The sequence below is a fragment of the Oncorhynchus masou genome, chromosome 24 (genome assembly GCF_036934945.1).
Source record: "Oncorhynchus masou masou isolate Uvic2021 chromosome 24, UVic_Omas_1.1, whole genome shotgun sequence".
NCBI lineage: Eukaryota > Metazoa > Chordata > Actinopteri > Salmoniformes > Salmonidae > Oncorhynchus > Oncorhynchus masou.
Genome location: NC_088235.1, coordinates 77,144,713 through 77,216,801, shown reverse-complemented (window position 1 = coordinate 77,216,801; position 72,089 = coordinate 77,144,713).

Here is a 72,089-nt window from a genome sequence, read left to right as displayed (position 1 = left end):
CTGCGGTGGAGGAGTGGGTGCAGCGCTCTAAGGAGACCTGGAGGGCTGTCCAAGAGTCATTACGCCAAGCAAGTGAAAGGCAGAAGAAGAGCGCTGACCGTCACCGCAGTGAGGCCCCCGTGTTTGCACCTGGGGACAGTGTCTGGCTCTCGACCCGAAACCTGCCCCTCCGCTTGCCCTGCCGGAAGCTGGGTCCACAGTGTATAGGGCCATTTAAAGTCCTGAGGAGAATAAACGAGGTTTGTTATCGATTATTACTTCCTTCGTATTATTGTATTAACCCCTTGTTTCATGTGTCTCTTCTCAGGCCGGTGGTAGCTGGTCCCATGCAGGAAGGTGAGGTTCCGGATGTTCCTCCGCCCCCTCTGGACATTGAGGGGTCCCCGGCGTACAAGATACGAGCTATTCTGGACTCGAGACGCCGGGAGGGGCTTGCAGTACCTCGTTGACTAGGAGGGGTACGGTCAGGAGGAGAGGTGCTGGGTTCCGGTGAGGGATATTCTAGATCCATCTATGTTGAGAGAGTTCCATCGCCTCCGTCCGGATCGCCCAGCGCCTCGGCCCCCTGGTCGTCCCCGAGGCCAGCGTCGGCACGCTGCGGGAGCTGCGCGTCAGGGGGGGGGGTACTGTCACGAATATTACCGAAGGTGACTCCCCTTCTTGTTCGGGTGGCGCTCGGCGGTCGTCGTCGCCGGTCTACTAGCTATCACCGATCCGTTGTTCTGTGTTCCTTTGGTTTTGTCTGATTGGTATCACCTGTTTCTTGTTTGGTTGTTAGGGTAGGGTTATATATAGTTTGTTCAGCCCGCTTCTGTTTCGTGCGGGCTTGTTCGTCTGTTCTATGTTTGAGTGTATTTTGTTTGTATTTTAGGTTTCGCGCTGTCCGTTAATATTTCTGATCATTTGTTTTCCTACTTTTGTTCATGTTATTTTTCCGGGACATTAAAGCGTGTTTTTTCCCACATCTTTTGCTCTCTGCGCCTGACTCCACACCTCCTCACTCATTTGCCGTAACAGAGGCTCCTCAGAGGAGGAAGGGGAGGCCTATCCTCCTCAGTGAATTTCATAAAAATAAGAAGTGGAACATTAAAGAAGTTATAATTTTTAGATAAAACTATACTAAATATATTCACGTCACCAAATAATTGATTAAAACAGTGTTTTACAATGAACAGTAGCCTCAACATAGATCATTGAGTTTCCGTCCTCCTCTGGGTACATTGACTTAAATACAAAGCCTCAAGAAGGCTCATGGTTCTCACCCCCTTCCATTACCTTACACAGTAATTATGAAAACTTCCGGAGGACATCCTCCAACGTATCAGAGATCTTGCAGCATGAACTAGTACTGAAAGCATAAGCTACAGCTAGCTAGCACTGCAGTGCCTAAAATGTAGTTGACTCAAAGAGAGAGAAAGACAATAGTTTAACAGTATTGAACAAATACATTTCTTTAAAAATAAAGGAGAATCATGAGAGACAGAGAGAGAAAGAGAGCTAGCTATCTTCCATAGTTTTTTTAATTTTTCACTTACTTAGCTAGCTAATTCAGCTAGCTAGTTTGTCCTACTCAAACACCCGGCTCAAACAGAGAGGGATGCTATGTTAGCTAGCTGGCTATGGCTATCCATCACTGGAACTCTTCCAAGTCAAGGTTCGCTTTCAGTTTTATTCATTTATTGCCACCGGGGCCTGCCGGTGTAACTGCTAAGCTGCTTGCTGACTGTACGCTGTACTGCATGATTGTAGCGGATTTACTAATGTGTTAGTTCTATTAGCTATGTTGACTATTACGTTAGCTAGCAATATGGTGCCAACGATGTAGGCTGTGTGTAGCGGTTCGCAGATATATGATATGGAGGGTTGACTTGGAAAGAAATATGTTGCACATAAGGACCTTAACCTACTGCATTCCCTAAAACTGCATCCAAACAGGACCATTTCTGTTATTGGTCACCACATCTTCTAATAAGAGAAACTCTATTACTGCAGTGCTTTTAGTGTGTGGGCTGTGTTGGTGATGGTATTTACTTTTGCAGACACTCAAGAATGCCTTCCTTTCTCTTCTGTCGATCAATGTCAGATAAGCATGCACACTGCTTCTTATATCACTGACAGACACATGCAGACACCATGGTGTAATCAGCAACAGGACATATACCACACACACACACACACACACAAACACACAGTCCAATAGTGCTTTGTTTGTCTTGTTTACTTGCACATGGTGACTCACCTGGGAAGTGTGGAAACCTTGAATGGAATCCTATTTTGATGCAGCCCTATCAATCTCAGACATCACACAGATTAGATCTCATTATTTTAGGCTGTCCTAGGCTCTTGTTCTACTGGTATGATCTCAGTCAGCAGATAATGTTCTGAGAACCACATGTTTCTTAGAGTGCTGTGAGAGTGCGATTATTTTGCATAGAACCATCCAACAACTTCTGCGGTAATTTCAGTGCAAATAGACATTGCTCAGGGTTATTTTGGGATGGTAAATCAGAATTTCCCAATTGATCGCTGATATTTCTGCCCTGCGAGAATACGACCAACGGTGAGTCCAAAAACACATTACTGATACCATCATTGGATCTTAGAATGTGCCAATGTTTGTGAATGATTCTCTTAACTTTGAATAGCGGGTAGTAAGTACGCAAGAATGCTTCTTTTTGTGAGACTATCCTTTGACTCAGTTGTCAATTGCATAAAACACTTTTTTCAAAACACTACACACAATTCTCTACCTAAAACACAAAAATCTAACAGGAAGTGACTTGCTTTCCTTTTCCAACACAACCAATCAAAATGCTACACTTATTCACCAGGTCACACACACACTTCTCACATGTGCAAACACTAATAGCTTAACTGATCACTAACCAATCACTGCTTTACTGTAGTATAAGCCTATGAATAGGTCAAAGGTCAGATTACCTGTTTTGAACAATGGATGCCAACAATGGACAGAGAGCAAGAGGAGTAGGAGGGAGAGGAAGAAGAGGACGAGGGCAAAGAAGAGAAGGAAGGAGAGCCATGTCTGATGAGATTAGGGTAACACTTGTTGATCATGTGATCAACCACGGTTTGACCATGTGAGAGGCTGGACTGAGAGTCCAGCCCAACTTGAGTCGATTTAAAGTGGCGTCCATAATTCAAACCTTCAGAAATGAGAACAGGTATGTAACTATCTAATGACTATTTTAGCATTACAGTACTGTAAAATACGTATGACCGCATAGTATTGCTTACAGTTTTTTCCAACTGCTTTACTCACAAAATCTTTTCATGTCACATGATTTTTGAAACCTTTCACTCAAAGTGCAAAACTACACACCAAATATCCAAAATCATAATCTATTTCTCAGCCTTTGACCCAGTTGTCAATTGCATAAAACACTTTTTTCAAAACACTACACACAATTCTCTACCTAAAACACAACAATCTAACAGGAAGTGACTTGCTTTCCTTTTCAAAAACACAACCAATCAAAATGCTACACTTATTCACCAGGTCACACACACACACTCCTCACATGTGCAAACACTAATAGCTTAACTGATCACTAACCAATCACTGCTTTACTGTAGTATAGGCCTATAAATAGGTCAAAGGTCAGATTACCTGTTTTGAACAATGGATGCCAACAATGGACAGAGAGCAAGAGGAGTAGGAGGGAGAGGAAGAGGACGAGGGCAAAGAAGAGAAGGAAGGAGAGCCATCTGATGAAATTAGGGCAAAACTTGTTGATCATGTGATCAACCACGGTTTGACCATTGGAGTGGCTGGACTGAGAGATTTACAGTGGCATCCATAATTTGAACCTTCAGAAATGAGAACAGGTATGCAACTATTGTCACGGTTTTCTATAGGTGAAAGAGAGTCAGACCAAAATGTGGCGTGGCTATTGCGATCCATGTTTAATGAAACTGAAGTAAACACGAATCAATACGAAAAAACAAACAATACACGAAAATCGAAACAGCCTAATACTGGTGTAAACTAACACACGACAGACATAAGGACAGGAACAATCACCCACAAAACCCAACACCAAACAGGCTACCTAAATATGGTTCCCAATCAGAGACAAAGACTAATACCTGCCTCTGATTGAGAACCATATCAGGCCAAACACAGAAACAGACAAACTAAACACAGAACATAGAATGCCCACTCAGATCACACCCTGACCACCCAAAACATATAAACATACAAAGCAAACAATGGTCAGGGTGTGACAGTACCCCCCCACCCCCCCCACCCCCCCAAGGTGCGGACTCCGGCCGCAAAACCTGAACCTATTGGGGAGGGTCTGGGTGGGCATCTGTCCGCGGTGGCGGCTCTGGTGCTGGACGTGGCCCCCACTTCACCATAGTCTTAGTCCACCACCTTGTCCGCTTCCTTGGCCTCCTAACTACGGCGACCCTACTACATAACCCCACTGGACTAAGGGGCAGCTCAGGACAGAGGGGCAGCTCGGGACAGAGGGGCTCTTCAGACTCCGGCAGCGCCGGACAGGCTGTAGACTCCGGCAGCAGCGCCGGACAGGCGGGAGACTCCGGCAGCAGCGCCGGACAGGCGGGAGACTCCGGCAGATCCTGGCTGGCTGGCAGTTCTGGCAGATCCTGGCTGACTGGCGGATCTGGAAGATTCTGGCTGACTGGCGGATCTGGAAGAGTCTGGCTGACTGGCGGATCCTGGCTGACTGGCGGATCTGGAAGAGTCTGGCTGACTGGCGGATCCTGGCTGACTGGCGGATCTGGAAAAGCCTGGCTGACTGGCAGATCTGGAAGAGTCTGGCTGACTGGCGGATCTGGAAGAGTCTGGCGGATCTGGAAGAGCCTGGCTGACTGGCGGATCCTGGCTGACTGGCGGATCTGGAAGATCCTGGCTGACTGGCGGATCTGGAAGAGTCTGGCTGACTGGCGGATCTGGAAGAGTCTGGCTGACTGGCGGCTCTGGCTGCTCCATACAGACTGGCAGCTCTGGAGGCTTCTTGCAGACTGGCAGCTCTGGCGGCTTCTTGCAGACTGGCAGCTCTGGCTGCTCCATGCAGACTGGCAGCTCCTTGCAGCTCTGGCAGCTCGTTGCAGACTGGTAGCTCTGGCTGCTCCATGCAGACTGGCTGCTCCATGCAGACTGGCAGCTCTGGCTGCTCCCTGCAGACTGGCAGCTCTGGCTGCTTCATGCAGACTGGCAGCTCTGGCTGTTCCATGCAGACTGGCAGCTCCATGCAGACTGGCAGCTCTGGCTGCTCCATGCAGACTGGCAGCTCTGGCTGCGCTGAACAGGCAGGAGACTCCAGCAGCGCTGTAGAGGAGGAAGGCTCTGGCAGCGCTAAACAGGGGGGAGACTCCGGCAGAGCAGGAGAGGAGGAAGGCTCTGGCAGAGCTGGAGAGGCGAGGCGCACTGTAGGCCTGATGCATGGTGCTGGCACTGGTGGTACTGGGCCAAGGACACGCACAGGAAGCCTGGAGCGGGGAGCTGCCACCGGAGGGCTGGTGCGTGGAGGTGGTACAGGGTAGACCGGACCGTGCAGGCGCACTGGAGCTCTTGAGCACCGAGCCTGCCCAACCTTACCTGGTTGAATACTCCCGGTCGCTCTGCCAGTGCGGCGAGGTGGAATAGCATTTGGCTCGACGCTCACTCTAGCCCGGCCGATACGCGGAGCTGGAATATACCGCACCGGGCTATGCACCTGCACTGGGGACACTGTGCGCACCACAGCATAACACGGTGCCTGCCCGGTCTCTCTAGCTTCCCGGTAACCACAGGAATTTGACGCAGGTCTCCTAACTGGCTTCGCCATACTTCCTGTGAGTCCCCCCCCAATACATTTTTGGGGCTGACTCTCGGGCTTCCATCCGCGTCGCCGTGCAGCCTCCTCATACCAGCGCCTCTCCGCTTTCGTCGCCTCCAGCTCTTCTTTGGGGCGGCGATATTCTCCTGGCTGTGCCCAGGGTCCTTTACCGTCCAGTTTGTCCTCCCATGTCCATTCCTCTTTGAGCTGCACCTTGGGGCGGCTACACTCCCCTGGTTTAAAGAGACTGCCATTATAAATATGGTTTCGGCCAACAATGCAATTAGGATTCGAGAGATAAGAGAGCATATCTTGAATAATGACACCATATTTAACAACATCAATGCTGTAAGCCTGTCGACCATACAACGCAGCCTCCAACGGCACCGATAAAACATCTTTACAATGTGCCATTTGAGAGAAACTCTGACAGAGACAAGAATATGCGACATGACTTTGTAGAGGTATGTATGCAACACTGCTTCCAGTACTTCAGACATACCATATTTACTCATCTGTATATCATTTTGTCTGTTACAGAGAGTATTGGAGCTGGATGCCCATGTAATTTGCCATAAATGTATTTATGTGGATGAGGTTGGCTTCAACCTCACCAAAACCAGGCACCGGGGAAGAAATGTAATAGGACAGAGGGCAATTACCAATGTCCCTGGACAGCATGGGGGTAATATAACTATGTGTGCTGCCATCATTCAAAACGGGGTCCTCCATCACAATGTCACACTGGATCCGTACAACACCGGCCATATGCTCACTTTACGGGATGCAATTTACACAATGCTTGTTGTCCCTGATCCAGATCAGGAGCCTGCTGGATTTGTGGTTTTATGGGACATTGTTAGTTTTCACCTGGCTGTTCTGGTCCAAAACTGGTTTGCCACCCATCCACAATTTGTAGTTTTGTACCTACCCCCATATTCACCTTTTCTAAATCTCATAGAGGACTTCTTCTCAGCCTGACGCTGGAAAGTGTATGATCGCCAACCCTATGCCCGCATGCCGCTTCTCCAGGCAATGGAGGACGCATGTGGGGACATAGAGGTTGCCTCTGTCCAAGGTTGAATACGCCATGCTAGGAGATACTTCCCTCGATGTTTGGCAAGAGAAAACATATCTTGTGATTGCGAAGTATTTTTGTAGCACTGGTGACTGCCCCCCCACCAATTTGCATTGTGTTTTACTGTATTCTAAAGAATATACTTTTGGTTTACATATGTTTATGGTTTTGTTGTATGCTACTGTATACAACGGTAATGTTTGGCCTAATAAATATTTTCTGTTTCTACATTGTATTGGTGTTTACAGTGTACTTGTTACCCCTCTCAGCAGATGACTTTCACTGTAGAACATTGTATTGAAATGTAGATATAAGCCTATGAAGACCAAAGAGCTTTAGATTTAGAGATGGTATATCCAAAAATGTACTATTATGAAAGCAGTGTTTGCCATTTGAATTCTGACATGCAGTGTTACATTTTCTGCCTTTTGCATTTTGTGTGTGCAGTTTTGGGAATTTTGTGTAGAGTTTTGAAAAAAGGAGACTAATCTGACCATTTTTGAACCCCCTCTCTTTGAATTTTCTTTGCATCTCAGCCGTATTTCTGTCTAAATCTGATTGTTTCTTGAAAATTATTTTGATTCGACAGAATAGTACTTCAGCATAACTTTTCCGACAGGTATCATCATGATTCTATTTAAAGTCATGTTCTCAATTTGTTCTGAAAACGGAAACAACATTTATCTGTGGGAATTTCAGCATTTCCTATATCGTACAGGACAAAAACTTTGTTGAATTAATGTTTCCGCATAATTTTAACCCAAATAATCCATGCAATGACGTTGAATCAACATAGAAACAAATTGGATTTGCAAAAAGTCATTAATGTAAGGGCATTTTGTATTTTTTTTCATTCAAATTTTAAACTAAATCCAATGGTGAAATGTTTTGTTTGAATAGACTAAAATTAACAGGGTTTGTTTGGGTAAAAAAAATATGGCATGCTAGCTCCATCCTGGTGGCGCGGTAGACTAATTCAATGGCTAGAGAGCAGAACATTAGAGATTTGAATCTCACTGATAAAAAAAACAAATGTGTTCACATGATTAATGCCTAAGGAAATGAATTTCCATGTGTCCTATCTGTGCTTGGAGTAAAAATAACATTTACCCAAAATAAGATGGCATTGTTATTAAATGTCATTCAATTAATTTTTTATTAAGGAAGTTTTTCAAAAACTTCCAAATAACCTAGCATTTTTAAGGAACCAGAGTAAATTGTTATCAGAGCCTCCCTACTATCTAAAAATAAACATTCTCAGAACAGGTGAAATTTTCACTTCTGTCCTCAGAACGTTTTTTTTTTTTAAGTTCAATTTTACCAGCTAGGAAACTTTTGGCTTCATTCCCACAACCAATGTGAAAAAAAGCTGGGATAATCCTCTCACAAGACTAGTGGCTCAATGAGTGATGATCCTAGTCCAAACCTGATGGAAGACTTAGACAAGAAACAACACATGTCCATCTAGAACATCAAGTACTTTGGAATTGATTATTCTCTCTGATAGAGCTGCAAAAGTATGAAGCAAAAAGTCTACCTCCTACACACGAACACCACAAGGCCTCAGGTTGTGTTAGCCTAGAACTGGACATTGCAGGAGAAACTGCATGTTGAGCTTCCCTAAAACCCGGTGAATGGTGAGAGGTGCATTGAAAACAACCTCCGAAAAATGTTTGTTTTCCTAGAGGTGACCACTGCAGAGCTATGAGGTTGAGTTGTGAGTTGGGTCCTGTTGGATCTACAACACACTGGCTCTTTGTGAGGAGTGAGGAACTTCAAAAGACAACAGACCCCGGTGAGACGCATTCCACGTATGTTTAATTTTCCCTGCAAATAATCAGCCGGTCCAAAAGGAAGCACGGAGCAGGGGAACTGTGTAGCTTCCACATGGATGCTGCTGCTACATGCCAGGGGTTCTGGGGTACTACTGGGGTACGGTTACCGCCTTCTAAAGCCACAATATCACCTGGAACCAGTCAGAAGAAACCAAACTCCCCATCAACTACTTGGTCTCTTTCAACCAGACAATCATAATATTATTCCTCCAATGTGTGCTAATAATGTCCATTAGGACAATATTCAACCTGTTTCTGATGTACAGTGTGTCTTGTTCCCAGTCAAAGAGCAGAATACCTTGGCCAATTTCCTGGAATAAAGGAAATAATCTTGAATTTGGCCGTTTTGGAGTTTGATGAGGCGACCGTTCAAGTTGTGAGAGTTATGTATTGGAAATGTAAAAGCATTCACACAGACATTACTCCAGAGTATACACTGAGTGTACAAAACATTAGGATATTGAGCTGCACCCCCTTTTACCCTCAGAACAGCCTCAATTTGTCGGGGTAAGGACTCTCCAAGGTGTCGAAAGCGTTCCACGGGGATTCTGGCCCATGTTGACTCCAATGCTTCCCGCAATTGTGTCAAGTGGTCTGGATCTCGTTTGGGTGGTGGACCATCCTTGATACACACAGGAAACTGTTGAGCGTGAAAAACCCAGCAGCACTGCAGTTCTTTACAGACTCAAAACAGTGCGCCTGGCACCCACTACCATACCCCGTTCAAAGGCACTTAAGTCTTTTGACCTTCCCATTCACCCTCTGAATGGTACATCTACACAATCCATGTCTCAACTGTCTCAAGGCTTAAAAATCCTTCTTTAACCTGTGTCCTCTTTCATCTACAATGATTGAAGTTGATTTAACAAGTGACATCAATAAGGCATCACCATTTCACCTGGATTCACTTGGCCAGTCTGTCATGGAAAGAGCAGGTGTTCCTAATGTTTTGTACACCCACTGTATTCCCACAAGGTGCAAATGATTTTCTTTTATTGATCAGGTCACACTAGCCCAGAGTGACAGTGGTTTTCTACACACTGACAACGCTATGTTAAGAGTGCTACAGGCTTTTCTTTAGTCTCCAAATCTGGTGTACTTGTGGGTTGGTTGTAAGCATATGTGTTTGTGCTGTCATGAAGTTATTTGTCCTCCATAACTGTCATCACTTTACTATGACCTTCTCCTACTGTAAACAACCGAGACACGTTGTCATGTAAGGTGAATGTCAACTATTTCACCACTGACTGTGAATGTCAACTATTTCACCACATTACACTCTCAGATAAATGGTTACCAAAAAGGTTCTATGGCCATCCCCATAGGAGAACCCATCTGGGTTCCATGTAATAACCCTCTGTGGAAAACTTGGAACCAAAAGATTTCGACATGGAACCAAAAACGGTTCATTAAAGGGTTCTCCTATGGCAGTGTTTCCCAACCCTGGTCCTCGAGTATCCCCAACAGTACATCGTTTTGTTGTAGCCCTTGACAAACACACCTCATTCAACTCATTAAGGGCTTGATGATTAGTTGACAAGTTGAATCAGGTGTGCTTGTCCAGGGTTACAATAAAAACAATGTACTGTTGGGGTACCCGAGGACCAGGGTTGGTAAACACTGCCATAGGAGAGCCCTTTAAAGAACCGTTTTTGGTTCCATGTAGAACCCTTTTGGTTCCAGGTATAACCCAGACGGGTTCTACTTGGAACCAGAAATGGTTCTCCTATGGGGCCAGTGGAAGAACCCCTTTAGAGTGAAACGTCAGGTAAAGTTCTACAACAATGAAGACAAACATATTTTATTTAGAAAGTCAGACAACTCTCCTCATAATTAACAATGACATGCACCATCTGTCAATCGGCTAGAACATGAGAGTTAACAGAGTGAAGGGGAAAAGATTCCATATCAAGCAAATATCTTCTCCTGAAGAGTGCATGCGAAGGTTACACTCATCCGTATCTGTTTTGATCTTCCTAAACGGCTGCACTTTGTGTACAGAACGTTTACCCTGGTAATAAATTCAAGCTAAACATGAGGTAAATAAAATGACAGGACATTCATCAGTGAAAGTGACTATTAACGGAAGATGAGTGACTGCCAAATAGAAACTTGCCTCATTGTCAATTTCACTTGGAACTAGCCCAGCAGCACCACAAAAACAGATATGAAGCAACAGCTGTGAACCACAGAAATGCCACCTACCTGATCCAAAAATACCAGATAAAGTAGCGGTAGGTTGGGTAGTGGAGATTCTGCTCTGCCAACTTTCTGCCAAGATGTCTGTCTGCCCACCTACTCTAACTACTAGCACGCTTACTTGTCTGCCTGCCCACGTGTCTGTCTCTCTGTCTGTCTGTCTGTCTGTCTGTCTGTCTGTCTGTCTGTCTGTCTGTCTGTCTGTCTGTCTGTCTGTCTGTCTGTCTGTCTACCCACCTGTCTGTCTGCAACCCCTGGTGGTCAGACTGTAGGAGGGGAGATTAAGCAAGAGAGACACCATAGGGGGCAGAAAGAGGGGAAAGAGGTATGGGAAGGTCCTAAAACCATGAGAGCAGACAGGGATCAGTTGAACACTGTCTAGACTGAGGTACCTGCATTCCACCTGGTGAGACTCCGAGATTCCAACCAGTTTAGGGCCAATCTTGAGCAAGAAACGTGGGCACAGTGAAGTTAGTGCATACCGAAACATAGACCTGCATCTCTCTTTCTGCGTCTGTCTGCCTCCCCCCTTCACTGGTTGTGTTTTAATGGTTGGTCTGGCCATAGGGTAACAAGCAGTTGGTGCTGAGGGCCTGTCTTGTTGTATTTATGCCTTGGCCAAAAACACCCCCTCCTCAGCTTTAACCCCTTCCTCGACAAACACACCAAGGCAGCACATTACACACGCAGCCAGGCCCCCAATCATGGAATTATACTATCCACCCAAAACATGTCATTTTAGCTTGGCAACTAACCGTTGAGCTGCTGACTGACTGTAATTTAGTACATTTACACACACAGCAGCACACAGGAGTACACACATACATGCATGCACACGCACACAATGCCTCTGGTGTCCTATTGACTCAGAGGCCCTCTGCGTTATCTGAACCCCCCATGAAGGCAGTCTCATTAGGTGGATTTGTTATGACAAACAAATACAAAATAAAACATTTTGATTTTGACACTTCACAGCATCCTGTCCATCTTTCCGTCCTTTGAACACACAAAGAATTCTACAGAGAGAGCCACTGTACAGAGAGTGTCGGCTGGAGGTATCATTCAGTCATTTTACTGTAAAGCTTTAATGGACCTCAAACTCTTTTCCTCCCTAGCCAGTCACATGAGTTTTCATGGCTATAGTTGCTGTAACCGTCAATCCAGTTGTGTTTGCTGCAGAGAAGCAAGTTATTATTAGCACAAATGTAATTACTCCAAAGGTCTATGGATAATAGAAATGTACATTTTTAAACAACAATAAGATTGTGATTAATATGAGCACCTGATTAAAATGAACAGTTCATGTGAGGTACTATTGCAGGTACTACTGGTACTATGGCATCGTCCAGGTTCAGCACAGCAGTGCAGACTGAATCACTGACTGGTCTCGGAGTTGGCCTCTGCTGTGGAATCTCCTCTGTTTTTCTCTGTAATATAATAACTATTCATCTCTCTTAGACAAAGTCTTGCCAGGGACTTTTCACAAAGATTCATTGCTTTTTTGATTAGTATAACATGATTCTAAGAATTTCCCCAATCTAAACTTTGCGTCAGATGAATTTGCTCCAGTCCTCCCTCCCTCTGTCTCTCCCTGGAGGGTAAAACTTCAGCAAAATGATTTGCAGAGATACCAATCATAACAAAATATACAAGGCTAATAGAAAAGTGACAAAGTCAATATATTACAGAATGACCCTGGTGATGAGAGCATGACGGGGGTCAATAAGAAAGATTGACTGCAACACAAATCATTATGCTTTGAACAAGATGAAATAGCTTTCCGATGCAGGGATGAATTCCAACTGACTCGTGGCCCTTTTATAAACATATACATTTTATCGTATGGCAAAGTTATCACATGATAAATTGTTAGATGATTAGTTTTAAACCATTGCTATGTAATGTGTTTGCATTCAATCATGGAGTTGAAATGGGTTCAGGGTAGCTTGCATGTCCTGTGAGAATCAGTGTTGTCACAAAACACCTTTACATACAAAACCTCTAATCTACTCCATTTTTGACCACTATTCAATAATCAATCAGTCTGGTCATTCATCTGTATGAGCACTGAAGCTTTGATTCTAGCCCAGTCATTATTACCCAGACCAGCATGCCTTTCCAGCATAAACTGTGAGTTCTTCTCTCTCTCTCTCTCTCTGTCTGTGAGTGAATGTGAATCGGTGCAGCCCCCTGGTTGCTCTGTCATTGTCATGTAGGCTGCAGATGGAGCAGGGCTTTGATTCCCCCTGATAAACATTCCTGGCCAAACAATGGTTGTGTTTGTTTAGCCTCAAACAAACACCTGAGACAGGTACACTGTGGGGGTCCACCAAGGAGGCCTTTGACGCCTCCTGTCTCCCGTCTCTCACTGCCTCATTAGGGGAACAGGAACCAGTGCCCCTGAAAGACTCCTTAACAGGACCCCCATGACCCCTGCGGCAACCAGCACAATAGACTACATAATGAGGGATTGGGGAGAGTGTATGAGAATTTGGCGATGGTGGTGTGTGCGTGTGTGTGTGTGCCCTCCCCCAGGTGAGCAGTAGTGAGAGGACGTCTCCTCTCCTAAGTCCTGCTGAGAACACAGCCACTGCTCCTTAATGCTAATGCCTGCACAATTACAAAACACACACACACACACGCAACACACCAATGAGAGTTAAGAAAATGCGGTTGGTCCAGACTCCTGTGTGTAAATCGGATTTACAATACAGAGAAGGGGGTTATTACTCATATTGCACAAACCCTGTGACAGAAAGACAGACAGAGCTTAGGCAGTGAATGAGTCAACACACGCCAGTACTTTCTCAGTAGCAATAACAAAACAAAATACCTCATATTCACAGCTGTTCAAAATAAAAACTAACAGCTGACAAAGTTTGTCAAAGCCAACTATCTAATGCATATACTCAGTATGGATATTGTTTGGCTATATTATGTATACCTTTAGAAACATCTTTTACAAATGAGGCGATTGCATATTATCAGTTTAGAGGGGACAACGGACATCTAAAATACTTGAACTAGCTTCCCAAGTGTCATTCTGATCCATTAGATAAATTAGTGAGTCCATAATGACCTGTCGATACTCGAATGAGATCTGATGAGACAGATTAATTATACAACATCCATCATCGTTGGTATGTTTTTCACACCTCTGCTCTACTTGTCACTTTCACTCAGGTGGATTTCACACCTCCTACACCCTCCCAGTCTCAAAGCCCCTGAACGGCTCAGGTCGCGTCTGATTATGGGTTTGGTTCAAGCCGTAGCGATGAAGTTCCGCGCTATAGAACGCTTTTAATTTAAAGGCAATGTTCCCACGTATAGCGTACATTGTCCATTTATTACGCCTAATAAAAGCATACAGTGCATTCGGAAAGTATTCAGACCTCTTGACTTTTGACACATTTTGTTACATTACAGCCTTATTCCAAAATATATTAAATTATACATTTTTCTCTCATCAATCTACACACAATACCCCATAATGACAAAGCGAAAACAGTAAAAATATGTATATATATATTTACACAAGTATTTACATAAGTACATACTGTAAGTATTTAGACTCTTTGCAATGAGATTCGAAATTGAGCTCAGGTGCATCCTGTTTCTATTGATCATCCTTGATATGTTTCTACAACTTGATTGCAGTTCACCTGTGGTAAATTCAATTGATTGGACATGATTTGGAAAGGCACGCACCTGTCTATATAAGGTCCCGCAGCTGACAGCGCATGTCATAGCAAAAACCAAGCCATGAGGTCAAAGGAATTGTCTGTAGATCTCTGAGTCAGGATTGTGTGGGGGCACAGATCTGGGGAAGGGGAGCAAAAAATGTCTGCAGCATTGAAGGTCCCCAAGAACACAGTGGCCTCCATCATTCTTAAATGGAAGAAGTTTAGAACCACCAAGGCTCTTCCTAGAGCTGGTTGCCCGGCCAAACTGAGCAATCGGGGGAGAAGGTCCTTGATTAAGGAGGTGACCAAGAACATGATGGTCACTCTGACAGAGCTCCAGAGTTCTTCTGTGGAGATAGTTTTCCTTCTGGAAGGTTCTCCCATCTCTGCAGCACTCCACCAATCAGGCCTTTATGATAGTGTGGCAAGACGGAAGCCTCTCCTCAGTAAAAGGCACATGACTGCCCGCTTGGAGCTTGCCAGAAGGCACCTAAAGACTCTCAGACCATGAGAAACAAGATTCTCTGGTTTGATAAAACCAAGATTGAACTCTTTGGCCTGAATGCCAAGCGTCACGTCTGGAGGAAACCTGGCACCATCCCTACGGTGAAGCATGGTGGTGGCAGCATCATGATGTGGGGATGTTTTTCAGCGGCAGGGACTAGGAGACCAGTCAGGATCAAGGGAAAGATGAATGGAGCAATGTACAGAGAGATCCTTGAAGAATCCCTGCTCCAGAGCAATCAGGAACTCAGACTGGGGTGAAGGTTCACCTTCCAACAGGACAGTAACCCTAAGCACACAGCTAAGACAATGCAGGAGTGGCTTCGGGACAAGTTTCTGTCCTTGAGTGACACAGCCAGAGCGCCGACTTGACCCTGATTGACAATCTCTGGAGAGACCTGAAAATAGCTGTGCAGCGATGCTCCTGACAGAGCTTGAGAGGATCTGCAGAGAAGAATGGGAGAAACTCCCCAAATACAGGTGTGCCACGCATGTAGCGTCATACCCAAGAACACTCAAGGCTGTAATCGTTGCCAAAGGTGCTTCTACAAAGTACTGAGTAAATGGTCTGAATTATTGTGTAAATGTGATATCATATATATATATATTTTAATAAATTTGCCAAAAATAAAAATAAAACAGTTTTTGCTTTGTCTTTATGGGGTATTGTGTGTAGATTTATGAGGGAAAACAACTACTTAATCAATTTTAGAATAAGGCTGTAAAGTAACAAAATGTGGAAAAAGTGAAGGGGTCTGAATACTTTCCGAATGCACTGTTCATTATTACTGCCAGTGTTATCAGTGTGAGATGACATTTTGTTTTGCTTTACCCTTTGGATAAAGAGTTACCAGTGCTGATAACTTTGTCTAATCCCTAGAGATCATATTTCATTGGGATCAAATCATTCTATCTTATCCTGTCTACCTACATTTTCTATATCATTTTCATAATTCAAAAGCAGATGAAAGGTAATGAGGGCTTAATTAATTCATCTGTCCGTAAATCTTTTTTTTAAAAACAGTCCACATTTTCCTGCAGGCAGGGGCATCATCAGCTAAATCGCGTGTCTGACAAAGTGTCCTGATTGTGTGAAAGGAAAGGAGACAGACAAGTAGTCTGTGATTAATAGCTTTGGAAGAACAAGCCTGACCTGAATGGCCTGGTCCATCTGAAGAGATGTGCTGTACTGTACAGTACCTGACCTGAGACTGAAGAGACGGGTTGTGACTCAGAAATGGCTATCATTTTTTCCAGGCATTGACAGGTGTGCAAATTAATCTGGTGACTTTTTCTGAGCGGCTTATAAAGTTAGCAAGGTTGTAAAAAGTTGATTCTGATGAAGAAGACAAAACTGTGTATTTGTTGGCCTGGAATAGATTAGCAACATAAAGGAAATTGTAGGCCGTTGTTACTGTTTATTATCTATCCTGTTGCCTACTAACTCTATCCCTACCTACATACATATTTTCCTCGATAACTTCGTACCCCTGCACATATAATCGGTACTGGTACATATAATTGGTACTGGTACATACAATCGGTACTGATACATATAATCGGTACTGGTACCCTAGATATATATATATCTTTACTCGTTGTGGATTTATTCTTCTTGTTACAACTGTTCTATTACTTCTCATCTGCATTCTCTTTGCATTGTTGGAACGGGCCCATAAGTAAGCATTTCACAGTTAGTCTAAACCTGTTGTTTACAAAGCATGTGAAAAATACAATTTGATTCGTCACATGAAATAACAGGACAAAAAGAGTCTGGTAACTATGTTTCTAGGGTAATGAATGTGCATATTTTTAAATAAAAACACATATGTGGGGATGTATCTTGCAAAAGCTACAGAAATGAATTAAACTGAGCATGAGAATGAAATATTTTGATCCCAACTACTCACGCACCCACACACACACAATAACACACACTTGGCATCCCTCTGCTGCACTTGGCTGAGGTATCTGGGCTCTAATTGGCGGCGTATGAGGCGTGTCCGCTGCGTGAGCACAGAGGACAGCTCAGCTGGGAAATATTCTCAGTTCGATGTGATCGTGCCGTTCCACGTTCTGTCCTCTGAAGCCTGAATCCGCCTCTGTCTTAACATGACAGCGGTCTGGGGAGAGACAAAGGCGCCTGTCACGATAAACACATCTTTTAGTATCGGCACCGCTGCCTAAAGCACTGAAAGCAAGGGCACCACACCTCGCATCAAAGCTGCAACTGAGAGACTGAAAAACAGCTTCTACTGTATCTCAAGGCCATCAGGCTGCTAAATAGCCATCACTAGCCGGCCTCCGCCCAGTACCCTTCCCTTCCCTGAACTTAGTCACTGTTACTAGCCGGCTATACCACCTGGTTACTCTACCATGCACCTTAGAGGCTGCTGCACTATGCACATAGACAGGGAACACGGGTCACTTTAATAAGGAAACAATGGTCACTTCATTAAGGTTTACATATGTCACGCCCTGACCTGAGAGAGCCTTTTTATGTCTCTATTTTGGTTTGGTCAGGGTGTGATTTGGGTGGGCATTCTATGTTCTGTATTCTATGTTCTATAGTTCTATGTTATGGTTCTCAATCAGGGACAGCTGTCTATCGTTGTCTCTGATTGGGAATCATACTTAGGCAGCCTTTCCCCTTTGTTATTTGTGGGACTTTATCTTTGTTAGTGGCACTATAGCCCTCGTAAGCTTCACGGTCGTTTTCTTTGTTTCTTGTTTTGTTGGCGACATTCATTCAAATGAAAAGCAAATGTACGCTCACGACACTGCACCTTGGTCTCCTTCCAATGACGGCCGTGAGAGAACTTCCCATCACCAAAGGACCAAGCAGCATGGCCAGGAGAGGCAGCCCCAAAAACATTTGGGTGGGGGCACACGGGACGGTCGGCGGAGCCGAGGATGGAACCAGAGCCAGTCGGGGTGAACTTGGAGTGGAGCGAAGGGAGCAAAGCAGAGACAGTGAAGGAGTTGATGGGGAGATTATAGGGGAGAGCTATGAGAGAGCTGCTGTGTTGGTGCATGAGGCACGACATTCGCCCTACGGAGCGTGTCCTCGGTTTGATGTCACCTGAGTCAGCTCTCCATAATCTTCCTGAGGTGCGTGTTAGCCATCTGGTGAAGACTGTGCCAGCCCCACGCACCAGGCCTCCTGTGCGCCTCCCCAGCCCTGCACGTCTTGTGCCAGCTCGGCGCTCCAGACCTCCAGTGCGCCTCCACAGCCCGGTGAGTCCTGCGCCGGCTCTACGCACGGTTTCTCCAGTTCACCAGGAGAACCCAGTGTGGCATGTTCCAGCTGTGGTTCCCACATATGCTGAGCACTTGTTGGCTGCTTTTTCTTCACTCTGCAGTCCTTCGTCATCCCAATCCATCTCAAATGGGTTGAGGTCGGGTGATTGTGGAGGCCAGGTCATCTGGTGCAGCTTTCCATCACTCTCCTTCTTGGTCAATTGCCCTTACACAGCTTGGAGGTGTGTTGGGTCATTGTCCTGTTGAAAAGCAAATGATAGTCTCACTAAGCACAAACCAGATGGGATGGTGTATCGCTGCAGAATGCTGTTTATGTGTGCCTTGAATTCTAAATGAATCACCTACAGTGTCACCAGCAAAGCATCCCCACACCATCACACCTCCTCCTCCGTGCTTCACAGTGGGAACCACACATGCGGAGATCATCCGTTCACCTACTCTGTGTCTCACAAAGACACAGCGGTTGGAACCAAAAATCACAAATTTGGACTCATCAGACCAAAGGACAGATTTCCACCGGTCTAATGTCCATTGCTCATGTTTCTTGGTACAAGCAAGTATCTTCTTCTTATTGGTATCCTTTAGTAGTGGTTTCTTTGCAGCAATTAGACAATGAAGGCATGATTCACAAAGTCTCCTCTAAACAGTTGATGTTGAGATTTGTCTTTTACTTGAACTGTGTGAAACATTTATTTGGGTTGCAATCTGAGGTGCAGTTAACTCTAATGAACTTTATCCACTGCAGCAGAGGTAACTCTGGGTCTTTCTTTCCTGTGGTTATCCTCATGAGAGCCAGTGTCAACATAGCGCTTGATGACACTGGCTCTCGTGAAGAAATGTTCCGGATTGACTGATCTTCGTCTTAAAGTAATAATGGACTGTCATTTCTCTTTCCTTATTTGAGCTTTTCTTGCCATAATATGGACTTGGTATTTTACCATGTCTCAACACAACTGATTGGTTCAAACGCATTAAGAAGGAAGGAAATTCCACAAATTAACTTTTAACAAGGCACGTGTGTTAATTAAAATGCATTCCAGGAATTCTAAATGAAGCATGAAGCTGGTTGAGAGAATGCCAAGAGTTTGCAAAGCTGTCATCAAGGCAAAGGGTGGCTACTTTGAAGAATCTCAAATATAAAATATATTTTTATTTGTTTAAAACATTTTTGGTTACTACATGATTCCATATGTGTTATTTCATAGTGTTGATGTCTTAACTATTATTCTACCATGTATAATATAGTAAAAATAAAGAAAAACCCTTGAATGAGTAGGTGTGTCCAAACAAGTTTTCTGACCCCTTGACTTTTTCCACATTTTGTTACATTACAGCCTTACACTAAAATTGATTTTTTTTAATATCCTCAGAAATCTACACAAAATACCTCATGACAAAGTGCAAATATATAAAAAAAACAAAATAACTTATTTATATAAGTATTCAGACCCTTTGCTATGAGACTCGAAATTGAGATCAGGTGCATAATTTTTCTATGAATCATCCTTGAGATACAACTTGATTGAGGTCCATCTGTGGTACATTCAATTGGTTGGACATGATCTTGAAAGGCACAGAGCTGTCAATATAAGGTCCCACAGTTGACAGTGCATGTCAGCGCAAAAAACCAAGCCATGAGGTCGAAGGAATTGTCCTTAGAGGCCCGAGACAAGATTGTGTCAAGGCACTGATCTGGGAGGGGGGGGGATATCGCCATTATTGAAGGTCCCCAAGAACACAGTGGCCTCCATCCTTTTTAAATGGAAGAAGTTTGGAACCACCAAGACTCTTCCTAGAGTTGAACAGACTGAACAATCGGGGGAGAAAGGCATTGGTCAGGGAGGTGACCAAAAACCCAATGGTCACTCTGACAGAACTCTAGAGTTCCTCTATGGAGATGGGAGAACCTTCCAGAAGGACAACCATCTCTGCAGCACTCTACCAATCAATCATTTACGGTAGAGTGGCCAGACAGAAGCCACTCCTCAGCAAAAGGCACATGACAGCCTGCTTGGAGTTTACCAAAAGGCAAACTAAAGACTCTTGGTCTGACGAAACCATGATTGAACTCTTTGGCCTGAATTCCCAGCGTCACGTCTAGAGGAAACCACCCCCACGATAGAACCACCCCCACGATGAAGCATGGTGGTGGCAGCATCATGCTGTGAGTGGTGTTTTTCAGTGGCAGGGACTGGGAGACCAGTCAGGATCGAGTGGAAGATGAGAACCTGATCCAGAGCAATCAGGACCTCAGACTGGGGCGAAGGTTCACCTTCCAACAGGACAACGACCCTAAGCACACAGGCAAGACAATGCAGGAGTGGCTTCAGGACACGTCTCTGAATGTCCTTGAGTGGCCCAGCCAGAGCCCGGACTTGAACCTGATCGAACATCTCTGGAGAGACCTAAAAATAGCTGTACTGCGACACTCCTCATCCAACCTGACAGAGCTTGAGAGGATCTGCAGAGAAGAGTGGGAGAAACTCCCCAGTTACAGGTGTGCCAAGCTTGTAGCGTCATACCCAAGAAGACTCAATGCTGTAATTGCTGCCAAAGGTGCTCCAACAAAGTACTGGGTAAAGGGTCTGAATTCTTATGTAAATGTGACATTTCATTTTTTTATTTATAAATCTGCAAAAATGTCAAAAAACTGTTTTTGCTGTGTCGTTATGGGGTACTGTGTGTAGATTTATGAGGGAAAAATAATTTAATCAATATTATAATAAGGCTATAACCTAGCAAAATGTGGAAAAAGTCAAGGGGTCTGAATACTTTCAGAAGGCACCGTATAAATATATATATACTCCAAACTCTGACATTGCTCTGTAATGGCCGTTGTTGGTGGAAGAAGGTGAGGACCAATGAGCAGCGTGGTAAGTGTCCATATTGATCATTTATTATCACGAGAACACTAAACAAAATAACAAAGGAGAATGAACGAAACTAAACAGTCCTGTCTGGTGTAGACACAAAACAGAAAACAAGCACCCACAAATCAAAAGTGAAACCAGGCTACCTAAGTATGTATCTCAATCAGAGACAACGATTGACAGCTGCCTCTGATTGAGAACCATACCAGGCCAAACACAGAAATCCCAAATCATAGAAAAAAGAACACGCCCTGACCATACTTAAAACCAAGACATAACAAAAGAACTAAGGTCAGAACGTGACATGCTCTTCTTAATATATTTCTAAATAACATTATTTTACTTTGAGTTGTGTGTGTATTGATTAGCTATTACTGCACTGTTGGAGCTAAGAAAACAAGCATTTCGCTACAACCGCAATAACATCTGCTAGATATGTGTATCTGACCAATACAATTTGATTTGCTTTGTTTTGACCTACAAGACTGTTTGAATGGCAGCCAAGCTACTTGTACAGATTGTCTCTCATGTCTGCCAAGCAGTAAACTGGAGAGCAGATGGAGTTCCTTGATCCAAGTTTAATAATTGAGGAATGGTATGTAATATTGAGGATTAGACGACATGTCCTGCGTTGAAAGGGTGGCCAAGGAATATAGCAAAAAGACACATGTAACCTTTAATGTACTTTTTCATTTCAAGAACAACTTCGTAGTTCTATTCAAAGCGAAAGATGACAGTTCGTATAAGGCTTCTTGAGTAAACAAAAACCACAGTTATGTACCAAAGGGCTGCTTCTCCAAGAAATCACCAGCAGGTCAAAGACACATTTCTCCTACAGGAATTCCACTGAGCCTCCAGAGAAAAAGGGAAAAACACTCCTTTCTGGCTGTGTGCTTGGTGTTACAGAGCAGTGTGCCAGAGGGGCTCACAGTACGGGAAATGTAGATTTACTGCATCGCAAACCCCCTGTCAACAGCTGTATCAGTCACACATACTCACCTTGCTGCAAACTATGGAAACCTGGGGCTTGGTGAGTGCCAGGAAATCACTTTTCCCGAACGTTGGGATCTCCTGGAATATCTCTGGTAACAAGTGTCTGATAACAAGGTGCAAGGGTCAACCAGCAGAGTGAAGTACAACGGTACTCCTTCAGGAGATCCAACCCCCACACACAGTGAATTAACACATGGCAGCAATGCTGTCCACATGTTCTCCTGTCTTAAGAAAATAAGCTGAGGGTAGGAAAGCAAATAGACGAAAACAATCGTTTTCAGGGGAATACGTCCAATAAACTGGAAAACAGATCTCTTGAGAATGAAGTCAGACATTCACCAATACTATACAGGCCTATTAGGCTGTCTTTTTCTGGTCTGTGAGAACCTCAACCAATCTGGATTGTAGAGTATGAACAGGCCACTCTATAGACGACCTAAAAATCTGTATTTAGGTCCATACATTACATCACAGCACTGAGAAACAGACAACCAACTATGCTACACCACCTTTAGCATAATATGTCTCTGAATGGGCCTGTAAATGGGTAACATGCTGTTGTTTGCTGGGACAATAACATTATCACTGGTAATCGCCCTCAGTGCACAAACCATTAGAACGAGAGCCAAGTCCATCCTCCAGGTGCTTATTAGCGTCTTAAGCCTGTAATTGGCTGCTAGCTGCCTCCAGAGGAAAGCATTCAGCATTCCGCTTACTAAAGCAGAACACGCGGCCTGTAATAGGTCAGGGGGGGTTACAGGAATGACATTAGCACAGCAAGGTCCCCAAACTCTCTCAGGCTGCACTTGTCTGGCTGAAGAAATCAAATGCATCTACATTGTACACAAGTTGCAGATGCACACCATACAATTGCATTAATTCCACGACACACAATTAAATGACTAGCCTTGATTGTATTACCGTCCTCCTACAGTACAGTCTGTTGTTACACTGATTGCACGGGGATGTAAAATAGCTATCCCCACCCTTCTCCGAATGAAAAGGAGGTCCCATGGTAACGCTCGGTGCCAAGTCCCTCTGTTTTTCATTAATCTGTCATCTTAGCCAAACAATCCATCCGAGGAGGAGTCAGACCTGGCCAAGTGCACAGCATCTGCTGTGATTGTTGATGAAAATATGCCCATGACCTCTCCGCTACTCCCCTGAGCCCCATAAGAACAATACATTCCTGCTACGAAGGAAAGACAAAAGAGTGATTCCTTTAGCAGAGCTGACTATTGCACTCGTAGAGGAATGTTTGTAGCTCCTAGCACACACAGAGGTGGATCTGGGTGCATTAGCAGATTCATACGCAGTTTAAAAATCATCATTATGGCCCCTTCGGTTTCTCTGGAAACCGAGCCAAAAAGTGGATATCGAGGTTTTGTTGAATACCTGTTTCCGCGCCTGTGTTTGAGTCTTGGGATGGGGGAGCTGTGTTGGTAAAACAGTCATCATAGTCACGTTCCAAGCGACTTGAGGAAGAAGGTACATTGAGGACGACGCCTCTCATAACACACGCTGCAACATGATCTCACCGTGATCGTTCTCCCTAACCATCCCAAAGGGGAGGAAAATGATGCACTAAATGTCAAAAGGATGAAATTAAACTGTACCTTATGATCAAAGCTGCATCTATAATCAGGTCCATTCAGGATCGGAGTGCTATTCCGTATGTGGCTTTTGGCTGGTTTTGCTCCTCTCATCCACAGCCCCGGGGCCTCTTCCACTGATGAGTCAGAGGGGATACCTCCACATTAGGGCCTGCAAGGGACGATAGAAAATCCCCACCACAGGTGTGTGTGTGTGTGTGTGTGTGTGTGTGTGTGTGTGTGTGTGTGTGTGTGTGTGTGTGTGTGTGTGTGTGTGTGTGTGTGTGTGTGTGTGTGTGTGTGTGTGTGTGTGTGTGTGTGTGGGTGTGTGTGTGTATGCCCAAGTGTATGTATGTCTGTGTGTGCACGTAACATTAGGGCCCATTTGGGACGGCCAATCCCTACTACCGTCATCAAGGAACGATTGTGGATAATTGCCCAAGTCAGAGTCCTGCACACTGCTCTGCTCTCCTTCAAAAACAGAAGAGATTGGGGAGGGGGGGGGGGGCAGAGTGAAAGGAATAGGGAGAGATACAGAGAGAGAAAGAGAGAGCGAGCGAGAGAAGAAAACTGCTATGATCAGGATGTCATGGGGCCCCTGCCAGAGCACAAATCCATGTGGGACTGATTAGGCTGTTACACCAGGTTGGGGAACCCCACTGGACTGGATCAATGTCAACCAAGAGTGTGCTTAGCGGAAAATGCAAAGAGGACCCCAGTCTCTTTGCTGTGCTCAACACACACACATGCAATGCACACACACTTCCGCACACGTGCAGATACAGACATACGCACGTTCACTCGCACATGTACACGTACGCACGCTGGTCCAGCTGCCTGCGTTAAAGCGAAGGGGAGTTCCCGTCAGCTGGCTGTAGTGTGGATGTTGACCTCAGTCTGATGCGTTCCTCTCTGGCAGTCCAGCAGCCTAACTCACCCTGACAACACTGCTCACACTGCGGCTTAGGACAGCACTGACGTCTTCCACACAGGAATCCCTCTCCCCACTTTATTTATTTACATTGCTATTTACTGTGGTTTGGCATGCAGGCACTGTGACAGCCTGTCAGTGCCATTGCGCCATAACAAGCGCAAAATAAATGTACAGCCAGAGCCTATTTGTAGGCCAGCCAATCTAATAGAGGCAGAGTGATTGGAAAATACCCTGGTTCTGCTGGAAACCTTCTTCTGGCCACGCCTGGCCTCTCGAAGGATTTGGAATCGTGAGGGTGCCCCTGTTGTTACGAAGACGTGAGCTGGAGGAATGGACTGTGTGTCAAATCTCTTTTCCCGTGTTTGGGTCTGGCTCTCCCTGGCAACAGCAAAACAGGCATATATTTTCATTGCCTCTGAGATCCTTAACATATGAGCCGAGCGAGGAAATCATGTGCTATACGTTTCCTGGTGGTAATTCATTTGCTGGGGCTTTTCGCCATCGAATGCTCAAGTTTGTGTTTCTCATGTGGATTTGTGCGTCCCTGTTCCTCGTTCATGTAGGAACAGGCTGAGATTATGATTTAGGGCATTGGCAGTAAAATCACTCAATAGCTTGGGCCTGCCTGCAAAGTGATGAGAGCCAATGATTTACACTTAGAAGCATAAAACTGTCCCATTAGCTTAGCCTGGTGGCTAGCAGTGCCACTCTGGCCTCTGCTAATACAGCGGTATGTATAACTGTTCCAGGGCCAACCCTGATGGGTTCCTGTGGAACACAGAGTCCATGTACAGTACAGTTCTGGCGTCAGTGGCTATCCCTCTTTTACACTTTCACTCTGTCAGATGAGTCCCTATCGGCTGATCACAGATATCCTGTGTTAACACACGCTGCCTTCCCTGGGCTGGACTGTTTATGTTAGGGGGAATGGGACTGGCAGACAGCGGCTGACGCAGCTCAAGGTGTAGAGCTGGGCGTAGTGTGTGTGTGTGTGTGTGTGTGTCTCGAACCCAGGCCCAGAGGAAGCCTGTAGGGAGAGACGGTACTCTCTATAAAAGGGAAACAGAAGGGCCGCCGGAGTCACGTGTGGAAGAGAGCTCAGGAGTCAAAGGTCAGGGGAGGAAAGGTAGAGCCACACCACAGTCCAGCTGTACACTCTCATTACCAGGTGCTGCTGCCACTGCTGAGCAAGCAAAACCCATGAAGTTGAGCTCCCTCACAGATATGCCTGAAATACAGTACATGTGGCCCTGACCAATATCTGACTACCATATCAATCATTTTCATTTGAAAATTAATTATTATTATGTTTTATAAATGTTGACATGGTCCACATGAATCCATCCACAACACATCTCTCCAAATAGATTATATTCAGAAAATAATGGTACCATCATGGGTAGGCTTTCAGCAATAATAAAATATGAACTGAAATATGACTCTCTATAAATGAGTTATGATAGCTACATGGCTGCCGCTGGCAATCTTATTTCAGCTTCGTTCAACGTAGGTCTTCTTTAACGAGGCATTTTGTTACTAAAGTACAACACAGACTTGTGTTGTTTGGAACCAGGGAAGACAGGGTGACAGAACGTGCCAAAGAGATGCCAAAAAGGAAGACAGACTGGCAAAGTTTACATTTAAAGACAGACTGGTACAGTGAAAGAAGTACTATAGTCTATACTATGCTTTAATTAAACCTACGTCCAGGAATAAGAATGCTGTCTGGCGTTTTTTTCCAAGAATTTTCAAAGTTTGGATACAGAATTCAAACGTGAATGTCTCGGCCTAGGACTATGTGAGGATACATTTAGAGTTTACTGCTCTCTTTGTTTTATGGGAGGCCAGGATGACGTCAGAGAGGCTTAGGGATCTCACACAGTCAGCCATTTCTAAATTCAGTCAAATACAGAAGAGGGTGCAGCTTTTAGGTCTAGAGAGAGCTGGGGTGACTACTTTATATAACCAAATTATCTTTAAATCTAACTGGCATTTCTTGAAATAATTCACTTTCAGCAAAAGTAGCCACTCATTTTCTAGGCCTATGGGAATCAGGAATGGAAATACCTTGTTTCACCAAGTCAATGTTTGAGTAAATCTATGTACTTTCTGATCAAACCCCCAGTCATAGAAACACACAGTCGGAGTTGTGTTTGTTCTCACAGTGTTGTTACAGAGCACCTGTCCCTCTAGACTTCCTATGATGTCACAGTCTGCTGACCGCAGGCCAGAGTGGGTCTGGAGGAATGCAGCCAAGGTCTGTTCTGCTAAGCACCGTGACCATTCATATCATATCCCCAATAGGCTACTCACACCATACAGGAGAACACTAGACAGGGTAGGGCATAGCAGGTCAATGAGGAAATGTATTGGATGGGTAGGGTTTTTTGGTCATTTGTTTTTTGGAGCTAAGTATCCTATATCACTGGTTTCACTGGTCAAAAGGGGTTGGAAATAACATGGTGGAGAGTGGATGGAAACTCTGACCTATCAGAGCCCTTTTCACTAGACAACTATGGATGCAATTCTAATCTGAGGGACAGTTTCAGGGTCAGGTGCATTTCAGTTTCAAGGTATTAAGGGCCTACTTTATGGCCAGCTGGGCACCGTTTGTACTGGGAACCGTGGCTTTCAGACGCCATCCTCTGCCAATTTACCTAATAAAAGGAGAGCTTCTGCTATTTTCAGGGCCTTTTTGTGAGTGGCGTCTCCCGTCTGTCTGAAAGCTTTGTGGTGCAAAAAACTCCTAATCTCCCAGCATTACAGTGGGGCAGTTTGGATCGGAGTGTCTGATTGGTCTATTCCTGGTTGTGGGGAGATGTTATCAGATGGGAAAGAGGGCGGGGGTTTGTTTGTGTGTGTCGGAGGGGAATCCTGATTGCTCAGTATTTACCTACAGTAGCTCCCTGGATAATTATAGAGGTCAATCTGACGGACTACTGGTTACAAATCACCATGGCGACCCCATTGGCTTTCAAGTTCTTTTGGTCATTGCAGAGCTGAGCTCCCAATTTTCCAATGTTGTGAGCAATGAAGGTGAAAAAAAGACATATATTTGCTCTTAACACAGAAGGCCCTTCTAATAAGGTTAGTTTTATTGCATTTTAAAACACACTGGGTCTTTTATGTCACTTGAGCCCCTGGTCTTCCTAAAGCAAGCAGTTTGAAAGGGAATACAGTGGAAATCTATTTTGCGGCTTGCAGGCTGGATTCTCTGAATTCCTGGGTGGAATAAGAGAGTGTTGTTGGATTTTAGCAGCCTCTACCGCAGGTAAATCTGCATGTGGTTTGAGAACATTAACACTGGTTTGAGTTGAACTACGTTCATTAAGCTTCCCGAAGTAGCCTTATTGTTGCCCCGAATCATAAGAGCTCTCCCAGCCATCGGCAATCATGTAATTATACACACGTGGATAGTTTAGTTAACCTGCGCATTTTATCTGCTCCACATCTTTGGCTTAACCAATGCGTATCCTATTAGGGGCTCTGTGAAAGGTTAAAAGGGGTCATTAAAGGACCAAAACTGACAATAGATATATTTTGTTAAGCTAACAGGGCATTTTTTGAAGGATTCTAATGTCAAATCCACATCGATCAATCTAAAGCATATGGTTTCACACAATAATGACAACATGGCTGGATTAAGACAAGTAAAAGACAAAGTATTTGTGGTTTCTCAAATAAATTTGTCTCCATGGGTAATTAGGAGGTATGTAAAAGCTAGACCACACACACACACACACACACACACACACACACACACACACACACACACACACACACACACACACACACACACACACACACACACACACACACACACCAGAGTAAACCAATTCCAACAGAACGCCATGAGAGATCGCAAATACATAGTTTAAAACCTAACACTGCTATACATAATGGTGTGGATATGACTCCAACAATGGCATCTTTCCTATTCTGTAAGTGTTCTTCGGGAGTTCCAGAGGTCCACCCATACCATTATAACAACCCAAAGCACCAGTGACTCATTCACTGAACAGAGAACAGACCACCTCCTCGATAACTGCCTGATCCCCCACTTCCAAATCCTCAGCAGTCTACTATTCTATTCCCCCAATATCATATTTCAAACTGGACTTAAACAACTGGCACACATCTGTAGTTCCTAAGCCACTGCTTTGCTGACTGGCTGGCAGTGCTGTGTGTTTGTTGGTTTCTGTCGAATCTGGGCCAAGCTGCAGTCATGGAGTAGGACTTATTTGATCAAACATTCCAATGGTACACCGAATTTGGCCACCGGCACATCCAGCAGAAAGCGTCGATGTGAATTACAATGTCAGATCCATCAGTTTTTATTCTATAGCTGCGGTATTTTTGTCCATATCTCTGTCTCTATCTATTGTTGTGTCTGTCTGTGCGTCTGCATGGGTTTGTACCTAGCCAATATCGTTGTCTGTGTCTATGTTCTCCCATTCCTCTTTGCTGTCCCGCGTGTGGTTAAACCTGGACTACAGCTCTGCCATCCCTCCCGATCTCCAAACCAAATATTTTCCCCTCCGCAGGTTTCCAGTTGGAGTCTGTGGGAACCAAGCTGGAATCAGCTCACCAGGAATGCACTGTCTGCTCTGCACACTCCCCAGTTTATTGTCTTAACCTGAACACTCCACACAATACCCTCTCTCTCTCTGCCCCAACTTTATCCCCCCCTCTCCCTCTTCACTCACTCTCCATTTCTTTCCACCACCTCTCAATCTTTCTCTCTCTTTCTCCAGGCTTTTCTACCCCCGTCTCTAGTATTAAGATTCAGATCTCTCCTTTGCTTCACATCACCACCGAGCCAGTATCAACAGGGGAGAAATGGAGGAGGTTTGGGGATTTTGCTTCTCATCAGCAAAACACTTCCTTGAGAGCAGTGAGTGTGTGTGCAGGTGGGCTTCAGGAGACACAGACATTGACCCATAGGTCATATGACCTCACACACCGGCCTGAGTCAGGTAATCTGCTGAGTGCTGAGCAGAACGTTCCTGTTATGAAAGGATGGCCCTTCCCAAACTCAAATGTAACATTTCTAACACAACCTGGCACTTTTTTTCTTTCTGGTACAACATCACTTTGTAACAACTGTATTTCCAGTTTGCATGGCTAATACTCATAATTACAAGTGTTCATGACATGTTTCAACTCAGTGAACAGTGGCATTAGCCTCCAAATGAGTCATACTATATCAGGAACATAACTCCTGAGGCTGAGGAACAATTACGCAGCTTCATTCCCTTTCCTCTCCCTCCAACTGTCATTGTGGCTTTCATGCATTTTTCTCCTGTAATTTCCAAAAGGTAATTTCTCTGACATTGAATGACTAAATAACATCATGCCTTCCGTGTGTCGAGCTTTGTAGTCAGTTTAGGTGTTTCAAGAGGCTCGGGACAAAATAATTGACACACCATGCAAAAGGATCACCCTGTTCTTATACCACCCTGTTCTCCCCGCGGGTCAAATAGCAATCAGATGGGTTATGACATGGTTTTTATTCATTTTACACGGCAGCAGCACGCTATCAAACAACACTAAGATTCTACCAGCCAAGTAGTTAGGCATAGATTTAACTATTGATCTGCTTTAAAAAATATAGATTTAAAAAACATTGTGCCCAAAGTCACATGAAAGTGATTTATTGCATATACAAAACACTTCCTTCTCCTAAAGCATAAATAATAAAGGATTACTCTTCCCTTGAAATCAAATCACATTTTAATAGTCATATGCTTGGTAAACAACAGGTGTAGACCAACAGTGAAATGCTTACTTACAGGCCCTTCCCAACCATGCAGAAAGAAAGAGCATAGAGAAATGATAGAAAAGTAAAACACATGATAATGAAAGTAATAATAGATACACAATGAGGAACGATAGCTTGGCTATATAACAAGGGCACAAAGGGTGCCAGTAGCGAGTCGATGGAGGCAAATATGGTAATGGAGGTAGATATGTAGATATAACTAGGAATAAGGTGACAGATAAGAAACAGTAGCAGCAGCGTATGCGATGGGACAAAAAAGTTAGTTCAAAAAGGGTCAATGCAAATAGTCCGGGTAGCTATTTAGTTATTCATTTAACTAACTATTTAGCAGTCTTATGGCTTGTTCAGGGTCCTGTGGATTCCAGACTAGGTGCATCGGTACCTCTTGCCGTACGTAGGCAGAAAGAACAGTCTATGACTTGGGAGGCTGGAGTATTTGACCATTTTTAGGGCCTTCCTGGTTTAGAGGTCCTGGATGGCAGGGAGCGCGGCCTCAGTAATGTACTGGGCCGTCCGCACTACCCTCTGTAGCCCCTTGCGGTCGGATGCCAAGCAGTTACCATACCAAGCGGTATGGCAGCCAGTCAAGATGCAAAATCTTTTCTGCCTCCTGAGGGGGAAAAGGCATTGTCGTGCGCTCTTCACGACTGTGTTGGTGTGTGTCCTTGGTGTCTGGGCTGAGGGTGTTGATGTGAGCCATGACCAGACTTCAAAGCATTTCATGGCTATGGGGCGGTAGTCATTTAAACAGGTTACCTTGATGTTATTGGGCACAGGGACTATGGTGGTCTGCGTGAAACATGCAGGTATTACAGACTTGGACAGGGAGAGGTTGAAAATGTCAGTGAAGACAATTGCCGGTTGGTCAGCGCATGATCGCAGTACACGTCCTGGTAATCCATCTGGCCCTGCGGACTTGTGAATGTTGACTTGTTTAAAGGTCTTACTCACAACGGCTGTTAAGATCGAGATCACACAGTTTTCCGGAACAGCTGGTGCTCTCATGCATGTTTCAGTATTATTTGCCTCGAAGCGAGCATAGAAGTAATTTAGCTCATCTGGTAGGCTTGTGTCACTGGGCAGCTCTCGGCTATGCTTCCCTTTGTAGTCTAATGGTTTGCAAGCGCAGCCACATCCAACGAGCGTCAGAGCCGGTGTAGTACAATTCGATCTTAGTCCTGTATTGACGTTTTGCCTGTTTGATGGTTCGTCGGAGGGCATAGCGGGATTTCTTTTAAGCTTCCGGGTCAGAGTCCCACTCCTTGAAAGCGGCAGCTCTAACCTTTAGCTCAATGCAGATGTTGCCTGTAATACATGGCTTCTGGTTGGGATATGTGCCTACAGTCACAGTGGGGACGTCATCGTCGATGCACTTATTAATGAAGCAGTCTGTGCTCGCAAAAGAGTCCTGTAGCTTAGCATCCGCTTAATCTAACCACTTTTGTTATGTGTGCTTACTTCCTGTTGTAGTTTTTGCTTGTAAGCAGGAATCAGGAGGAGAGAGTTATGGAGGGCGAGGGAGAACTTTGTATGCGTCTCTGTGTTTGAAGATTTTTTTTGCCTCTAATTGCACAGGTGACATGCTGGTAGGAATTAGCTTAGACGACTGATTTCAGTTTCCCTGCATTAAAGTCCCCGGCCACTAGGTGTGCCGCCTCTGAATGAGCATTTTCTTGTTTGCTTATGGCCTTATACAGCTCATTGAGTGCGGTTTTGGTGCCAGCATTGGTTTCTGGTGGTACATAGACAGCTACGAAATATATAGATGAAAAGTCTCTTGGTAAATAGTATGGTCTACAGCTTATCATGAGATATTCTAACTCAGGCGAGCAGAACCTCGAGACCTCCTTAATATTAGAGATTGCACACCAACTGCTGTTAACAAAGAGACACACACCACCACCCTCAAACTTACCTGACACTGCCGTTCTGTCCTTCATAGAAAAACCAGCGAGATTATTATTAATATCCTTATTCAGACCATTTTCCAAAGATGTTAAATAGGAATGTTGATAAACCGCTGCCAACGTCTGACATAAACCAGCCAGTGCCGAAGCTGGTGTCCATAAAGTTAATGTCGTGGCTGGTTTATGTCCGGCGAACCATCAAACAGGTGTGTTTTTACAGATACAACTTTTTCTCAATCAATCTTTTCCAGTAGGATTTTTGTTCTGCAAACATATCATTCAGCAGTGATAAAGTATAAATAGCACCCTTTTGTTTTGAAGAACAAACTTCTTACTGGAAAAGATTGATTGAGAAAAAGTTGGATCTGTTAAAAAAAACACCTGTTTTTGGATTTTGGTGTCTGTCTTGTGTCTTTGAAGCTGTTTGTGTGAATGATATCACCACATCTTCCTCTCTTTCTCCTGGTACAGGTTTAACAATACAATCAGAGCAGTATAATGAATCAGGTTTCCCAGTGGATAGGTTTCCCAGTGTTCTCATTCCCATGTAATGTAATTCCTCACACACAGCAGTGGCCCTGGTTCTTTCACATTCATAATGCTGGAGGACTGGAATATCTGCTACCTGAGACACCAGAGTCCTTACTGCAGTCCTCCATGATAAGGAAATAATAAACATAACATGCGCCCACTGACCAGCATTGACTTTGCTTATTCACCTCAAATAGGTATGGTGATGACGTACATAAAGATGTTGTATTGCTTTACATATTTTTCATGTTAATGAATTCAACACTACAACCAACACTGTAGCCCCTTTCAAGTACGCGGGACATACATACCATATTATCAAGAGCTACAGTGCCTTCAGAAAGTATTCATACACCTTGACTTGTTCTACACACAGCCTGAATTCAAAATGTATTAAAAAACATTTTTCCTCGCCCATCTACACACAATACCCCATAATGACAAAGGTAAAGCACGCTTTAGAAATGTGAGCAAATTTATTGAAAATTAAATACAGAAATATATCATTTGCAAAAGTATTCACACCCCTGAGTCAATACATGTTAGAATCACCTTGAGTCTTTCTGGGTAAGTCTCTAAGAGCTTTGCACACCTGGATTGTATAATATTTGCACATTATTCTTCAAAGAATTATTCAAGCTCTGTCAAGTTGGTTGTTGATCATTGCTAGACAATCAATCAAATGTATTTAGAAAGCCCTTTTTACATCAGCAGATGTCACAAAGTACTTATACAGAAACACAGCCTAAAACCCCAAAGAGCAAGCAATGCAGATAAAGAAACAGGTGGCTAGGAAAAACTCACTAGAAAGGAAGGAACCTAGGAAGAAACCTAGAGAGGAACCAGGCTCTAAGCGGTGGCCAGTCCTCTTCTGGCTGTGCCAGTGGAGATTATAAGAGTACATGGCTACATTGTTCTTCAAGATGTTCAAACGTTCATAGATGACCAGCAAGGTCAAATAATAATCATAGTGGTTATAGAGGGTGCAACAGGTCAGCTAATAATCACAGTGGTTATAGTGGGTGCAACAGGTCAACACCTCAGTAGTAAATGTCAGTTGGCCTTTCATAGCTGAGCATTCAGAGGTCGAGACAGCAGGAGAGGTAGAGAGAAAGAATTAGAGAGAGAGAGAGAGAGAGAGAGAAAGAGAGCTAAAGAGAGCGATAAAGAGAGAGAAATGGGTACAGAGATGGAGAGACTTTGTCAAATCTTGCCATAGATTTTCAAGCCAATTTCAGTCAAAACTGTAACAAGGCCACTCAGGAACATTCAATGTCATCTTGGTAAGCAACTGCAGTGTATATTAGGCCTTGTGTCTTAGGTTATTGTCCTGCTGAAAGGGGAATTTGTCTCCCAGTGTCTATCAGAAGCAGACTGAACCAGGTTTGTCTCTAGGATGTTGCCTGTGCTGAATTCTATTCCGTTTCTTTTTATCCCCCAAAAAACTCTTGTCCTTGCCGATGACAAGCATATCCATAACATGATGCAGCCACCACTATGGTTGGAAATATGAAGAGTGGTACTCAGTGATGCGTTTTTGGATTTGCCCCAAACATAACACTTTGTATTCAAGACAAGATGTTAATTTCTCTGCCCATGTTTTTGCAGTTTTACTTTAGTACCTTGTTGCAAACAGGATGCAAGTATTATCATATGTTTTATTCTGTACAAGCTTTCTTGTTTTCACTCTGTTATTTAGGTTAGTATTGTGGAGTAACTACAATGTTGTTGATCCATCCTCAGTTTTCTCCTATCACAGCCATTAAACACTGTAACTGTTCTAAAGTCACAATTGTTCTCATGGTGAAATCCCTGAGCTGTTTTCTTCCTCTCCGGCAACTGAGTTAAGAAGGATGCCTGTATCTTTGTAGTGACTGGGTGCATTGATAGATCATCTAAAGTGGAATTAATAACTCAATGCCAGCTTTTTTTTTACCCAGCTACAAATAGGTGCCCTTCTTCGAGAAGCATTTAAAAAATCTCCCTGGTCTTTGTGGTTGAATCTGTGTTTGAAATTCACTGCTCGATTGGGGGACCTTACAAATAATTTTATGTGTGGGGTACACAGATGAGCTAATCATTCAAATGTCATGTTAAACACTATTATTGTACACAGAGTGAGTACATGCAACTTATTATGTGAGTCTTCAGTCACATTTTCACTCCTGAACTTATTTAGGCTTGCCATAACAAAGGGGTTGAATACTTAATGACTCAAGGCATTTTAGTTTTTCATTTTTATTAATTTGTAAAAATGACTATAAACATAATTCCACTTTGACATTATGGGTATTGTGTGTCGGCCGTTGACACAAAATCTCAATTTAATTCATTTTATATTCAGGCTGTAACACAACAAAATCTCAACAATGTAGTGTCTTCACTTATTGCTCTCTGTAAATTGTATACATAAACACAACTTTTCATCCAATAGTATTTGCAGCCTTGAAAACCTGCTCATAAATGATAGCGTATCTGTTAAATTAAATTTCACCATATAACACAATAAAAACACGGTCCAATGTAAACTATTTTTTTTCACTGGCCCAGTATTTTAAAGCTGTGTAATATAATTTAAGTAAGACATTGCTCTATTCTTTAAAATTGCATTGTATGAATATCATTCAGTTTTGTTTCCAGAGTATCATGCGTCATTCTAAAAATAATCTTTGTACATCTCAAAATAGGACGTTGCCCCTTTTAAGACAGAGATATTGATCTGGCTACAGTAGGCTAGCCAGGACAAATGCTTTTTGTAGCTTTCTTTAAGCAGAATATCAACAGTAGCCACGAGCCAGCCCATTACTAGTATGTTCCCTATTTATGTTATTATTAAATCAATTTCCCTACAATAAAGAAGCGCAGTGAGTGGATAGAGGAGCGCTTCTTCTTGGACGTCTTGTGTGTGCAGTGTGAACGCATCAACTCATGTACTGCTCAAGTGCTCAAGAAATTGTGACCTGGGGGGAGCGTGTTTGAATGAATGGCCAATCATATTAATCAAATACAAATACCTTTCTGCATGTATTATTCAATGGTCTTCAATGGTAAATGTCAAACTGGAACACCAATGTCGGACCATGAAATGTCTTCAATAGTAGACCTGTGGGACATAGGCTATACGGTAGATGACTTGATTTTGTGGTTGTGCCGCCTTACATAATACCTACTCCAACCTCCTATAGCTACTTTATACCTGTCCTCTATTCATCCCTGTGCCAGCGGCCTGTTTTGGGTCTGTGTGGTCCGGATTCATCCCTCCCCTCCCTGCTGGGATCTCCCAAGCTGCCCCAGGCTCTCTCTGTCTGGGCCGTCTAAGCCCTGGGGCCACCCTGACTCTCAGGGGTCAGCCTCCACACACTGTGGAGACAAGAGAGCCTGACAAAGCTCTGGAACTAAATAACAGCCAAAGCAAAGCTGCTGTCAAATCTGGGAAAATACCTACAAATCCAGTTTGTGGGGGGGGGGTCTGAAAACCACCTCCAGAGCCATTCACAGTCTACATGGCTTTTGAGTGGGGAGATTATTCTAAACAGGGATTGGATCCATCTTTTGGAGCTTGGACGCTTTTGGGGACATTTAGCCACAGAAAAATGATGTTACTTCCATTCGTCATCAGTCATAAGACCAAATCAACACCTTGAGGTCCAAATAAAAGCTGGGAAAGTGATTTAAGCAAGTCGCCTGGCTCACTGCATAGAAGAGCCTAGAAGTTTATAATGCCAGACGAAGCAAAAAGAACAACTGCTCCTGACCCTACAAACTCAGTTCTAAAATAAGTCACTGGGCAGAAATAATCTGGTGCCCTGTTAAGAGAGCTGATTATATTTCTGTGGATGTTTATGTTTGGATAGCTGTTTTGATCGGAGTTATCTGTGCTACTGGGCTGAGAAACAGGCAGGCGACAAGGCTGGATGGGCCCGATAGTCCAACCTGCTGACAGCACAATAATTAGTGTTCATGATCGCCTGCCATGCCTGCCAACCAGGCTGATTAATAAAACAATAGACTAGACATGTCAATAGCCTACTCTCCAATCTTAATACCAAGAGCGAGATAAGAACGACATTTATCCAAAGGCACAATAACAGTCATTTCAAGACATGATGTTGAGATGTAGGGTTGACTTAATATACTGTGGAGGAACTAATGAGATACATTGATAATATTTTTTACAGGACTTAGAAACTCAAATGTGTCAAGTCATCAAACAGATTGAGAAAGTTCTATTTAACTCAATGATACATTTGCAAGTGAATCAAGCCCCACTATCAATCCCTACTACAAACAATTCCTCCTATACTACATTATTACATGCATTATACATTTTATAGTGTTCCTTCCTCTCATTTTTATTCAAACGTAAAGACTATGCAATGCAGTGTTGCACAGAATCCAGCAAAGCATCTAATCACGCCACAATGTTCATACCTCTCATCTCTTTGTTCCAGCAGCATGCCTTTCATTTTAGGGAGCTACATCCTGTCTGTCTCCTTCTGTGGTTTTCTCTGCCTTTCATCCACTTTTATTATTATTTAGATGCACAGGAGAGAGAAAAACACTAATAGCCTCTGGAACGCAGCTTCCCCCCTCAAAATTGGACACACTTAAAAGGAAAAACATTAGGGTCTGTAACAGGAGACTGGTGCATTGAGCCCATACAGTAATTATGTGTCTACACCTGACTTGAGAAAGAAAGAGGAGACAAGGGGTGAAGAATTGTTTTTCCAGAGCCCACCAAGGTTGAAGCAGCAGGAGAGAGGAAAAAGAAAAGTACAGATCGAGAGCAAATTAAGAAAAAAATGACAGCATCTTTTGCCGCAGCAGTTGCATGAAAATGTTTGCTCCACTGTCAGGTCCAAGCATAACATCTCCATGTTACAGCATTATGGTAATTACACTTATTCTGCTAAATGGAGCTATCACAATCAGTTACTTAGAGAGTGTTTGGTGATACTGGCTAGACGACTTCAACGCAGTGAGGCCATCCATCTTGGCTCTGGGTAATCAGAGAGAATAACTACCAAACAATACGAGTCATTGTGAACTTGTTGCTTTCCATCATCAGAAATGTGATATGGGACCGTATTTTATCAGAACTCAAAACATTACCCCTTTCCCAATTCAACCCACAAGTTAAAAAATCCTATACGTAAATTCATTGTGCTCAAACTCTCCTTGAGTTCAATAATTATTTCAAACATGGCAAAAAAACTTGATCATATTAGTCCATATCAATCAGTCAGCAGGACAGATTTATCAAGATTAGCGCTCAGAGGCAGTGTTTACTTAAATTCATGTGGTTGCCATATAGGGAGCTCACATTTGGCTGTCTCAATATTTACTCCATTCACTCTGGAGGTAAATTCCTTTCAGCACCACTCCAAAGCCAGAAAACTCTCCCACCTCTTCTCTCTCTCGCTCGCTCTCTCTTCCTCCTTTGCTCTCGCTCTCTTTCTCTGGCTCACTCTCTCTACCTCAGTTAAAGCTGGAACTGCAAAATAAACGCTTTGCCAGTTTCTGAGCGAGACCCAACATTCTCCAGTGAGGTTGAATTCCTCCAGCCCTCTGTATAGTCTGGGCTTCTTTCTCAGACGGAAGGGAATTCACTGTGGCAACCCAGGGCCTTCCTGGGGCTCCCAGCAGGTTTTAACAGAAAAGCCATTAACCAACAGAGTCCGGTATAATGGGCCCATATAAGCTGAGGACAGTCAGTCTGGTCCTGGTCCTGGTCCTTGTCCTAGTTCATTCAGTTCATTGCAGTCCAGGGTGCTCACTGCAGGGATAGGCCTGCTGTGGATTGGATGTTGTATTTAGGGTATGGGGAACTAATGCTTAGGAGCTGTAATATATCTTATCCTGGCCTCCTGAGAACCCACAGGTTGGGACTGTCTTCAGCACAGGCAAAAGGCCTGCTAATGCTCGCAGGATTACTATTGGTTAGTTACAGCACTGGTGGAAAAGTCAGCCGAACGTTGGAACGTTAGCTATACACAATAAGCCAAGTGTGTGTGCTCTGAATGCATCTAAACATTATGTGATGACTGCACCGATCCCCTTGTCCAAAGAATTTGCCCTATTGCATGAGCTGTCCTTAACAGGTTTTTAATGTCCTACTTATCTGAAGAAAATGAAACAAGGCCATAATCATCTACTCTCCTTCAGCTAGAGACAAACAGGGAGTTTATAACTGTCTAGGTACGTCCTGCAGACAACCAGAAGGTAATGTACACGATAACTAGACAAGACATGAAGCATTTAACTGCAAAAGCAGTAATAATATCAAGGAGATCAGATGTCATCACAATGGCTCAAACCTGTCAAATCAAACATTTTGCATTTACCACATAATACATCCTAAAGCATTGCCAAATTAATACAATGACAAACACATTTTTTTTAACTAGGCAAGTCAGTTAAGAACAAATTCTTATTTTCAATGACAGCCTAGGAACAGTGGTTAAACTGCCTGTTCAGGGGCAGAACAACAAATTTGTACCTTGTCAGCTTGGGGATTTGAACTTGCAACCTTCCAGTTACTAGCCCAACACTCTAACCACTAGGCTACCCTGCCGCCCTAACTTGATTTGCTTCGTTTTTGTGTTGTTCTTTTAAAACATCACCGCACGGCCTTAGGATATCTCTATTGTCTGATACAGAATACAACACTGAATCCATCACTGGGATAAATCCATTGCACAGTCGAAGGCCATAGTTGCACTTAGAGTCCAGACACATGGAGATCTCGTGATGCACCACACAATCCTCCATAAGCATTTAATCATCAACCCTAAACCATGCAGGTGTGATCTGCAGTGACTTGTAAATATTTATGTTTGAACACGTGCCATATTCTTTGTAATCCTGGAGTGCTTGCTATGAGACTATGGGAGTGGGAGAAAGGTATGGCTAATGTTGGCCAATGTGATTGTGGTTTCAAGAGGACCTTGATAAGGAAACGCAGATTACTCATGGAGGAAGGCCTTTCTGATGCCAACGATAAGTCTTTGAGAGCACAAAGGCTCAGGTGCAGTAGATGATATTGAAAGCAAACACTTACAAATGCTCACAAAGCAGGCACACACAGGCACACACACTCACGTACATGAAAGCAGGCACACACACTCCCTCCCTCTCTCTCTTACATCAGTTACCCTCTTACCCTGCTCCACATTATTATGTCTGCAGCACTGTGTCCTGGAGGCTACTTCATCCTCCCACAGACACAACCCACAGGACACTGCCCACAGGACACAGCCCACAGGACACAGCCCACAGTTCCAGTTCACTTCAATAGAGTGTTTTATTGAGGACACTGTAGACAGATAAAGTACCAGTCAAAGTTTAAACACACTTGTTCATTCCAATTCATTCATTTTTGTGTTATTTCATAGTTTTGATGCCTTCTCTATTATTCTACAATGTATAAAATGGTAAAAAGAAATGAAAAACCCTTGAATGAGTAGGTGTGTCCAAACTTTTGACTGGTACTTTATATAAATCAACCCTATTAGATGGATACACAGAAACACAACTATCATGCATGATCCTCTGTCTATACATGTGTCCCTGGAAGGCAAGCTTCCCAATGCACTTGAGTGTTCCTGTATCAGAGAGAGGACACGTGAACATTTTAGCATATTTATCAAATAAAAAAACGGAAATATCACATTTACATAAGTATTCAGACCCTTTACTCAGTACTTTGTTGAAGCGATTACATCCTCGGGTCTTCTTGGGTATGACGCTACAAGCTTGGCAAACCTGTATTTGGTGGTTTCTCCCATTCTTCTCTGCCAATCCTATCAAGCTCGGTCAGGGTGGATGGGAAGCATTGCTACACAGCTATATTCAGGTCTCTCCTGAAAATGTTCGATCAGGTTCAAGTCCGGCCTCTGGCTGGGCCACTCAAGGACATTCAGAGACTTGTCCTGAAGCGACTCCTGCATTGTCTTCACTGTATGCCTAGGGTCATTGTCTTGTTGGAAGGTGAACCTTTGCCCCAGTCTGAGGTCCTGAGCGCTCTGGATCAGGTTTTCACTAAGGATCTCTCTGACTTTACTCCGTTCATCTTTCCCTCGATTCTGACTGGTTTCCCAGTCCCTGCAGCTGAAAAACATCCTCACAGCATGATGCTGCTACCACCATGCTTCAACTTTGAGATGGTGCCAGGTTTCCTCCAGAAGTGACTCTGGCATTCAGACCAAAGAGAATCTTTGTTCCATCAGACCCGAGAATCTTGTTTCTCATGTTCTGAGAGTCCTTTAGGTTCCTTTTGGCAAACTCCAAGTGGGCTGTCATGTGCCTTTTACTGAGGGGTGGCATGGTATGGCCACTCTACCATAAAGGCCTGATTGGTGGAGCGCTGCAGAGATGGTTGTCCTTCTGGAAGGTTCTCCCATCTCCACAGAGGAACTCTGGAGCTCTGCCAGAGTGACCATCGGGTTCTTGGTCACCTCCCTGGCCAAGGCCCTTCTCCCCCAATTGCTCCGTTTGGGAGTGCGGCCGGCTCGCTGAAGAGTCTTGGTGGTTCCAAGCTTGGAGGAGACCACTGTGTTCTTTTTTTATACTTTCCGAATGCACATATGGTTTGAGGTAAAGTGACGACGCAACAGAATAGATACTAAGCAATAGCAGCTGCATATGTGTTGAGTCAAAAGGGGGTCAATGCAGATAGTCTGGGTAGCTATTTGGTTAAATACTTAGCAGTCTTACAGCTTGGGGGTAGAAGCTGTTCAGGGTGCTTTTGGTGGTCGAATGCCAAGCAGTTGCCATACCAAGCGGTGATGCAGCCAGTTAAGATGTTCTCAGTGGTGCAGCTATAGACATTTTTGAGGATCTGAGGGCCCATGCCAAATCTTTTCAGCCTCCTGAAGGGGAGGAGGTGTTGTCGTGCCTTCTTTCACGACTGTATTGGTGTGTATAAACGTATAAACGTTGAGCTGTAGTCAATGAACAAAATTCTCACATAGGTGTTTTTCTTATCCAGGTGGGAGAGGGCAGTGTGGAGTGCAAAAAATATTGCATCATCTGTGGATCTGTTGGGGCGGTATGCGAATTGGAGTGGGTCCATTGTGTCTGGGATGATGATGATGTGACCAGCCTTTCAAAGCAATTCATGGCTACAGATGTAAGTGCTACAGGGTGATATTCATTTAGACAGGTTCCCTTGACGTTCTTGGGCACAGGGACTACATCGTTCTGCTTGAAACAAATAGGTATTAAAGACAGGGTTAGGGAGAGGTTAAAAATGTCAGTGAAGACACTTGCCAGATGATCATCGCAAACTTTGAGTACGCGTCCTGGTAATCTATCTGGCCCCGCAACCCTGTAAATGTTAACCTGTTTAAAGGCCTTACTCACATCGGCTGCGGAGAGCGAGATCACACAGTCATCTGGAACAGCTGTTGCTCTCATGCATGATTAAGTGTTGCTTGCCTCAATGTAAGCTTAGAAGGCATTTAGCTCATCTGGTAAGCTCTCGTCACTGGGCAGCTCGCGACTGGGCTTCCCTTTTTCCCTTTAAAATCACACTACAGGTTCAACCAAAGTGTTTATGCTGTATAGGAGGTGTTAGCGGAGTAAAAAATGACAGAAGCTGTTCCATCATATATTGACACAAATCCACATCTATCCTGAAAACACAGTGGAAACATTCTGAATGAATCTGCAGTTCTGTTTTCCTTTACCTGCAATTGATTGGATTGAGTTCTAACACTACAAATACTCCATATTTACAGTGAACATTTCTTGTTACTTTTGCCAACCCTTCTGTGATCTGTTCCATTCAACATTTAACAAGACCTTTCATGACATTTTGAAAGCTGAATATATCTACACTGTAAACTGAACTATGCCCCTTCTAAAGTATTCAGAAGTACTGATAGACCTTTCAGTGTGCAATGTGATTCACTGTACACAAAGGTGTTTACACTGCGACTGTTACATCCTATGTCAATTTCTGCAGAACTATCTAGATCGTTAGTTTTATTGGAATTCCAGTTGCTCTTCTACACTATACAGTGGGGCAAAAAAGTATTTGGTCAGCCACCAATTGTGCAAGTTCTCCCACTTAAAAAGATGAGAGAGGCCAACTATGACAGACAAAATGAGGGAAAAAAATCCAGAAAATCACATTGTAGGATCTTTTATGAATTTATTTGCAAATTATGGTGGAAAATAAGTATTTGGTCACCTACAAGCAAGATTTCTGGCTCTCACAGACCTGTAACCTCTTCTTTAAGAGGCTCCTCTGTCCTCCACTCGTTTTCTGTATTAATGGCACCTGTTTGAACTTGTTATCAGTATAAAAGACACCTGTCCACAACCGGTAAACCACAACCAATGGACATTGTAACAATAATGTAAAGTTTGTGCAGAATGGAAACCAAATGGGACACTTATACAAGTACTAATCAGTGGGAATAGGGGACAGGTGTGTGTAATGAAAGTTCCGGAGGGATCTGTGACAGATCCCCCCCCCCCACGACACTGGCCTTGAGGATGATCACAGGAACGCAGTGCGGGTCTATCAGGACCTGATGCAGCTGTCGAAGTTGCGTCATCGTCAGACGGGCCAGTTGCCACTGCCAAAGTTGCAGCGGCGTCGGATGACCAGTAACAGTGGCATCGGATGGACCGGTTGTGACGGTGTCGGACAGGCCAGTTGTAGTTGCTGAGGTTGCGTCATCGGACGGACCCGTTGTGGCAACGTCGGACGACCCAGTTGCAACTCCCGGAGTTGCTGTGGCGCCGGACGGACCAGTCGCAGCATTGTCGGATGGGCCATTCCCGCTGTCTCCCTTAATGGTCCATTATTTTGTCACGTTGTTATAAATGATTCGGGAGACAGGCGCAGGAATGCGTAACAGTTTTTTTTTATTAAGCCCCTGAAAAGGCACGGGGAAAGTCCAAACAAACACGTAACAAAACACAGGGTAGAAACACAAAACAAAAAAGCGAGGAGTACCTCGAATAAATAACACACGCGCACAATGATTAACACACGGGACGAGACCTGTAATCATCTGCACAATCCACAATGGCACGAAAGCTAAAACACACAGCACAGATACTCACACGCACCAACGGACATTGTAACAATAAACGACCGCCCAATGGAAACCAAATGGGACACTTATACAAGTACTAATCAGTGGGAATAGGGGACAGGTGTGCGTAATGAAAGTTCCGGAGGGATCCGTGATAATGAGATGTTCGAGGAGCAGGTGCCCACGTGCTATTAGTCATGTAGTGTATCTTTGATGCACATGTCACAGTTATAAAGTCCTAGCCCCAAATAAAGGTATTTTATGATAATATAACTCTTGTGCATACATTGCTACTTACAATACTTTCCACTCTACCCATGTTTCTATGAAGTTAACTAGCTCAACAGATCCCAGGAGATTGCACTGATCCCCTTATAAAAACCACAGTGGCAAACAACAAAATGGTTTTACTGCTGGCTTTGAGGAGTCGAATATCAGATAAAACTGCTGTCAGCAGACTGTAGTCTGTTAAAAGGTCAAACGGAGGTTTAAAAAACATTGTTCTCTTCAGAAGGACCACTTTAAAAGAATACTCGGCAGGCCTTCATGTGAGTTCTTATCTAAAATGTATCAAGTGTTTGGGAGCAGAAGGATTTCTCATCATGAGAATACAGGTGTGCCAAGACCAAGTTCACTGATGAAATGTAAGATCTGTGTGGACTGGCTAATGAATAATAATCTGTGGGCAGGCCTTAGGTGTAGATTCAATCAGATCAAGCGTTAACCGGCGATGGTAAACATTCGCATAGCTGATGTTTTGGCGGTGTTGGAGGTGTAACTGCATTGGAGCTGTCAAATCAGAGACTAGCGGCTCTTGATTATTGTCACGAAGCCACACCCATCATACTCGAGTTAGCAGTTCCGAATGAAAAAGGTCGGCAAACAATCAAATCAAACAATCAATCAAATTGAAAATCGTTAAATGAAATAATGATTTTTATCAGCCTAATCGAGGTATAGATTATCACTCACATTCCAGTGTGCTAACTTGTAAACAAGGCTGCATGTGATTTCTCTTAATGTGTGCAGCCAATGGTAATGCCCGCTTTAGGTGTAATACCAGGAGTCGTTTGTGGTTCCCTTTCAGTCGATCATTTGGTTTAACATACTATTGGGAGTCACCTGAAGACAATTAAAAAGCGTGGAGATTAAACCAATGCCCAAACGGGCCAACGAATGCAAAGCTGTAACGACCGTTGGTGGAAGAAGGTGAGGACCAAGATGCAGCGTGGTAAATGTTCATCAACTGAACACTAAATGCAACAACCGAAACAGCTCCGTCAGGTGCAAAACACACTAAACAGAAAATAACTACCCACAACCCATAGTGGGAAAACAGGCTGCCTAAGTATGCTTCTCAATCAGAGACAACGATAGACAGCTGTCCCTGATTGAGAACCATACCCGGCCAAAAACAAATAAATACAAAAACATAGAAAAAGGAACATAGAACACCCACCCTAGTCATACCCTGGCCTAACCAAAATAGAGAACAAAAAGCCTCTCTATGGCCAGGGCGTGACAAAAGCCTGCCTTAGGAAACCTTGCCTTCCTGGTTATAACACCGGGGCTCGCATTAATTTCCTCAATTCTTCACTCACCTGAAAGAGACCATGTCACGCATTTTACAAACTTTTCAAGCACACAAAGACTACTGGATTTGGAGAGAGTACTTGTCCTTGCAGATTTTGCAAGTTTTGGATCTTTGTATCGTTTTTTTATGTTTGCTCAAAGCTAACTATCTTCTGCTTTGCTTGTGCAGCTAATGCTTCCTTGTTTGGGTAGGATTTGTGTTTGCTAAAAGCCTACCACTTCTGCTCTGCTTGTGTAGTAAGATTGCTAGTGGTAAGAGTAAGTTCAAAAAGGGTACCCAGATGGATTTGAACCTCCGACAGTGCCTTAAGGCATGTGGTTTCACAATGAAAATTAAAGATACTCACAAGTGCTGTACGTTTTGCCTGGTGTGGAAACATGCTCAGGCTGCCTTGGCTCGGACTAGTTTGTGTGACCGTTGTCACCGGCTGAGTTCAGGCTCTTTTGTTAGCGGACTTCTTAGGAATATTGGAATTACTGAAGAAGGCCCTCTCTGTCATGGGGGACTGGGGTTCAATTCCCTGACGGGAATCCCAGCCAAGCCATGGCTAGCTGGCTGGGTTCTTTACTTCCCTGAAGGTGTTCGGGAATCGCATTCTGGAAAGGATGTGGTGTCTCTGAATGGTTCTGGTTTTTTTTTTGGAGAAAGAGATGGATGAGCTAGCTCCTGCAGCTTCATGTCTCTGCCATGGATATTGCATTGGGCTGCAGATTAGCGGCGTGGCAGTATGGCTCTCCTTCGCAACGGGGGTAGCAGAGGTTGGGGAAGGTTTTACCACCTGGGATGACTGTGGTAAAGCGTTGCTTAACTTTCTTTTTTTGCATGAATGTGGTACTGTTTTAGAGTGAACTCATCTGACTTGCATTCCGTTATGGGAAGAGAGTTTGTCACCTGGTTTTGCAGGCTAACAGAGAGGCTAATCCTAGTCTGTCGCTCCTGAATGGACCAGTGTCATCTCTGGTTGACTTTGTCACAAATAATCTATCGGAGGAGGGGGAACGTGTTTTGGGAAAGCCAATTTTGCAGAAGGAGTGTTTGGATCAGCTATGGTCCATGCAGTTCTGTTCAGAGGATAAGCAAAAGCAGAAAGTAGCAGTGCTTTCTTGCTGCATTTACGTCATGTTGGGAACTTGTGCAATATGACCTTCCTTCTGGGAAAATGCACGTGAACGACCGTCCTACTCTGGTTTATGGCTCGTAGACTCTATGGTGGCAGAAGCAGCATTGGCACAGAGGAGGGTCGCATTCAGGCTCTGTCTGGCACGGTTTCAGCTGGGGCACTCCATGCCTTTTTCGCATGTGCCTACAGATACTGTGTTCTGATGGCCTCTATGATAGCTGTTGTTTCTCTGAGACTTCTGTTGATGCATCTGTTCCAGCGCTGTGTGATAGCTACGCGCTTGGACACATCTCGCCATTGCCATCGGTTGGCTGAAATTGACGGCTAGAGGTTTCCACTCTAACTTGATTATGACTATATACTCGCTGCGAGTCTCCTCTACGAGAGGGTTGTATACATACATATGAATGGCACGCTTTTAAGGGTTGGTGTCAGATTTCCGGAGTTTCTCCTTTTCAGAGTTCTTTGGTGGATATTTTGATGTTCTTGCAATATATTTTTTAGCAGGGCTTTTCTTTTTCTACATTGAAAGTGTACGTGGTAGCTATCGCAACGTGTCATGTAGGGACTGACGGCTCTCATCCTTTGGTGGTGTGGTTCCTGAAAGACATGCGGTGGCTCAGACCAGTGTCTAAGCCTATGGCACCGACCTGGCACCTGGCTTTGGTCCTGGATGCTCCGTGTGAGCCTCCTTCTGAAACTTTGGAGTCCGTGGACCAAGAGGTTCTTTCCTACAAGACTGCCCTGCTCATGGCCTTTTGGCTTCGGCCAAGCGTGTTGGTTCAATCTCCACACGCTATCAGTACACCCTTCCTGTTTGTAGTCGGCGCCTGGTGACTCCAAGGTGGTGTTATGTCCTACTGCAGATTTTTCTCCTAAGACTATGCCAATATACTAAAGGGTTCTAGTGTTTGAGCTGTTCCCTGTCTCACCTCCTCCGTTTGCTTTCAGTGAACAACGGAGGTTGCATGGCATGTGTCCGATGTGCGCTTTACGCAGGTACTGTATATGAATAGGACAAAGCATTTCCACAGTGTGACTGTTTTGCTATTAAAGCTCGGGGTAGGGCACTTTCTGAGCAGTGTCTTTCTCATTAGATTGTGGAGGCTATCTCTCTGGCATGTGACATCAAAGGACAGGGGTTGCCTAGCGGTGTGTGTGTTCACTCCACTATGGGTGTGGCGGCTTCTTGGGCATTGTTCAGGGGCATGCGGATTGGCGCTATCTGTGCACCCCCCCCCCCAATGCTTTTGTCAGGTTTCATCACTTGGACGTAACTGCTCCCAGTGTGACTCATAGTGTTCTTATGGCTGGGTTTGGGAGCGGGTGTTAGGCAGCGTGCAGGTTGCACATTTATCCGGGTTACCACAGTTCCCTTGTGGGATTGAGCCTTGGGCTGCCGTTGCAGCGTGCAAGTCACAGTTTCCAGGTTACTGTAGGTATTTTGTCGGTATGAGAAGTGCACGTGTGTGCTTTACCAAGTCACAGGTGTTCTGTTGTTTTGGACTTATGGTTCCTTGTACGATTTCTGACATTTCAGGCTCGCAAGGTAAATATTGTTCTTGGAACCGTGGGGTCTAAGGACTTGGGCTGTTGTGGCAGTGTTTCAGTGTGCATAGCCAAGTTGAAGCATGTTCTGGTTCCCTATATGGTGCTCTGACAGTTCAGGCTTCTCAGGTAAGTATTAGGGAAAAAGGTGGCTTCTGTAACCCCTTTTTTTTGGAGCCATTGGAACCTGTGTGTGCTTGGGCTGCCGTGGGCTTCCTAGTTTGGTACCCTATGAGCCAGCTTGGGACGTAGTTGTAGGACCCCATAGTATGTTATACCAAGTGACTGACTGAAAGGGTACGAACAGTTATGAATATAACCAGCGCCATCAGGGGATTTGGACTCGCTGAAGAGCGGTACTGAATTGAGGAAAACAATACATGCACTGGTGTTCTAATCAGGAAGGCAGAGTTTCCTGGTACCCTCTGAGGGCAGGATTTTTAAGTAATTAATTTGCATTTTATTGCATGACATAAGTATTCGATCACCTACCAACCAGTAAGAATTCCGGCTCTCACAGACCTGTTAGTTTTTCTTTAAGAAGCCCTCCTGTTCTCCACTCATTACCTGTATTAACTGCACCTGTTTGAACTCGTTACCTGTATAAAAGAAACCTGTCCACACACTCAATCAAACAGACTCCAACCTCTCCACAATGGCCAAGACCCGAGAGCTGTGTAAGGACATCAGGGATAAAATTGTAGACCTGCACAAGGCTGGGATGGGCTGCAGGACAATAGGCAAGCAGCTTGGTGAGAAGGCAACAACTGTTGGCGCAATTATTAGAAAATGGAAGAAGTTCAAGATGACGGTCAATCACCCTCGGTCTGGGGATCCATGCAAGATCTCACCTCGTGGGGCATCAATGATCATGAGGAAGGTGAGGGATCAGCCCAGAACTACACGGCAGGACCTCGTCAATGACCAGAAGAGAGCTGGGACCACAGTCTCAAAGAAAACCATTAGTAACACACTACGCCGTCATGGATTAAAATCCTGCAGCGCACGCAAGGTCCCCCTACTCAAGCCAGCGCATGTCCAGGCCCGTCTGAAGTTTGCCAATGACCATCTGGATGAACCAGAGGAGGAATGGGAGAAGGTCATGTGGTCTGATGAGACAAAAATAGAGCTTTTTGGTCTAAACTCCACTCGCCGTGTTTGGAGGAAGAAGAAGGATGAGTACAACCCCAAGAACACCATCCCAACCGTGAAGCATGGAGGTGGAAACATCATTCTTTGGGGATGCTTTTCTGCCAAGGGGACAGGACAACTGCACTGTATTGAGGGGAGGATGGATGGGGCCAAGAGCATTGAAGATGGGTCGTGGCTGGGTCTTCCAGCATGACAATGACCCGAAACACACAGCTAGGGCAACCAAGGAGTGGCTCCGTAAGAAGCATCTCAAGGTCCTGGAGTGGCCTAGCCAATCTCCAGACCTAAACCCAATAGAACATCTTTGGAGGGAGCTGAAAGTTTGTATTGCCCAGCGACAGCCCCGAAACCTGAAGGATCTGGAGAAGGTCTGTATGGAGGAGTGGGCCAAAATCCCTGCTGCAGTGTGTGCAAACCTGGTCAAGAACTACAGCAAATGTATGATCTCTGTAATTGCAAACAAAGGTTTCTGTACCAAATATTAAGTTCTGCTTTTCTGATGTATCAAATACTTATGTCATGCAATAACATTTTTGTTTTAGATTCCGTCTCTCACAGTTGAAGTGTAACTATGATAAAAATTACGGACCTCTACATGCTTTGTAAGTAGGGAAACCTGCAAAATCGGCAGCGTATCAAACACTTGTTCTCCCCACTGTATATCCATACCTGTATGATTTCACAGCTTTTACGTAGTTCCACCTCCGACACCGTCAAAACAACCACTATGCGGATGTCAGCTAAAGTGGATCTGATTGAATAGAGCCCTTACTCTATGTACGTTTCTCAATAGATTAACGAAACGAGTCTCATAAGTGATCCATAATCAGACTTTCCAATTACAAAAATGAATACCTCTGACAGTAGGACAAGGCTGTGTAAAAGTCCTGACAAAAACCTGTCTCGTCTTGAGGCTCTCCACACCCACATCTCTCTGACCAGTGAACTTGACCTCAACAGAGGGAAAGCAGCCCAAAAATGGCCGAGCCTCATTTCAGCTTCGCTATCTGCCAGCATAAAAATCACACAACAGATCTGAGGAGAACATCTGCATTCCACAGAACCTTTCAGTTAGGGAAAGCCTTCCCATTCACAAACTATCAGGCCACATATCAATATTTCCTCGACAAAAACACTACTGATGTGAATGGCCTTTGACAATGAACTTCCGACTGACACAGGGATGTTCAGCAATTATATTGTAATATCCTTCAACATAGCTGAAAACATACCTACCTGAAGGGCAGCCAACAACACTATGCACATGGGCTGATTCAGAAGAAAAAAAAGATTTGGACCTACGCCTATATTTTCTGCACAATGTTGAATCAAGAACCATGTCAATCATCTGTAATGTCTATGTCACATAGACTCCAGTCTACACAACAAGTTCCTAAAAAATTGGTGTGTTTGCTTGAGCCTAAAATGTAATTTGACCAGAAACCTTTTACAGTTTGGTGTTTGCTAATAGACCTTTTACACCTCATTAAAAAGAGCTTTGGCTCACGACTGGTTGAATGACCCCCTATCTTCTTTGTTGTTTTTGAGTAAGTCAACACTAAATAGCCACCGTCAGAGTGTGCCCTAAAACTGACCCTGGAGCATAATTTATCCCCACGGGTGTATTTACCCAGAGCTAATGACAGATCTGAGTACAGATGAAACAGTACATACGAGATACCAAGAGACCAGAGCTTTTTTCACCTGGGAGGTAGGCTACACCACTGGACATCTACAGTTCAGTAACTGAACATTTGAAAAGGATAGTTTTGAAAGACGACTTTTGAAAAAGGAAAATAGCTGAGTATTGCTTTTTTAAGGGTTGCCACAGTGGGATGTGTTCAAGTATTAGTGAACTGTAATTACTCTTCAGTTGTTTTATGTGTTTGAGTCAGACTGTCTCACATTCCGAGTGGTTGCTATTATCTAGGGGGCGAATCCTGACTTGAGAAATGTGTAAAATGTGCACTGACGTCCATGGGAGATTTTAGTTTTAATTGTGCACACATTTCTCGAGTTAGAATTCAGCTCTATCACAGAAACGTTTTCATTGTGGTTTCTAAAGCATTCCCAATACATAACATGAATATTTTGTTTTTAAGAAAAAGTTGGGGTTTCATTACTCTTCAGATGCCCAAGGATTTCCATGGTGATATATATATATAAAAGCCCAAGAATGTTGTGCACAAGTCAATCAGTCTTGGGAAAGTCTTGATATATGACTGTCTTTAGCTCTGACTCCCCAGTGATGGCATCATTCTCCATCTGTTTTGCTTTAGAGGAAATATTATGTTATGATGAGAAACTGGTTTAGCATGTGTTGCAATTGAAGGTTGTTGATGCAGTCGACTTGGACAGCCAAATCCTAGATTAGTTATTGTGGTTTCGTCCTGGCCGAGGGAGAGAGATGTGATGTGTCACTAAATTAAATCCATTGCCCACCTCTGACTCACTAAATCTACAGTAAGACACCTACCATTCCTGGGGGGAAATGAATTTCAAGCAGTGACACAGGAAAATGTTCAGGTTTTTATTAAACAGCCAGTTATGAGAAACCCTTCAGCAGTATGGGGTATGACTTTGCAATAACCATACCGTTATATGGTTATACTGTTTCTACTTGCTAGTAGGAAGGGCCAAAACACAATAAACTTAAGAACATGGATAGTCAATATTCAGGAATCCATTGACAGTAATCCAACATAATGTAGCACTTTATGACTATTCCCAGCGGTTGTTGCATGACTCTGGTCTGTGTTGAGCTGCAGCAGGAGGCTGATAGAGCCCAGGGAGATAAGAGTTTAGTCGTAGAGACTGGTAGTGCTGCTGTCTTCAGTTCCTCTAGTCATGGCCAACGAGAACACATTATAGCCCAGCGCTGGGCTGTTCTGATCTGTACCTCCTACACTCACGTACACCACAACGTTCCAACGTTCTTTATCAGCTCAGCTGCTCTGGGGAGGTATGCTCAATCACACACACACACACACACACACACACACACACATGTATGGAGTCAGTATGGGGATTTACTAGTTCATAAACAACTACTTAACTGAGACTACACAGTAAGCCAGTGTCCTTCCCGCATTCGTCTACATGTAACACAGTGACCCCAAACATTAGGGGTCTATATAGTCACAAGGCTACCATGTTATTCCCACTGTAGATCAAAGAGGACAAACAGGCCCCTTTCAAACAGGTTGTTCTCCACAGATCATACATCACTACACTGTTTGTACGTTATGACCACACCCTTAAGAGCAGTGTGTGTGTGTGTGTGTGTGTGTGTGTGTGTGTGTGTGTGCGTGTGCATGTGTGTGTGTGTGTGTGTGTGTGTGTGTGTGTGCATGTGTGTGTATCTAGAAGTTCCTGCTGGGCTTCCTGGATAGAAATGTAATCGGTGGTGTTGTGATTGTGAGCGCTCTGTAAATATGTATCTACCACACCAGTGACTCACTGGATAAACAAGAGAGAGAGGCTGTTTTTTTACCCTGCATGGTTCCCATCAAGCTCTTTGAAGGAATGTGATTGTAGATGGTGAAATATGTCTCAGCAGCTTATGCTTGTTTTAGTTCCGGATCCTTCTCTTTTTTTTCTAGTCTAAAATTGGTTGTACATGTGAATGAGAACCAAAACAGTCTCCTGGTAACCAGGTAACACAGAAACAAGTTAGACATTTATCACCTCCGGTGACGGAGGACCTTTTTATTGATTGTTTTACTACGTGACGGACCATTAATGCCTTTGTTATCACCTATGCACTTCAACTGAGATAAGATTGTCTTAAGGGACAGCCATCTAATAAAAGTACATTTAGTTAAAGATCTACAAAACTCGGACTGACTAACTGTACAGCAGTTGGCAACGGTTCAGAATGTTTATTTCTAAAGTGTTTGATTTCATTTCAACTTTTGTCACAGTTAGAAAACACCAGAAAGTCTCCATCTGAATCCTCTCTTTATTCTAGCGTTTGTTGACCCTTGAATGACTCCCTTAGCTCAGTCAGAGAACAGTTTGTCAATGTCTCTGGTAAGGAGGACTATATCTCAGGGATGGCCTCAGTCTGATCTCATCTCTCCAACACTCCAGCATGCTGTAAGTGTTCAACATACATCTTGCCAATTCAGATGTGCAGTCCTAAGTCTAGAGTTGAACGGTCCAAAACCAACCCTGGTTTGCCATAGTCAAAGCTCTACAGTCAATAGTCTCGCCAAGCACCCAAAAGAGAGGACCACTGGAGAAAGAAGTGAAGAGAGAGAATCAAGTAGTAGCAGAGGTCTATTAAAAGAAAAGGTTTAAGTTGGAAGGAGTGGGAGTTACCTATCTACAACTGTCTTATCAGAGCTGCCAGGCTCCCTGCACAGTGTCTGTGTGTTAATTCAACCTGAAGTCTGGAAGCGGTTCTGCTCGGCTGCTCTGGAATGGGCTCAGTGCTTCAGCCCTTAGCCTGTAACCTGGCATGACATCCCCAGCCCCAGGCCTAGTGATGGAGCGGTTCTCCACAGCCATTTCACATGGGAACAGACCATGCAGGCCACAGCAGTCTTATTCACTCTACAGGACAGGTGCCAAGCAGTAACATAACATCACAGCTGAGCACAGGAAACTGACAAGTAATATGTGCTCATAGGCTGACTGATAGGGATGGCCCTGGGTTAAATGGTACAGCTCAGTGAATACTGTTCATGTGAGTCAGTGAACTGGTGTTGTGCTTAAATGATCCGAGTTGGTGGAATGTTGTTATCATATTAGTGTCAGATCGGGGGCTTTGTTTTCGGCTGGCTTTAAGGCCGCGCTATTGCCAAGCGTACATTAGTTAGCAATTTCATCATGTAAAAGCTGGAGCACTGGCATTATCAAGCACTAACGCCAGGTTCAACCATTTACCTGTCTAATATCAGCTCGCTTGCACTCAGATGGGAGGGGTGGAAATATTTGAGGTGTGTAATTAAAAACATGTGTGCTCATTTCAGGGATGGAACAAGAATAGCCTAATGTGCTTTAGGTGCCCGTATACTTCGCATTTAGAAACAAAATTATATATATATATATATATATATATATATATATAGGTTTTCCCATTTTGTTATATTAAGGCTTTTTTTGTCCTGCCCAATGCAATCGTGATGTAGTCAAGTATAAAGGGTTTGGCTCCTGAGACCGCTTGGAAATAAATCTTAATCATCAAAATTGTATTAAAATATAAAGTTTAAGAGTAAAACAGTGAGCCGACATTCCCTTTTTAATCTATGCATTGTAGGCAGGCCCACATTCATTTAGCCATACAGGTCCCGTTTTGGTTGTGCGTTAAAAAAAAAAACTCCATGATGTAGGCTGTATGTCCATCATGGAACGAGAGATGAGAACCTCGGTGAATACCAGTGAACCTCATATTTAGAAGTTCTGTAACCTGGAACAGCTGCTTGTTTTCCGTTGCATATGTTCAAAACCCAAGACCTCCCTTAGGGCCTACTATTAAGACTGGTTCAACAGCAGTGACGGTCTTTTTTATCCTGGACATTTTATGACTACTTGTTTGTTGTTGTTGTTGATTTTTTAAACAGATTGGTTATAATAAAATGAAACGAAAAACTAGCAATCTTATTAGAATGATTCACTGTTCTGGTTTTTATGTTTACAACGTTTGCGGCGCGCTTGCAATGCATCTTCTGGAGATGTGTGAATGCTAGGTGTAAGATGGTTCTGATTATGTTCATAAAACATAGGCCTATTGTGGAGGAGGATAGCGGAGAGTGGACATTCTCCCTTCCTCTTTGTATTGGATCTTTGTCCAGCTACTGTGAAAAGTACTCAGAAAAGATATAGCCCTGAACATATAGCGCTACTGCCTGACCCTTAGATTATTGCATTATTACAAAATGCCACTGGACTGGACCACAGTTGTTAACATATATTTCATTTGTACCATTCAGATGTACTGTATTTCTCTATGTACAGTATATAAACTCTTCAAAAAAAGAAACTTCCTCTCACTGTCAACTGCATTTATTTTCAGCAAACTTAACATGTGTAAATATTTCTATGAACATAACAAGATTCAACAACTGAGACAAAAACTGAACAAGTTCCACAGACATGTGACGAACAGAATATGGAATAATGTGTCACTGAACAAAGGTGGTGGTCAAATCAAAAGTAACAATCAGTATCTGGTGTGGCCACCAGCTGCAATAAGTACTGTAGTGCATCTTCTCCTCATTGACTGCACCAGATTTGCCAGTTCTTGTAGCGCTGTCTTAGGCGTCTCACAATTCAGACATTGCAATTTGTTGCCATGGCCACATCTGCAGTCCTCATGCCTCCTTGCAGCATGCCTAAGGCACATTCACACAGATGAGCAGGGACCCTGGGCATCTTTCTTTTGGTGTTTTTAAGAGTCAGTAGAAAGGCCTCTTTAGTGTCCTAAGTTTTCATAACTGTGACCTTAATTGCCTACCGTCTGTAAGCTGTTAGGGTCTTAACGACCGTTCCACAGGTGCATGTTCTTTCATTGTTTATGGTTCATTGAACAAGCATGGGAAACAGTATTTAAACCCTTCAGAATGAAGATCTGTGAAATTATTTGGATTTTTAAGAATTATCTTTGAAAGACATGGTCCTAAAAAAGGGCCGTTTCTTTTTTTGCTGAGTTTAGATCTACACACCCACAGCACTAACTGGGGTCGAACTGAAATCACTCCACCTTTGTGCAGGACAATGGCCAAGTTCAGGTGGAAGAGGTCCTGTTCAGGTAAAGGTGTTTGAACCAGCTCTAAGGCCTTTTTTTCTGCACACACAAAAGGCTTTGTTCTGTTCGCATAGCCAAGATGAACATCCTTATCTTCTCTACTCTAGTTTCTTCGGCCACAGCGTGTCAATATTGACAGGCCACGTGGACCGTACAGTAATCCTTCTCCCAATAGGACCTGAGTGGCGTTGCACAACTCTACAAACCCATCAATCAACTAGATTTATACTGAACAAAATATAAACGCAACATGTGTTGGTCCCATGTTTCATGAGCTGAAATAAAAGATCCCAGAAAATGCTCCATATACACAAAAAGCTTATGTCTTTCAAATTTTGTGCACAAACTTGTTTACTGTACATCCCTGTTAGTTAGAATTTCTCATTTACCAAGATAATCCATCCACCTGACAGGTGTGGCATACCAAGAAGCTGATTAAACAGCACGATCATTATACAGATGCACCTTGTGCTGTGGACAATAAAAGGCCACTCTAAATGTGCAGTTTTGTCACACAACGCAATGCCACAGATGTCTCAAGTTTTGAGGGAGTGTGAAATGGACATGCTGACTGCAGGAATGTCCACCAGAGCTGTTACTGGAGAATTGAATGTTTTCAAACATTTCTCTATCATAGGCTGCCTCCAACATCGTTTTAGAAAATTTGGCAGTACGTCCAACTGACCCCACAACCGCAGACCACGTGTAACCACACCATCCCATGGATCTCCTTATCTGGCTACTTCACCTGCGGGATGGTCTGAGACTAGCCACCTGGTCAGTGGATGCAACTGTGAGTTTGCACAACCAAAGAATTTCTGGACAAACTGTCAGAACGTCTGAAGGAAGCTCATCTACGTGCTTGTCATCCTCACCAGGGTCTTGACCTGACTGCAGTTTGGCATCGTAAATGACTTCAGTGGGCAAATGAGCATCTTCGTTGGCCACTGGCATGCTGTAGAAGTGTCCTCTTTATGGCTGAATTGCGGTTTCAACTGTACCTACACTGATGGCAGACAGCGTACAATTTCATTTTAGCGATGGCAATTAGGATACAATGACGATATCCTGAGGCCCATTGTTGTGCCATTTAATTGCCGCCATCACCTCACATTTCAGCATGAGACTGCAGGGCTGCATATCGCAAGGATCTCTACACATTTCCTGGAAGCTGAAAATGTCCCAGTTCTTCCATGGCCTACATACTTACCAGACATGTCACCCATTGAGCATGTTTGGGATGCTCCGGATCGACGTGTATGACAGAGTGTTTCAGTTCCCACCAATATCCAGCAGCTTCACACAGGCACTGAAGAGGAGTGGGACAACATTCCACAGGCCACAATCATCAGCCTGATCAACTCTATGCAATGGAGATGTGTTGCACTGCGTGAGGCAAATGGTCACACCAGATATTGACTGGTTTTCTGATCCACGCCCCAAATTTTTTTTAAGGGATATGTGATCAACAGATGCATATCTGTATACCCAGTTATCTGAAATACATAGATCAGAGCCTAATGCATGTATTTAAATTCACCGATTTCCAAATATTGTGGCAGATGGCAGGGAGAGGTAGGGGGAGTGGTTATTGAAGGGGAGATATCTTGCAGCCTGCTGGCTCGACCCCCGAGCCTTATATGGATTTCCTGCCCCAACGAGGCGAGGCTGTGGGTCAATAAGCCAGGGAGAGCTTGGGGATAAAAGAGGAAGTGACCTGCAAAAAGGGGTAGAGAAAGGAGAGAAAAACGTTCATTATGAAGAGGGGAAGAAGAGAGAAAAATATCTGTGAGATTACCCATTGTGACCTGGACTGTCGGATTACCCCCCTTGTGTACTGAACCGGATTGGCTGAGGACCCTAGTTTTAGGATCACCCCTGGAGAACGGAGCAGACAACAAGAACGGCTTGTGGACTGTGAAGTAATTGGTGAATTCCCCCAGTGCACAAAAATCCCTAATAAACTCACCATTTGCATTCTAGTTGTGTAATTGATGCATGTCTTGTTATCCCCATTAGCTGCTGACAAGCAGCTATTCTTCCTGGGGTCCAGCAAAATTAAGGCACTTGATACAATTTTAACAACATGACAGTACATTCACAGATTCTCCAAAACACTGTGTGCCGTCAGGCCCCTACTCCACCACTACCACATATCTACAGTACTAAATCCATGTGTACAGTTGAAGTCGGGAGTTTACATAAACTTAGGTTGGAGTCATTAAAACTCATTTTTCAACTACTCCACAAATGTATTGTTAACAAACTATAGTTTTGGCAAGTCGGTTGGGACATCTACTTTGTGCACAACAAAAGTAATATTTCCAACAATTGTTTACAGACAGATTATTTCACTTATAATTCACTGTATCACAATTCCAGTGGGTCAGAAGTTTACAGCATTTACACTATGTTGACTGTGCCTTTATACAGGTTGCAAAAGTCCAGAAAATGAAGTCATGGCTTTAGAAGCTTCTGTTAGACAAATTGACATAATTTGAGTCAATTGGAGGTGTACCTGTGGATGTATTTCAAGGCCAACCTACAAACTCAGTACCTCTTTGCTTGACATCATGGGAAAATCAAAAGAAATCAGAAAAAATTGTAGACATCCACAGGTCTGGTTCATCATTGGGAGCCATTTCCAAACGCCTGAAGGTACCACGTTCATCTGTACAAACAATAGTACGCAAGTATAAACACCATGGGACCAGACAGCCGTCATACCGCTCAGGAAGGAGACGCGTTCTGTCTCCGAGAGATGAGCGTAATTTGGTGCGAAAAGGGCAAATCAATCCCAGAACAACAGCAAAGGACCTTGTGAAGATGCTGGAGGAAACAGGTACAAAGTATCTATATCCACAGTAAAACTCGTCCAATATCGACATAACCTGAAAGGCCGCTCAGCAAGGAAGAAGCCACTGCTCCAAAATCGCCATAAAAAAGCTAGACTACAGTTTGCAACTGCACATGGGGACAAAGATCATACTTTTTGGAGAAATGTCCTCTGGTCTGATGAAACAAAAATAGAACTGTTTGGCCATAATGACCATTGTTTTGTTTGAAGGAAAAAGGGGGAGGCTTGCAAGCCGAAGAACACAATTCCAACCGTGAAGCACCTGGGTGGCAGCATCATGTTGTGGGGGTGCTTTGCTGCAGGAGGGACTGCTGCACTTCCCAAAATAGATCGCATCATGAGGACGGAAAATGATGTGGATATATTGAAGCAACATCTCAAGACATCAATCAGGAAGTTAAAGCTTGGTCGCAAATGGGTCTTCCTAATGGACAATGATCCCAAGCATACTTCCAAAGTTGTGGCAAAATGCGTGTGCAAGGAGGCCTACAAACCTGACTCAGTTACACAAGCTCTGTCAGGAGGAATGGGCCAAAATTCACCCAACTTATTGTGGGAGGCTTGTGGAAGGCTACCCGAAACATTTGACCCAATTGAAACAATTTAAAGGCAATTCTACCAAATACTAATTGAGTGTATGTAATAAAAGAAATGAAAGCTGAAATAAATCATTCTCTCTACTATTATTCTGACATTTCACATTTTTAAAATAAAGTGGTGATCCTAACTGACCTAAGACAGGGAATTTTTACTCATATCAAATGTCAGGAGTTGTGAAAAACTAAGTTTAAATGTATTTGGCTAAAGTGTATGTAAACTTCTAAATTCAACTCTATGTTATCATGTGTCTGTGTATGCATGTGTCTGTGTATGCATGTGTCTGTGCCAATGTTTGTGTTGCTTCACAGTTCCCACTGTTCCATAAGGTGTTTTTTTTATCTGTTTTTTAATTCAAATTTTACTGCTGGCATGATACATGATGTGGTGTACGAGCTGTGTGCCAGTAGTTTAGGCAGACAGCTCGGTGCATTCAACATGTCAATACCTATCATAAAAAGTAGCGATGAAGTCAATCGCTCCTCCACTTTCAGCCAGGAGAGATTGACATGCATATTATTAATATTAGCTCTCTGTGTACATCCAATGACCAGCTGTGCTGCCCTGTTCTGAGCCAATTGCCATTTTCCTAAGTCCTTTTTTATGGCACCTGACCACATGACTGAACAGCAGTCAAGGTGCGATAAAACTAGGGCCTGTAGGACCTGCCTTCTTTATAGTGTTAAGAAGGCAGAGCATTGCTTTATTATAGACAGACTTCTCATCATCTTAGCTACTACTGTATCAATATGTTTTGACCATGACAGTTTACAATCTGGTGTTACTCCAAGCAGTTTAGTCATCTCAATTTCCACATTATTTATTACAAGATGTATTTGAGGTTTAGGGTTTAGTGAGTGTTTAGTGAGTGTTTTTCCCAAATACAATGCTTTTAGTTTTAGAAATATTTAGGGCTAACTAATTTCTTGCCACCCACTCTGAAACTAACTGCAGCTCTGAGTGTTGCTGTCATTTCAGTCGCTGTAGTAGCTGACTTGTATATTGTTGAGTCATCTGCATACATAGACACTCTGGTTTTACTCAAAGTCAGTGGCATGTCGTTAGTAAAAATTGAAAGAAGCAAGGGGCTTAAACAGCTACCCTGGGGAATTCCTGATTCTAACTAGATTATATTTGAGATGCTTCCATTAAAGAACACCCTCTATGTTCTGTTAGACAAGTAACTCTTTATCCACATTATAGCAGGGGGGGGGTAAAGCCATAACACAAGTCTTTACAGCAGCAGACCATGATCGATAATGTCAAAAGCTGCACTGAAGTCTAACAAGACAGCCCCCACAATAATTTTATCATCAATTTCTATCAGCCAATCATCAGTCATTTGTGTAAGTGATGTGCTTGTTGAGTGTCCTTCCCTATAAGCATGTTGAAATTCTGTTGTCAATTTGTTTACTGTGAAATAGCATAGCATTGAACTTGGTAGCATTGAACTTGGTGTGCTACATTATGAACTGTAACTCAGTAAAATCTTTGAAATTGTTGTCTGTTGCATTCATATTTTTGTTCTGTGTAGTAAAAGCGTATTTCTTGGAGAAAGGCAAACATAAGCGTGAAAAGCCAGTGAGAGCCACACAGGTTTGGAAAATCGGACAGTAAAGTGGCTGTTGACATCAATGCCCCGATAGATAAAGGCCTTTGATGGATTTCTTACAGGACAAGAGAGATGTGCAGATGTTATTTACCTTGGCCATTAGCTGCCTTTCAGCATGTTTTCAATGTGTATTTAGACCAGAAGAACTGGCCCTACATTGTTATTTTTAGCGTCATAACGTGTGTTTTCAATGCACACTTCATTGTGATGCTGAGTAAACATATCAAACACACAGCAGTGTGTAGAATATTACCTCAGTGTCTTTGATCTTTATCTGCACACACACACACACACACACACACACACACACACACACACACACACACACACACACTATGAGAAGACATACACACAATGCCTAGGAACCGAGCCAAGGTTGTGGACAGAGCTGGTGCTGGAGCAATCAACTATTGTTAAAGCCCTGAAAAAAAAGTCAAAGGAAAAGGTCCCTCTATAGGCTACATTCCTGAGAACAAACCTAGACGGAAGTGTCATTGTATTTCAAGCAAGGCTTTTTTTAAATAAATCTGCCCCCACAGCGAGCGGAGAGCGTTACTTCGGCCTGAGCTCATTGCTATTCTGAAGAAGAAGAAAAAACAATTGGAAAGACGTCACCTCCACACACTATGACCAGCTTGTGTGAACCGTCCGCTAAAGTAATGCGCTTCATTCATCCGTGGCCCACTTTTAGACCAATGAACTCAGACAACACAATGAGTCAGAACCCCTAGAGAAGAATGCAGTTCAGCAAGGGAAACCTGATTCGATTTTGGACACTCAATAATGTATGAGAACATGTGGAGGGAAAACGACAAAATATGGATTAAGTATAATTAATTTGCATCCGGCATTGAAAATACACTGAGCGTACACAAACATTAAAGGACACCTGCTCTTTCCATGACAAAGACGGACCAGGTGAATCCAGGTGAAAGTTATGATCCCTTATTGATGTCACTTGTTAAATCCACTTCAATCAGTGTAGAGGAATCAGAGGAGGCAGGTTAAAGAAGGATTTTTAAGTCTTGAGACAATTGAGACATGAATTGTGTATGTGTGCCATTCAGAAGGTGAATGGGCAAGTCAAAAGATATAAGTGCCTTTGAACGGGGTATGGTAGTAAGTGTCAGGTACTGATGGGTTTTTCACACAACAGTTTCCAGTGTGTTTCATGAATGGTCCACCACCCAGCCAACTTGACACAACTGTGGGAAGCATTGGAGTCAACACGCTTTCGACACCTTGTAGAGTCTATTCCCGATTAATTGAGGCAATTCTGAGTGCAAAAGGGGGGGGGGGGGTGCATCTCAATTCAATATTAGGAAGGTATTCCTAATGTTTGGTATTCTCAGTGTGTACATGTTTGAAATAGAGAATAAATGCTTAGCTTGAGCACTTCTTCAATGCAGGCCTTGATGCCTCACAGCTCCTTTGTAGTTGTCATAGTAATTTCAGTCCAAAAAAGGCACTCCTATAAGCATGTGAGCTGTCATGGTTTTTTCCACAAGGGCTGTGTGTATGCAAACTACACGTCTGTCTGCCATCAAAGGTGCATAAAAAAAACAGGTCCAGAGAGAAAAACAGTCTATGGTTGGTGGCCGAAGCAAAACACAGAACAAGGACTCATATTCAGCCAGGAATGAGGTGTCTTTGTGGTTGCTAAAGTGGGGAACTTGAAGCCACCTGAGAAACTAACAGCACGGGACTGTGGAATGTCGGCGGAAGAGGCAAAACCACAAATATTAAGGAAAAATGTGAATTAGCTAGTATTTTACAACTTGGGCTTTATGGGCAGTAACTTAGAAAATCAAAAGTAAAAAACAAGTTGTAATTATCCACACACTTACTGAAATCCTTTGACACACTTTGGAGTAAAGAACAGTGGACTGAACTCAATACCATACACACTAGCTTTATACTACATAACTGCAGTGCCGTTGAAAAATGAGCCAAAAGTGTAACAGTATATAATGGATAAAACACCAGACTAAATTGAATCAACCGATTCTTAGCACAAGTGGCTATATGATCAAATATAACAGGACTATAACAGGAATCGTTTACGTTACGCTATAGTAACCATATTCTACAAGAGTTACCCTTTCACTATGTTACAACACTCTTCGGGGACAAAAGGTGCTATCTCGAACCTAAAAGAGTTCTTTGGTTGTCCCCATAGCAGAACCTTTAAATAACCCTTTTTGGTTGCAGGTAGAAGCCTTATTGGTTCTACACGGAACCCAAAAGGGTTATACTATCGAGACAGCCGAAGATCCCCTTCAGAAACCTTTTTTCCAAGAGTGTATGTTTTACAAGGAAACCATCCAAGTAGAGGGATTGTCCATGTGACACTGTGCAAATGTTGGTATTGGCAACAATCAAATCAAATCAAATGTATTTATAAAGCCCTTTTTACATCAGCAAATGTCACAAAGTGATATACAGAAATACAGCCTAAAACCCCAAACAGCAAGCAATACAGAAACACAGCCTAAAACCCCAAACAGCAAGCAATACAGAAACACAGCCTAAAACCCCAAACAGCAAGCAATACAGAAACACAGCCTAAAACCCCAAACAGCAAGCAATACAGAAACACAGCCTAAAACCTCAAACAGCAAGCAATACAGAAACACAGCCTAAAACCCCAAACAGCAAGCAATACAGAAACACAGCCTAAAACCCCAAACAGCAAGCAATACAGAAACACAGCCTAAAACTCCCAAACAGCAAGCAATACAGAAACACAGCCTAAAACCCCAAACAGCAAGCAATACAGAAACACAGCCTAAAACCCCAAACAGCAAGCAATACAGAAACACAGCCTAAAACCTCAAACAGCAAGCAATACAGAAACACAGCCTAAAACCCCAAACAGCAAGCAATACAGAAAACCTGAGGCAGGACAGAGTATTGTAACCCCAGGCTTGACACTGATGCCTCACCTGCATGTTTCTATCATTAATATCAGTTACTGATATTTTCGAGCTCAAGCCAACTGTTGTGTTTACCATTCTCTAACATCATACCCTTTAGGTCGCATGTCAAACTCATTCCAACAAGGGCCTCCCTTGGACTTGATTGATGTAAGGAACTCCCCTCACCTGGTTGTCTAGGTCTTAATTTAAATAAAAAAAGAAAAACCTGCAGACACTAGGCCCTCCATGGAATGAGTTTGACACCTGCTGTAGGTCATCAGGTGAAATACTGCAACTTCTGTGTGCATGCAGTGATAATAATGGTTTTGACTATGTGTGAGGACTTACTATCATGGGACTCAGCCTTGTAATTAATACAGTAGTTGCCATAGTAAGTCAAAGCCATAGGCTGCAATAGGGAGCAGGGTCAGTGAGGTCGAGATACAAGTTCAAGGTGTGCTACATGTCTCAAATTCAAGTTGTTGTTGTTTTGAATGTGTTGTGTGCTATGAGCCATTTGTCAAATAGCCTTTTCCATATCATGTCAATTTGATGAGCAACAAAGATTGAACTGAATTACATTGAGAAACAGCAGTAGTGTGGGATGTGGGATCAGACCAGTGGTAAACTATGAATGACTCTTGATGATGATCCAACATGAGAGGCCAAACAGGGTTCACTCTGAGCAGGGTGAGAGTGTGAGTAACCCTGTCACATTAGTGGAAATACACATCAGTCTATCTGAGGCTAGTCACTAACCAGAGGCCATGGTTGTATTTTTCTCCACTAATTGACCAATCACATCAAATCATATCTTTCTCAGAGCTGATCTGATTGGTCAAAAGTGAAAAAAATATTAGAATTGGGCTGCCTGTCTCTAAACGCAGCCCATGTGTCATGCCCTGGTCGAAATATATTATGTTTATTCTTCATTTATTCGGTCAGGCCAGGGTGTGACATGGGTTATTGTGGTGTGTTTTTGTCTTGGGGTTTTGTGGGGTGTCTAGCGTAGTCTATGGCTGCCTGAGGCGGTTCTCAATCAGAGTCAGGTGATTATCGTTGTCTCTGATTGGGAACCATATTTAGGCAGCCATATTCTTTGAGTGTTTTGTGGGTGATTGTTCCTGTCTCTGTGTTTATATTCACCAGATAGGCTGTATAGTTTTTTCAGTTTGCGTCTGTTGTTTTTGTACATTTCAGTATTTTCATGTCAAGTCATTTTCCATCATTAAACATGAGTAACCACCACGCTGCATTTTGGTCCGCTCCTCCTTCAACAGAAGAACGTCGTTACACCATGTGTCTTTACATTCCCGTCTCCGTAAGAGTCGGAACTCACCGGTACAACACCTGATAGATGCCATATTATCCATAAACATGATCAATTAATTAATTTGGTAATATCTTAAAAATATAAGCTTGCAAGTTGTGGGTATGAACTATGAAGTATTAGTGACCCATTTATTACTAACAGTTAACAATTGAATATGAATAATTATATGAATAATACCAATGGGATATTTAGTGCACATTAACATGTGATCAATCATTTTAATTCAGACACATTTTAATCAGTTATCATCAGTGGCGCAGCGGTCTAAGGCACTGCATCTCAGCGCAAGAGGCATCACTACAGCCCCTGGTTTGAATCCAGGCAGTATCACATCCGGCCGTGATTGGGAGTCCCATAGGGTGGCGCACAATTGGTCCAGCATCGTCCGGGTTTGGCCGGGGTAGGCCGTCATTGTAAATAAGAATTTGTTCTTAATTCACTTGCCTATTTAAATAAAGGTTTTAAAAAATCATCCACAGAATGCAACCCACCATAGTGAAGAACAGTATACATTTTCTAAGTATTGTACCTTTAAAGGGCTCATAGCAAATAATTTCCTGAAATACAAAGGCAGCCTTCACACTACAGTAGTCTCTTTCTGCTATCAAGGAGAACCAGGGCCAGAGGAGCCATGTTAGGCTGACTGAGATGCTGAACACAGGGGATCCTGTGTTGGGAGACCTGCTGCATTGCTCACCGGTTTGTTTGAGTGGCTTGAGCCACACACAGGAAACAGAATTCAACCGTTTCCTGATTCCAGGGCTTCCTGTCAACTTTGGGTTACAGGATAAATCGCAGCGATTCTTCTAGGCTTCTAACACATTCCAGTTTTATGGACAGACCCTGAGTATGTATAGCAGAAAGGTGCACAAGTCAAAAGGTACACAGAGGAGGTGTAAGGGGTTCTGAACTCTTGTGTTTCATTGGAGACTGTAAGCCAAGACGTTTCGAGCACGCACGCACACTCACACGCACGCACACACACACACACACACACACACACACACACACACACACACACACACACACACACACACACACACACACACACACACACACACACACACACACACACACACACACACACACACACACAGCTGATCATTTCACAGATTGTTCTGTGGTCTTGGTTCCTGTAACACCCACCTCAGTTCTACCACACAACAACAACTCACTCCCCATAAAGGTTGACTCTATGTGGACGAACAGATCAAATATGATCCAACCACAGCATACACTCCCAGACGATAGCTAAACACATCATTAATGACAAACTTAGTAAATATAAATACCTGCGCTATAATAATATCAAATACTGCACTGCATTTTATGCTTTCATTTTTCTTTCTTTTTTACCTTATATTATGTTATTTTAACAAGTAATACAAATAAATCTCGAAAAAGATAGAGGTCAAAATGATTGGATCCCCGGTTTTCAATACTCCAGCACCCTCCCCTTACGATGATAACAACACTGAGCTGTTTTATGAGTTGGAGAACACATTGGGAGAGATCTTAGACCATTCCTCCATACAGAATCCTTCCAGATCCTTGATGTCCTTCGTCTGCTCTTATCGACTGCCCTCGTCAATTCAAACCACGTTTTCAATGCGGTCCGGAGACTGAGATGGCCATTGCAAAATGTTGATTTTGTAGGCAACTAGTCATTTCTTAGTGGATTTTGATGTGTGCTTGGAGTTATTGTCTTGCTGGAAGGCAAAGTTTCAGCCTCATGGCAGAGGAAACCAGGTATTTTGGCAAAAATATCCTGGTACTTGGTAATGTTCATGACACCATGGGACAATATGGTAAGCTGGACAATCATTTATAAAACCTTACAGTAATGTTTTTCTTTCACTTCCTGAACACAGTGCACACAGATAAAATTATTCTAAACATAGACAACAGCTGCTAGTGGACAGGGTGGCAATGTGCATGGAATGAAGATTCTGCATCTCTGTGGCCAATAAATCTGACCTGGAAGAGGTAAAGTTGGTCATAGGCTGAGTGCCGGCTGGGGTCTTCGAGGAAGCCGATACTTTTTTAGGGGCAAGATGGAAATCGAGGTTCTTGGCCTGCACAGTTTTAGCTGAACACAATCAGAACTGTGGAGATCTGCTTGGAAGAGCCACCAAGAACGTCCAACAATAGCGAAAGATATGGGCCTTGTGTCTGTGCTATTAGAGTGCAGTGCTCGACACGTGGGCTTGGGCTGAGGGCACATTGCTACAACGTGTTTACTTTCGGGACCAAAACACAGATTCTCATGCGGCCCCACAGGCCATGTGTCGATACACACCGCACAGTGCTATCGCCGTCAACGTTTCCGTAGGGCTCACAAAGGTCACGAAAACACTGCCAGCTCACCAATGTGTGGTCCCCTGGCACTTAACTATCAACAGGAAACATCTTTCACAGAACAGGAAGTGCTACTCTCTAATTGGGCCCCGTGTGATTCAGTGAGAACCTTCTTTCAGCCAATGGGAGAGCAGCTATTTTAAGGGGTATAAAAGGAGAGAGCATACTCATTGTATACAGTCATTCCAGGTTGTCCCTCTGCAAATCTCTCGGCTAATGTACTGTTTCTCCATTGCCTGTGTTTAAGGAAACGAAAGAGTCTGCTGGTAGCTTAGTCACTCTAATACAATGTTTCTCAAAAATAGTTCCAAAAGCCAAGATATGTTAGGCATCACTATAGTATGGTTTAATTTCACAGATATCCACAAAAAATAGCTTTCTGCACTCCAATGGGACTCTATAACTTCATACAATGCAAGCAGATGTGCATACCACTGGTATTTGACTGGTGAGTGGCTTTATCTGGTCATAATTCCAATACATTACAAGGCTCTTCCTTAAAGCCCAAAGAGATGGACATTGTGACCCTCTCTGAACATGGTGGTAGCATGATCTGCTTAATAACAGCTGGCAATTATCAAGGTCCATTGAAGTCTTCACATGATAACATTCAAAAGTCAGTAACGATTATGGTATTTAACCACTATAGTCAAATCTATGCTAGGCCTTATATTATCCAGAGCAACAATAGGACTGTAACTACACTATCACTGACTATAACAACTTCTTACTGTATACTGTCATTTCAGAGAGGGTATGTATGGCGGTAATCCACATTTAATTTGGAGACCACAATGAAAACCAAAGAAGGATCGGATAAATCAAACGCACGCTGTCTCGGAGCCTGTTAAAAGCTGCAGGCGTCAGAGTAAGATTTGTATACACAAGTCTTTCAACACAAGCAGAACTATGATCAGTAAGCTGCCAAACTACTTAGAAATCACTTCATCCCACTGTAACTACACCCCATGGCAACAGCAAAAACTCTTTATCAAAGGGGGAAATCCAAGCGCTGTTGTATTATTCTGTTTTGCCAGCCTCACCATCCAAACCTTGAGTGGAAAAGCACCCCGACGCTGCCAAAAAAATGCGAGTGACAGATTACAAAAGTGCCAGAGGGTATAAAGGGGGGCTCTGGCAAAGTTCCCCCAATTAGCAAGAGACGCTGCCAAGAGACTATGGGACTCGGAAGACGACGGACACAAAACAATCACAACGTGCGCGAACATTCCAAGAAAAGCACTGTTCATAATAACAATCACTGAGCGTTCCGTAATCAAGACGTGGCTGCCTTCCCTGCTGCGTCCTGCTCAGCTCGCAGCCTCCCGGTCTGTAAAACACACCGAAGTAGGCATCCAGGCCCAAAGCATACCCAGTACTTACAGTAATGACCAGATAAACACAATCTAAACACATACACGCTCAGATTGTGGTTAGGCCCTGGCTTCATTTGTTTAATCAGAATTGCCTTGATTTATTGGCTGCATTAGAGGCTCAGAGTTTTGTTTTGTCTTGTTTTGATGTGTTGTTTTTTTTTCGTCTTCATGGAATGAGTGATAGTGGGTGGGGACCATTGCAGGCCTTTTCCGATTTGCTACAAGATTGGGCTCTGTTTTTTAAAAGACTAACGTGGAAATTATTTACTTTTCTCTCATATGTGATATCGGACTGGAAATACTTTCAAAATAAATATCAAGTCTCAATGATGCTATTGAATAGGTATACTAATACGAATAGGATGTGAACCTTCTCAATAATGACTCCAGGGTCGAATTCCCAAAGGTTTTTAGATGAGTCTCTCAAGAACCAAAAATATGTGTGCTCTAAAATATATATTAGTTGTCTGTGGGTGGACCTGAAATACACTTGGTTCCTTTACTATTTATACAGTATTTTTACTAGCGGACTTCCAAAATTAAGAAAGTAAACAAAGATGAAAGCATAAGAGACCGTAGCTCCATTTTTTATTCAGAGGAAAGCTAAAGATACCCATATTTATAGATGTACCCAAGAGCACAAACACACATGACATTAGCCCACACAATAACACACACGCACACACAGTAACATCCTCTGAAATACAATTTTTACTCAAAGCATACCTCATATGGAGAAGAGACCATCTTGGTACAAAATTATGTTCCAGGTTTAAAAATCCTGATATGCCAGTACAGAGGATAAAACACAGATATATGCTTTAAGTACAGTCAGGATGATATGGAGGTACAAGAGAATACAGTATGAAGACCAGGTTTGACGCCTGTCAGTCTGGGGTTGTCAGAATAGTTGAAACAACCCTCCTAAGGGATGTGGCGGTTGCCTTGGTTGAGTGGAAAGCAGCGCGGGCTACTTGGACTTTGCATCCCACTATATTGACCTACAACTGGACCCAGGAATTTTTACTGCACTGATGAATCTTTGCCGACTCCTGTCCCTGAACAAAGTGTGTAAAACATGTAAAATGTAAAACATTGACCCAGGTTGTGCTTCACTGCGTATGTGTGTATGAGTGCACACTTTCCTGTGCGTGTGTGTGTGTGTGTGTGTGTGTGTGTGTGTGTGTGTGTGTGTGTGTGTGTGTGTGTGTGTGTGTGTGTGTGTGTGTGTGTGTGTGTGTGTGTGTGTGTGTGTGTGTGTGTGTGTCTGTCCACAGCGTTTCCCTTGTCTCAGTGTTTGGCAGTAGTCCATGCGCGATGTCTGGAGCCCTGCCAACTCTTCTGGCACGCGATTCCCTCCACACTCTCTGGTGGTGTGGCCATTGCCCCAGCAGATCTCTGACTAGGCCTCAAGGTTAAGGTGATGAATGTGCTTTAGTGAAACTGACAGCATCTAACAAGAGAGCAAGGCCCCATTCAGGCTCCGTTATTGAGCATCTAACAAGAGAACGAGGCCCCATTCAGGCTACGTCATTGAGGCAGACAATGTGTTCCCAGCAGCTTTATGTGGCATGTTTGGATGTTTTCTAGCAGAGGCAACAGGTGAGAGAGATGAGCCGGAGGGGCCGTTCCTGTATGTCATCTCGTACCGTTTTAACAACTGAGGTTATAATTATAATTTATATAACGAGGATATGCTAAATTAAATGGGCACATGAGCCCATTTACATGCCTGTATAACATGTGCACACACTCGTTGTGGTCAACACTTACATACAAATTGGTCCTTACAGAGGTTGTGAAAAGTCACAGACTAGGACCAAAGCAATCCTTGATATTACAAGGTCAGGTTTTTCTCTCTGATACTTACACACAAGAAAGTTTAAGAACGTACTGAGTGTCCAAAACATTAGGAACACCTTCCTAATATTGAGAAGGCCTCCTTTTGCATTCAGAACAGCATCAATTTGTTGGGGCATGGACTCTGCAAGGTGTCGAAAGTATTCCACAGGGATGCTGGCCCATGTTGACTCCGATGCTTCCCACAGTTGTGTCAAGTTGGCTGGATGTCCTTTGGTTGGTGGACCATTCTTGATACACACAGGAAACTGTTGAGCTTGAAAAACACAGCAGCGTTGCAGTTCTTGACACAAACCGGTGCGCCTGGCACCTACTACCATACCCCGTTCCAAAGGCACTTAAATATTTTGCCTTGCTCATTCACCCTCTGAATGGCATACATACACAATCCATCCATAATCCAATCCAAACTGTCTCAAGGCTTGAAAATCCTTCTGTACCCTGCCTTCTGCCCTTCATCTACACTGATTGAAGTGGATTTAACAGGTGACATCAATAAGGGATCATAGCTTTCCCCTGGATTCACCTGGTCAGTATACAGTTCATTCGGGAATGTACCTTGTTTTTTTTGCTCATCAATCTACACACAATACCCCATAATAACAAAGCAAAAACAGGTTTTAGAAATGTTTATTTATAACATTTACATAAGTATTCAGATCTTTCCTCAGTACTTTGTTGAAGCACCTTTGGCAGCGATTCCAGCCTTGGGTATGATGCTACAAGCTTGGTACACCTGTATTTGGGGAATTTCTCCCATTCTTCTCTGCAGATCCTCTCAAGCTCTGTCAGGTTGGATGGGGAGCGTCGCTGCACAGCTATTTTCAGGTCTCTCCAGAGATGTTAGATCGGGTTCAAGTCTGGCCTGTGGCTGGGCCATTCAAGGACAAGCCACTTCTGCACATGTCTTGGCTGTGTGCTTAGGGTTGTTGTCATGTTGGAAGATGAACCTTCACCCCTGTCAGAGGTCCTGAGCACTCCGGAGG